We start from the raw sequence: 65,939 nt of genomic DNA on the forward strand, positions 1-65,939 counted from the left end.
GCACTGGCAAGTGGGACCGACCCAAAATCCTCTGCACAAAACGTGAGTGAGGGTGGAGGGGTCTGGAGTGTTTGGGATGGGCGGAGGGGAACCAAAACGCCGCTGGTGGGTTCCTGACCCCCACTGGGTCCCCTCCCTTCCCCCCCTGTTAGCCAGGCGGTCGCACCGAGCGCGGCGGCACCACCACCACCGGCACAGCCACCCCCACCACCAGCACCACCACCACAAACCCCGCAAGGAGCGGCGAAAACACCGCAAGCGCCTCCGGCTGGACTGGATGGAGGAGGGCCACTACTTCTAGAGCCGGGGGAGGAGGAAGCACAAAGGTCCCCAGCGGGATGTGGTGACATTTTCCACCCCCCTCCCGCCCCTCTCCTCCTCTTTTATAGCCCCTCCCCGCCCCACCCCCTTGGCTTTAGCTCCTAGGATTCCCGGCCCCGTAGGGAATAGGATCCGGAGGGGGCGGCTGCGTGTGCGTCCCCAGCCCTCCCTGCATGCCCCAAGCTCAGCCCCCCGCAACTCGGGGTCGAGCCCCCAGCCCTACACAGGGTTCTCCCCTCCCCGCCCCCCCCTCCCCCCCCATCCCTGCGTGGGGGCTGTTCCCCGGCTGAGCTCTGGTCCCCCCTCTCCAAACTGGGATGGGGGTTAATCTGCCAGCCCCCCACCTCCCACCCGGGCCATCGTCTCTCGCTGGCCGTGGGTGACTCTGTTTTTTAGCAGCCCCCTCCCACCCCATCTTCCTGCCCAGGCACCTGGGCTTCCCTGTGGCTGGCACAGGGTGGGGACATGATGCCACCGGGGCTGGTGTCCCCCTCTGCTGCCTGTTTTGGGGTTGGTTTCTCTCTTTTTTTGCCCCTCCCTCCCTTTTCGGTTGGTCGTGGGGTCCCCGTTGGAGTCGGTGTGTGTGTGTGTGTCCGGCGCTTCCTGATCTCTGCTGTTTGCGACGTGACTGCCGTGTCCCCAGCCCCCGCCCCCAGCCCCTGGCTCTCCCCACCCCACCCCCTGCCATTTCTGACTCTGCCTTTCTGTACTGCTGGACATTTTAATAAATTTTTTTAACAGTTGAGAGACTCCAACTCTGCTCTTTCCTGGGGGGGGGGCCTTGCCTCAGCCAGGCATTGCCACTACTCTCCAAGCAGGATTCTGAGGGGCTGGAACAGATGCAGAGAAGGGCAAGAAAGCTGGGGAAGGGTCTGGGGAACCAGGCTGGGGAGGAGCAGCTGGGGGAGCTGGGGGTGTTTAGTGTGGAGAAGAGGAGGCTGAGAGGAGACCTCATTGCTCTCTGCAGCTCCCTGAGAGGAGGTTGGAGCCAGGTCAGGGTTGGTCGCTTCTGCCAAGGAACAAGTGACAGGAGAAGAGGAAATGGCCTCAAGTTGCACCAGGGGAGGTTTACGTTGGACATTAGAAGAAACTTGTTCACTGAAAGGGCTCTCAAAGCCTGTCCCAGGGTGCCCAGGGAGGTGACTGAATCACCATCCCTGGAGGGGTTTCAAAGCCCCAGAGCTGTGGTGCTGAGGGCCATGTTTCAGCCCCAGCCTTGGGAGAGTTAGAGAATGGTTGGAGTAGATGATCTGGAAGGGCTTTTCCAATCCAAACCATTCCATGACTCTGTCTGCTTCCTCTCACCACCACTAAATGAATGCCCAGCAAAGCTGATCCCTCTCCCAGGCCTGTGCCAGCCCTGGTGCTAATGAATCACCCTGGTGATGTCCCTGGTGGTGTCACCCGTGGGGAGCAGCATGGCCACAGCTTCCCCTGCTAGCCCCACTCAGATGCTGATGAATTCATCATGGTTGCTGTCTGTGTTCAGCAGGGGTGCAGGGGCTGCAGCCCCCATCCTGGCTGCCATCCATCAGTGTGTTAGCTCCTGACACCCACAGTCCCCACTGTCCCCTCCCAGAGGTCATGGTGGCCAGAAGTGTCACATCCCAGCAGCTATTTATTGTCACCAGCACTGGCAGACACTGAAGGTGATGAATGGCCAGGGCTCAGATGCACCAGGCCTGGAGGAGCCCCCAACCCCTTTGGCGTGGGGGACCCTGGGGTTGTGCTGTCCTCACAGTGGCTCCTGGTCACTGCCAGCTCTGTGGTGCCCAGAGGTGGCTCTCCTGATGCTGCTCCTTGGATCTGGTCCTGATAACTCCGAGAGGATGCTGCAGCTGGGATGCTCCCAATACACCCAGCTCCACCTGTGAGGGTGGGCACAGTGGGGCCAGGGATGGGGGGCTCTGAAGGGCTTTTGGGGGCAGACCCATGGCACAAAGTCTCTTAGGCACTCAAGATGCCCCTTGAGGTTGGCAGCAGCAAAGGAGACACAGAGCCCAGCTCAGCTCTCACAAGCAGCTGAAGCTTTTATTTCATCTACGTCCAGCTCGCGAGCGCCAGGGCTGCAGAAGCCTCGGGATGGTGCCCAGCCAGGTGGGCACAGGGGATGGTGCCCAGCCACCACCTTCCTGGCCATGGTGTCGGCAGCTTCTGCCCCAAGCCAAGCGTGAAGGAGCTGCCCCAGCCCTAGCAGGGCAGCGTGTGGCCCCTTGGCTCACCCAGCACCAGCCCCACGGGGTGGCAAGCAGCTGCATACGGGTGCTGGAGGGGCTGTGGGTGCTCCCCCAGTCACCCAGGTCGAATGAAGCCAAGCCTGGTGCCCCTATCCCTCACCCTAAAGCCTGCCCAGTGCCAAGGTGGGAGTTTGGGCACGAAGGGGAAGTCCGTGGCAGGTCAGCTCCCCTGCAGAGACCTGCTGCCCCCACCATGCTGGTTGCCCATGGCAGCTCCTGGAGGGGCTTGGTGCTGCATGGCCCCAGGGAGAGTGCAGACCTAGGGGGAGGACATCGAGGTGCAGGGGGAGGGTCTCAAGCCTGCTTAGCTCCGGGTGGGCTTTTAGCACATGCAAGACGCTGATTGAGAAGCAAGAACTGGAGTAAACTGGGAGCCAGCCCTGGATCCGAGCGCAGGCTCCTGAAGTCATTCCCCTCCCGCTGCCTCAGTTTCTCCAAGCGACCCCGGGCTTTGTCCACAGCCTGCGGCACCAGCACCACACGGGCACCACAGCAGGCACCACAGCGGGCACCACAGCGGGCACCTCTCCCAGTCCATCGCGGGGGCTGCCCGCAGCTCCCCACGCTGCCACGTCCCAGCAGGCAGCCACGCCGGGGAGCCCAGCACAGGGGCGAGGGTAGGATGATGTCCCCCCTACAACCAAGTCTGGGGGGGAAGGGGGCGATTGCTCCCAGTAGAGAGAGAGCCTCACACACGATTGGGGTGCCCCGCACCGGCCAAGCCCTTCTCTGGGGGGGTCTCCGCAGCCGTTTTGAAGCAGTAGACCCCGAAGAGCTTGTACTTCTTGTCGGGGAAGCCCAGGTTGCGCACGCCGGGCTCGGCGCCGCCGCAGCGGGCGCGGGGGTTGACGATGGGGTAGCGAATGCTGCCGTCCTCCAGCCAGCCTGCCTCGCAGCGGTCCAGCAGCTGCAGCTTCCAGGCGGCGTACAGCTGCCCCACCTTGGCCACCGCCGCGCCGTTGTTCTTGCAGGCTTGCACCGCCTCCGGGTAGCTCAGCTTGCGGTAGGTCTTCAAGAAGTAGACTTTGCCTGGGGGGGAGTGGGAGAGAGAGGGAGGGAAGGAGGGAGAAGGGGAGGGAGGGAGGACACGAAGCAAGGAGTTGGGGAGAGGGGTTGGTGTTGGGGCATGTGGATGAGGTGTCCGAGTGGTGACACCGAGTTGGGGTGGGGGTTGGTTTGATGGTGAGGAAGGGTCTACAGAGTGCTCTGTGTGGGTTAGGTTGGTTCATAGAGGCAGAGCAGCATAGGATGGGTTGGGTTGGAAGGGACCTCAAGGATCATCCAGGGCCAGCCCTCACTGCCACGGGCAGGGACACCTACCCCTAGCCTCATCCAGCCAGTTGTGGTGCTGGCACCCGGACGGGGTGGGATGTGGTGCAAACCCTGTGACCCCCCACCTCCAGCACGTTTCTGGGGGGTGGAGTCGTGCAGGGGATCAGCTGGGCAGGCTTTGGGAAGGCACTGCCTTGGTGAGGGCAGATGGATGGGGGCTGCATGCAGTGGTTGGTGATGGCTCCTGGTGGTGATTCCAGCTGCTATTCATCCTGCTGCCACCATTAAACAAACATCAGCAGAGCCCCCCCAGCCCCCAGGCCCTGCCAGCCAGGAGGAATTTACAGAGCCCAGGAGCCTTCCTGGCTCCCATCTGTCTTGTGTGGCCCTGGCCTCATCCATCACCCAGCACGTTGGCTGCTGCAGCTACCTCCATCCCTTGCTCCTGCTTGGAGAGGATGTGGCTTGCTAAAACCAGGTGTCTCACCCCAAAAAGTGATGGGGCCAGATGCTGATCCTTGCTAGAACCCCACCTTGATGTGCTGGGGAAGCCAGGGAAGGGCCATGCAGCTGCATCCTGCTCCCCCTGGGTCACAGAGAGATGAATTCCTGGGGCTGGAAGGGATTTTTGAAGGTCACCCAGAGCTCTCCCCTGCAGCCAGCAGGGACAGGTGCAGACACAGCACTTCAGGACATGGTGTAGTGGTCATGGGGTGGTTGGACTTGACGATCATAGAATCATCATAGGATGGGTTGGGTTGGAAGGGACCTTAAAGCCTATCCAGTTCCAAACTCCCTGCCATGGGCAGGGACATCTCCCACTGTGTCAAGCTGCTGAAGGCCTCATCCAGCCTGGCCTTGAACACCTCCAGGGAGGAGGCAGCCACAGCTCCTCTGGACAACCTCTTCCAGTGCCTCACCACCTTCACAGCAAAAAACTTCCTCCTTACACCCGATCTAAATCTACCCTCTTCCAGTTTGCAGCCACGACCTTGGAGATCTTTCCCAAGCTTCATGACTGACCCCCAACTCAATCAGGTTGCTCAGAGCCCTATCAAGCCTCACCTTGAGTACCTCCACGGAGGTAGCCTCCCCTACTTCCCTGAGCACCCTCACAGTAAAGAACCTCTTGATGTCCGTCATCATGGGAACCTTCCCAACCTCCCCATCCCCAAAGAGGGGGAGCTGCATGCCTCAGTTCCCCCCCAGCCCCAAAGCCTTACCATTGAGGTTGGAGGTGAAGCAGAAGGCATCGTAGTGCTCACTCTCCTTGTGCCGGTAGCCATAGTTGCGAACTCCCACCGGAGTGTCCTTCCGGCCGCACTCCTCCCGAGGCCGGGAGATGGGATACTGCACGGAGCCATCCTCCAGCCAGCCTGCGTTGCACCAGTCCATGCCCTCCAGCCAGGCCTGGTGCAGCTGGTCGTGTGAGGCCAGGATGCCATCCTGCTCCAGGCATGCCTGCTGAGCCTCGTGGAAGTTCAGGGTGTAGCGCCCCAGGCGTGGGTGGTAGGGGAAGATCACACCTTGGGGGGTGGAAAGAGGAAGGGCTGGGCTGTGGGGTGGTATTTCTGCTATCCCATAATGATTGGGGTCACCAGCTCAAGGTAGTGGGAGTGCCTGTGCCCTACCAGCTGTGGGCTGGGGCGTGGCTGTAAAGCCCAGTGAGGACAAGCTGCTGTTGTGCCTGCTCGGGGAGTTTGGATGCTTCCAGGCTCGGTTCAGAACCATGTCCTGGTGATCCCACATGGGACATGGGGACACCCAAAGTGACAGAATCCCAGCATGGAGGGGTGGGAAGCTCTGGAGCTCACCCAGTCCAACTCCCTACCAAAGCAGGGCACCCACAGCAGCTTGCCCAGGAGCACAAGTGCCCAAGGGGGGTTGGAAGCTCTCCACACAAGGAGACTCCATAACCTCTCTGGGCAGCCTGCTCCAGGCCTCCAGCAGCCTCACACAAAAGAAGCTTCTCCTCCTGCTCAGATGGAACCTCCTGGGTTCCAGTCTGTGCCCCTTGCCCCTTGTCCTGTCACCAGTAAAAGAAGCCTGACCCCATGCTCCTGCCACCCACCCTTGAAGTGTGGATCAACATTGATCAGATCCTCTTCAGTCTGCTCTCCAGGCTCTCAGCCCCAGGTCCCTCAGCCTTTGATCAGCAGAGACATTCCAGTCCCCTCAGTGTCTTTGTAGCCCTTTCCTGTCCCCTCTCCAGCAGTTCCCTGTCCTTCTCGAACTGGGGAGCCCAGAACTGGACCTAGTTCTTCAGAATAGTCCTCACCAGGGCCAAGTAGAGGGAAAGAAGAACCTCCCTTGACCCGAGGGCTGCACTCTCCTTGATGCCCTGCAGGAGACCATCGACCCTCTTGGCCCCAGGGGCTCTCATATTCGCCAACGATCTGGCTGAAACTCATCCCCATCCCTCTCCATCCTGCCTGGCTCAGCCAGGCGGCTACCTTCCAGGTCCAGCTTGACCATGCCGGCGTCATCCTCCAGCTCGTTGGTGACCTCGCACTCGTAGCGGCCGTAGTCCTGCAGGGTGACGTTGCGGATGATGAGGGAGGCGTCCCCCAGGCCGTCCTCCTGCAGCGCCGTGCGCCCCCGGTAGCTGCCGAACGCCCTCCGAGCCTTCCCCAGAGCCACGAAGACGTCCACGAAGGCCATCGGCTCCGTCACTTTGGTCCACTTGAGGCGGATCTCGGCCGGGTCGTGGGCGGAGACGTCGTAGTGGTAGCGGCAGGGGAGGATGATGGTGCCGCCGCGGTGTGTCACCACCTTCCCCGGCGCCGTTTGCACCACCACGGCCCCGCTCTCACCCTCTGCCGGGGACACGGAACTCAGGGCACTGCCCGTGCCCGGTGCTGGCTCCACCTCCATCCCAGCCAGACCCAACACATGGGCAGGACCCGTGGCAGGGGCAAAGTCATGGGTGGTGCAGCTCAGGAGACCACTTTTGGGGTGAATTTCTCTCTTTTGGGGTGAATTTCTCACTTTTTGGGGGAGAATTTCCCTCTTTTGGGAGAATTTCCTTCTTTTGGGGACTTTGCAAACCCCGAGGACGGTTGGGTAGCTTCTGACCAGAGCAGGAGGGAACTGTAGATGTCCCACAGCCCCTTGTTGTGCTTTAATGGTTGTGAAACCAAACAGCCTGAGGGTTGCAGGACAGATTCCCCCATCCCACCCCATCCCATCCCATCCCATCCCACCCCATCCCATCCCATCCCATCCCATCCCATCCCATCCCACCCCATTGTCCTGTCCCATCCCATCCCGGGGGATCCATGCCAGCCCTGCACTGGGGACCCCCACCCCACTCACCCATCACGTGCACCACCTTCTTCCTCCCCCGGGTGCTGGGCAGCGCATCAGAGGCCAGGACACAGGCAAGGAGCAGCAGAGCTGCTGGGCAAGCAGCCCAAGGGCCTTGGGGACGCATCTGGGGGGGACAGCAAAGCCCCTGAGCACCTACTGGCCCTCCAGGGAGGGACCCCACAACTCTGCCTGACCCCCAGTTACATCATTCCCTCCTGATACTGGTGCCCACCCTGCATCCTGTGGTGCTGTCACCCCTTGTGAGGAAGCCCCACGCCCCATTTCCCACCCTGGGCAGGGAGGGGGGGATTGGGTCCTTGCCTGCTCCCCCAAGCACCCCAAGGACCTCCCCCTGAAGGCTGTGCCAAGGCTGAACTCCGTTTCACCTGCTCGGTTACAGTCCCCATGAATATTTCATGGCACCGCGGCGGGCTGGCTCTCCTGGCATGGTTCTGGCACCGCTGGCACAGCTGGAAACTGAGCTCTTGGCGGGGAGGGGGGGAGGGGGGCATGTCGGATGTGGCTGCTGGACCCCTCTGGACCCACCCCACCATCCCCCTTCCCTAGGGACAGCCAGAGGGAAAGGTGTCCCCCGAGGGACCGTGACCCCCTCACCCCCCGCTGAGCTCCATGTCCTCGGAGATTCCCCAGGACCCAGTCCAGGAGCCTGGATGTGGCCCCCCGCACCCTCTGCAGTGGGAATGAGACCCCCACACACCGCAGGGGTAGCGGGACAGCCCCTCCCGGGAGCACCGGGGACTGGTCGGGGGCAGAGGGACTGGGTAGGCCCACCCGGGGGTGTCAGTGCCCGATTGGGTGGCAGAGGGACAAGGGCAGCCCAACCCCGGGGGTCTTGGTGCCCAGTTAGGGTAATAGGGACCGGGACAGCCCCCTCTGGGGTCCCGGTGCCCGGACGGTGAGTAGAGGGGCTGTGACAGACAGTCCGGGGGTCCTGGTGCCCGGCCCCGGGGCAGAAGGACCGGAGCAAGCTCCCCGGTGGTCCTGGTGCCCGGTCAGAGTGCAGAGGAACCGGGGCAGCCCTCCTTGGGGTCCCGGTGCCCGGTTAGGGTCAGGGAAGCAAAACTGTCTCTCCGAGGGTCCCGGTGCCCGGTCGGGAGCAGAAGGACCGGGGCTGTCCCCGCAGTGGTGCCGGTGCCCGGTCGGGGCAGGGGGAGCGGTCAGCCCCGGCCCCCCCGCGGTGCGGTGTTGCAGTGCGGGACACTGCGGCGGCAGCCCCGGAGCTGCGGGACTCCGGTGGCCGGGAAGCGGCAGCGCAGCGCAGGGCGGGGGAGAACCGGCCCGGCCGCCGCTGCCGCCGCACCGGGAGCAGCCCCGGTGGGGGGTCCCGGTCACAAGGCAGCGAGCGGAGCCTCCGCAACTCTCCCAACCCCCGCTCCGCACTTACCCTGTGTCCGCCGGTGCCAGCCCACGGGAGGGGCCCGGCCGCAAGAGCGCTCCGGTGCCGCCGGTACCGCCGGTGCTGCCGGTGCGGCTCCGCGCAAGGGGCGGCACCGGGAGCTCGGCCCGGCCCTACCCCGGTTCCCCGCGCTGCGCAGGGCCGTCGGCTCGCCAAGGTCACCGGTCGGCTCGGCACCGGCCCCCGGTACTCCCCAGTACTGCCGGGACCCCTGGGAACCCGCGGAGTAAGAGGGGTTTTGCCGGTAAATCCCCCCCGGACCCTACAAGGGCAACCCCACCCTGCTGCCAGCACCCCTCGACCCATGGCACGCCCACCCATATGCACTCCCTGTCACCTTTGCGCCCCCTGCCCACCCGTGGGCATCCCCTGGCACACTCAGGGGCACCTCTTTCCCTGCCCATCCCTAGCAAGGGCAGCACAGGCAAAAGGAGACCCCCAGTGCCCCCAGCCTCTGCACCCCAAAAGCTAGGAGAGGACAAAGTCAGGAAGGGATGGAGTCAGGAACTGCCCCAGCCCCGGGCAGGGGGTGGGGGGATGTGGAGGAGCTTCGGGCACTGGCATGGGGGTGACCCCCGAGCTGGGGCAGGGGTTCAGCAGCCACAACTTTGCTCCTTTATTTTGTAAACAGTTTTCCTGACATGGTCCTTCTGGGGCAGGATGGGACCCCCACAGGCCCCAGAGACCCACTGGGAAAAGAGTCCACAGCTTCCACAGCCCCCCCCGACCAGTGACCTCCATCCTCACTCCCAGCCTGGGCACCACGGCTGCAGGGGTTCCCGTGCAGGGCACCCCCAAGGGCTTCTCCAGGTAGCCTTAAGGGACACTTTGGGGACCAGAGCATCCTTGGGGACATCTCCCCCAGCTGGGTCCCAACTGCTGCAGGGAGATGGGGGCCAGGCAGCAGCCCCCTGGGTTGGGCAGGGCACTGGTGCCACTGGTGTCACTGGTGTCACTGGTGTCACTGGTGCCACTGGTGCCACTGGTGTCACTGGTGTCATTGGTGTCACTGGTGTCACTGGTGCCACTGGTGTCACTGGTGTCATTGGTGCCACTGGTGTCACTGGTGTCATTGGTGTCATTGGTGTCATTGGTGTCACTGGTGCCACTGGTGTCACTGGTGCCAATGGTGCCACTGGTGCCACTGGTGCCACTGGTGCCACTGGTGTCATTGGTGTTTCTTGCTGAAGTGTGAGCTGGCAGGAGTGGAGGGCAGGAAGAACTCTGGGCAGAGCAGGCAGCGGAGGGCCAGGAGCTGAGGTGCCAGGGCGTAGAGGAGGTTGGAGAGGAGGAAGCTCCACCAGACGTCCTCGGGGGTCTGGTAGGGGAAGGGAGTGCGGCCGTGCAGTGAGGAGCCCACGTGGGAGAACTGAGCCTGGGGACACAGGGCAAGGGGGTGGCACTGGGAAGGATGCCCAGTGGTGCCCACCCAGGCACCAAAGGGTGTCCAGAGGAGCACACCTCCATGTCCTATCTACAGCTCCGCAGGTCCTGCAGACTATTTCTGTGCAACCAATCCCTGGATCCACTCAGATCCACCGAGGCCAAAGCAATTAGCGGGCAGCGGTGGTGGGAACTGCTCCACATGCGGCTGAGGGGGGGGTTCTGTGTGTCCCCCAGAGGCTCAGCCCTGTCCCCCCACTTGCTGGGACCAACCGTGGGATCATCCCTGGACTATCGGTGGGGTCCCGCTGGTGTCCCCCCAGGGATGGGTCACCGCCTACCTGCGCCACGGCGCCGGCGACCACCAAGCTCCAGTCGGGCAGCCAGGAGCAGCCAGGCAGCAGCAGTCCGTAGATGCCGAGGAGGAGGAAGGGGAGGAAGTAGAACAAGTAGATCAGCATCTGGGGGGACGCAGACACACACATGGAGAGGGTCACCCCAGCCTTGGCAGCACCAGGGGAGGTTCCAGCCCCATCTTAGCCCCCACTCACCTGCACTTTGGGGTAGGCGACAGGGTCCCGCAGGTAGGGCTCCTGCTGGTAGCCGTACTCGAAGCAGGAATCAGCCGGGCAGTCCAAAACCACCTGGAGATGTGGAAGTGGCCATGGGGCAGCCGCACCCCCCACACCCCTCCCCGGGACACCCCCAACCCCTGCAGGACCCCTGCGAGGGGCCCCAGCACTCACCATGCCCCTGAAGAAGGTGAAGGCAGCGGTGAGGAGCAGGAGCAGGATCAGCACCACGTCCAGGGGCCGCCGGTACAGAGGCTTCCCTTGCTCCTCTGCAATCTGGGGAGGGGGCAAACAGCTCGGTTTTGGGCTCTGCACCCCCTCATCCTGCCCCGGGAGTGGGGTAAGGCTCCCAGTGCAGATACCAGCCCCAGAGCCAGCTCCCAGTTCACCTTCTCCTGGCTGAGGCAGGGCAGGGCCTTGGGCTGCTGGAAGAGCCTCATCCCAGCCCAGATGGGGATGAGGAGGTAGGGCAGGTTGAGGAGGAAGCCAGGGCTGAGGTCGGAGCTGTATTTCCCTGGGGAAGGAGAGCACAGGGTGGGGGCACAGTGGGGTGGAGGCAGCCTGGAGGGATCAGCAAGGGCTGGACATGGAGTTGGATCTTGTTCCACGTTCCCATACCTAGCAGGTTCCCAAGGAGGAAGACTACGATGCTCATCAGCAGAGAGCCCAGCCAGAAGAGTCCCAGGCTCCTGTAGCTCTTCCTGCAGAGACAGTGGGGATCAGGCAGCTCTGCAGGCTCAGAGACCCTCCTCCTCCCCAAATCTGGGATCCTCCTCACCAATTTGGGACCCTCCTCACAATTTTAGGACCCCCCTCATGGTTTTGGGACCCTCCTCACGAATTTGGGACCCTCTTCATGAATTTGGGACCCTCTTCATGAATTTGGGACCCTCCTCATGGTTTTGGGACCCTTCTCACAAATCTGGGACCTTCCCACCCCCGAGAGCCCCTCCATGCCCTGCTGCCCACCCAGTGGTGCTCACCTCTGGCCGATGGCAGCGATCATGGCGAGGTAGAGCCCATAGTGGACGATGCCATCCCAGTAACAGGTCATGATGCCATGTGCTGTGCGCAGGTAGGGCTCACCCTGCCCGGTCAGAAGAGAGGAGGCCACATGGGGTGGGGGCAAGCACCTTCCCATGCCCCCTCCCCGCTGGCAGGCAGCTCCATGCGTGGACCCTCTGCAGCAGGAGCAGATCTGGGAGCTGGAGCAGCATCCCTGGGTGCATGGAGCTGGCACAGGGGACAGCCCAAGCCTGGTGGTACCTCTCTGACATAGACCTCCATGAAGCCAGAGATGAAGCCATCCTCCTCCAGAGAGATGATCAGGTCAACGATGGAGATGAAGGAGAGCACCACAAAGACTGGGGGACAGCCAGGCAGCTCTGGGCATGTCCCACAGCTCACCCCAAATCCCAGATCTCTGCCCCCTGCCCCACCATGGACCAATGCTCACACCCCGAGGGGAGCACTCACCACAGAATAGAGGGTTCTGGAAGTGGCTCACTCCAGTTACAAAGAAGATGATGAAGAAGAGGACGATGAGCACCAGCAGCTCTGTCAGCAGCAGGGCCAGTGGGGTGCTGCAGGACAGTGGGACAGCTTCAAGCAGCTGGGCATAGCTGGGGGGTGAAGCCTCATTTCCCCCCGTCCCTCCTTTGCCCCCCCCTGCCCAAAGAGACCTTTTGAGAAGTCTCTGCTCCAGCAGCAGGAGCAGCAGGATCAGGTCACAAGGGCCAGGGGGGTTTGGAAGCTCTGCACAGAAGGAGACTCCACAACCTCTCTGGACAGCTGCTGCAGGCCTCCAGCTGCCTCACACCAAAGAATTTTCTCCTTCTGCTCAGATGGAACCTCCTGGGTTGCAGTTTGTGCCCCTTGGCCCTTGTCCTCTCCCTGGGCACCACTGACAAAAGTCTGGCCCCAGCCTTCTGACACCCAGCCATGAAGTACTGCTCAGCACTGATCAGGGCCCCTCAGTCTGCTCTTCCCTGCCCTTCCTGAACTGGGGAGCCAGGAACCAGGGAGGTGCTGAGCACCTTCATGGTGGGGGACTGGGGCTGCCCCCCTGTGCCACACATTGTGCAATGAGCCCGGGCACCCTTTATGTGTCCAGTGCTGATAACAGGACCCAGCAGCCACCAAGGCAGCCAGGATCCCTCACAGCAAAGTCCCAGCTCCCAGAGGCCTTCCCAGGGACTCAGCCGGGGCAGGAGAACTGGGACTGAGACTCCCTGCCTGCCCCAGGCTGGACCCCAGGGCCAGCACAGCCCCAGCACCCTGTCCTGGATGCCATTCCTCCCTCCCTGGGTCCAGATGGGACCCAGGGGTCAGTCCTAGGTGGGATGGTTCCCACCCTCCTTGGACAGAGGCTTGTACTGGGTCAGACTGGATGCTTCACCCCAGCCTGAACTGGACCTAGACTCAGCATCCTGCCCTGGACGCTGCTCCCCCCTCCCCAGGTCTGGATGGGACCCAGTGGTCCACCTCGGGTGGGATAGTTCCTTGGACAGAGCCTTGTCCTGGGCCAAATTTGGTGCTCCCATCTCAGACCGGAGTCAGGATCCAGGACCCACCGGAGGACAGGACCCAGCAGCCTGCCCTGAGCCAGCCCTCAGCATCCCAGCCCCAGAGCTGTGCCCCAGGTCCCCAGAGCCTGGTCTCAGCCCCACACTCACTCGGCCAAGGCGGTCGCGCTGTTGACACCGAAGGCCACGGGGATGGCGAGCAGGGAGGGGGCCAACACCCCCGGCACGGCCGGGAGCTGCATCCCCGGCCCCGCTGCCGGAGCCGCCGGAGCCGCCGGACTTTGGCCCCGCTGGCAGCGGAGAGGCAGCGCCCTTAAAGCGCCAGAAGCAGCCGGGGGGAAGGTCCCGGGGGATGTAAGCAGGACCTGAATGCGACCATCTCCATCCCAGGATCTTTGCTGATCCCCTGAGCAGCCCCAGCGGCGCTGGGGGCTGTGCTGTGGGGATAGAACCACTCCAGAAGAGGTTTGAAAGCTCAGGCAATGGGGGGTCGGTGGTTTTCCTTCCCCCACAATCAACCCAGGAAACCTGAAGTCCTTGGAAGAGCCAGGAGGAAGACACAGCTCTTCAGATCTGAGAGAGGAAGAGCAAGGAGCAAAGCAGATGAAAGGCACCGGCTCAGCCCTGCCTTCAGGAATGGATTGGAGCCAGCAGAGCAGTAGCTTCCAGCTCTCTGTGTCCAGCTGGGAGCCCAGCGCTGCCCACACCTCCTCCTCTCATGCTCTCTGCAAAACACTTGGGCAGCTGAGGGTGATGGGATCCAGAGCAGCCCTGCAGGGAAGGACTGGTGGGTGAGAAGCTGGAGATGAGCCAGCACTGGGCACCCACAGCCTGGACTGCATCAGAAGCAGTGTGGCCAGAGATGGAGAGAGGGGATCCTGCTCCTCTGCTCTGCTGAGACCTCACCTGCAGTGCTGTGCCCAGATGTGGGGCCCTCAACGCAAGAAGGAGATAGAACTGATGGGGAGGGTCCAGAGGAGGCCACAAAGATGATCAGAGGGCTGCAGAACCTCCCCTGTTCAGCCTGGAGAAGGGAAGGCTCCAGGGAGACCCTAGAGCAGCCTTCCAGTAGCTGGAGGGGCTCCAGGAGAGCCGGGCAGAGGCTGCTTCCAAGGGCAGGCAGCAGCAGGACAAGGGGCAAGGGATTGAGAGTGGAGCAGGGGAGATCCAGCTTGGACATCAGGAAGAAGTTCTGCACCCTGGGGGTGCTGGAACACTGGAGCAGGTTGCCCAGGGAGGTGGTGGAGGCAGGGGGGTTGGACTGGCTAAACTTTGGGGGTCCCTTCCAGCTGGATGCATTTTGTGATTCTATGATTTACCTCCCCTGGGCACCACCACTCCAGAGCTGGGCACACTTGGGACTCCCTCCTGGTGCTTAGCAGCCCCCCAGCAGAGCTGCTCCACCTTTCCCCCTCCTCACAGCCCCTTCCCAGATGTGCTGCTACGTCACCTCACTCTTTTGCCCTCTTGCTTCAGAGTTCAGGGCTGAGTCAGCAGCTCTGCGCTTTGCCCTGGGCTTGTCCATGGCTTCTCCATGGAGGAGGAACTCAGCTGCACCCTGTGTGTGTCAGCACCCAGCTGGCTCAGCACCACTGAGGGAATGCTCACGAGGGGACGCTCAAGGGGAGCAAAGCTGAGAGCAAGGAGGGCTCAGTCCTGGGGCTTTGCAGCTGAGAAGCCACCCAGCAGCCAGCCCTTTGTGGAGGAGATGCACAAACAGCAGCTGGCACCCTGGGAAAGAAAAAGGGGGTGGGAGGGAGAGGGCTGGGCTGGTCTCTTCTCCCACGGACCAAGGGATAGGAGAAGAGGAAATGACCTTAAGTTGCCCCAGAACAGGTAGAGGTTTATCATAGAATCAACCAGGTTGGAAAAGACCTCAGAGATCATCAGTCACCCAGCACCTCAGGACTAACCAAACCCTGGCTTCAGTGCCACATCCAAGCCTTTTCTGAACACCTCCAGGGATGGGGACTCCACCACCTCCCTGGGCAGCACATTCCAGGGCCAATTCCCTTTTCTGGGAAGAACTTCCTCCTCACCTTGAGCCTAAACTTCCGCTGGCACAGCTTGAGACTGTGTCCTCTTGTTCTGCTGCTGCTTGCCTGGGAGAAGAGCCCAACCCCCACCTGGCTACAACCTCCCTGCAGGGAGTTGTAGAGAGCAATGAGGTCTCCCCTGAGCCTCCTCTTCTCCAGGCTGAACACCCCCAGCTCCCTCAGCCTCTCCTCACAGGGCTGTGCTCCAGACCTCTCCCCAGCCTCATTGCCCTTCTCTGGACACCTTCCAGCATCTCAATGTCCTTCTTAAACTGAGGAGCCCAGAACTGGACACAACTCAAGGTGTGGCCTACCCAGAGCTGAGTACAGGGCAGGATGATTTCCCTGCTCCTGCTGGCCCCACTAGTGCTGGTGCAGGCCAGGATGCCATTGGCCTTCTTGGCCCCCTGGGAAGACAGGAGAAGAACCTTCTTGACTGGAAGGGTTGTCAAGGCCTGGCCCAGGCTGCCCAGGGAGGTGGTTGGATCCCCATCCCTGGAGGGCTTTCAAAGCCATGGAGAGGTGGTGCTGAGCTGGCAGTGCTGGGTTAGACTCAATGATCTTAAAGGTCTCCTCCACCCAAACCAACTCCATGATTCTGTGTTGCAGCTGCTCAGTGCAGGTGGGGTGCAAGGTGCTGACTCCTCCTGATGCTGCTCAGAGCAAAGCCCTCCTAAAGTTCCAAAAGGCTTTTTATTGACCCTCTGTGGTTAAGTTAACAACAGAGAACCACAGCCCCAGGAGGTGGAGTGGGAAACAAAGACAATGCAAAAGAAACCAAGCCACCCACGCAAGCCCCTCACAGCCACCCTCAATTTGTCTCCTGTAACCTGTTTGGAAGCAAAGAGATCTCCAGCAGCCTCCCAGCCTACAGCCCCCCCCAGCAAGACCCCTCCCCTTCCACAAGGCCAAGGCTGGAAGCTAAGGAAGAAATGACTTTTATTGTATTTACAGACTGGAGGATGCAAGTTGGTGCCTTTAGAGAGGTTCTCCTGACAGCAAAATCCAAAGGGCCTTGGCTAAGCTGTGCTGGAAGGCTTGGCCCTTCCTCACCCCCAGCCACAAAGTGTGAGCAAGGCTCCTGCTTCCCTGGGAAGCTGAGGGTGAGGTTAGTGTTCAGGAAACCAAGAGGCTGCTGCCTCTGGAGGTGAAGGAGGCTCCCTGTGCCCCTCAGCCACACTCCACCCTGAGCCACAACTCTTCCACAGGGCAGAGGTAAAAGCAGGAGGCAGTGGTGAAGGTCAGGCTTCACTTGAGGCTTCACAGCAGCAGCCAGAACCCAGTTCCTCAGGGAGCAACCAAGAGCCTGACTGAGCAACAGGCCCCAACAGCTGGGGCTGAGCCAGTCCCTTGTTGTAATTCAAAATGAAACCCAAACAAAGCCCAGAGCAGCACAAACTGGAGGGGATCTGAGCAGAGGATCTGCTGCTGGGGTAAAAAAAAAAAAATAAAAAATCATGGGTTCCTCAGGAGATGGCACTGAGCTAAGGCCAAATGAGGTCCCTGAAGTGTCCCCAGTGGTATCTTTGGTGCTTCCTTTCCACTAGCACCATGTCAAGATCTCCCTTCTCCTCTCTGAGCATCACCCAGGCTTTGCCAGGCCATGTTTGTGGTGACCCTGGAGTGTGTTGTGATGTGAGGGCTTCTTGCTGGCCTCTCTCCTGGGTGGGAGGTGGTCTTGTGGCTTCCAGAAGGTTGTCACAAGATGAGCAAAGAAAGAGAATGGTGATGGAGCTTGGGAACATCTCACAGCAAAACAACAACTGGATTGAAAAAGACTTCTTTGTTGTGTTTTTTTTCTTCCCCCCTCCAAAGCAGCCTCAGTAGTAAGGTCTCCTTGGGTTGTTCTGTGGGGAATAAGCAGGAGAGAATGAATCACAGTGGTTTGTCCTGGCAGAACAGTCAGCATCTGAGCTTCAGGAGCTGCAAAAGCCCCAAAACCTGGCAGCTGAGATGGAGAAACCTCAGCTCTGCCCACCAAGCACTCACAAGTGGAGCTCACCCAGCCTGGCCTTGAACACCTCCAGGGAGGAGACATCCACAGCCTCCCTGGGCAACCTGCTGCTCACCCTCACTGTCAAGGATTCCTTCCTAATCCCCAGTCTCAGTCTGCCCTCCTCAAGCTGAGAGCTTTAGAGCATAAGCTGAAGAACCTGAGCCACCACTTTTTGCCCCAACAGATCTCCCAGGTCTGCCAGCTCTGCCAGCAGTCTCCCAGACTCTTCTCCAACCATGCTGCCCAGCTACACACTCTATTAGTAAGTGTCTGCAGGTAGCAGTGAACTTCTAACTCTCTGGAAGACCCTACCCAAGGCTCCTCCTCACAGCTACTAAGTGCAGAGTATGCAGTGAGGCAGCCAGGAGCATCTGCTGGGTAAGGGCTGTGTAAGCCAGGGGCAGCCCTGCTGGGGGGCCTCACAGCCAGGGGTGGTTCAGAGAACCCCAGCCTGGGGTGGGTGGGAAGGGACCCTCAAAGCTCACCCAGTCCAACCCCCCTGCAGCCAGCAGGGACATCCCCAAGCAGAGCAGGCTCCTCAGAGCCCAGACAAGCTGAGCTGGGATGGCTCCAGGGAGGGGACAGCCACTGTGTCACCTGAGGGTCTCCTGTCACTCAGAGCCAGCCCAACCCCCCTTCCAGTCTCCATCTCCCCTCTCCCAGCTCAGATCTCTTGCTCCTCCTCCTGGCACTCCCAGCCCTTGTCCAAAGTCCCTCCCCAGCTCTCCTGGAGCCCCCTTCAGGTGCTGGAGGGCTGCCCTAAGGCCTCCCTGGAGCCTTCTGTCCTGCAGGCTGCTGGCCTGGCCCTGTGCAGCAGCAGTGGCCCGGGGCTGGGGGCTGTGCCTCACCAGGGGGTTGGGGCGGAAGCGGTAGGCCAGCATCATGCGCTTGCGGAAGGCTTCGTACTCATCATCCTCCTTGGTCAGCTCCGCGGGGCGGTCGATGCCAAAGCCAGCTCCATCCACAGACGTGGTCCCTCTGGGTGGGAACAAGCAGGGAGTCAGGGAATTGGCTTGCTTGGGAGAGAGCTCTCAGATCACTGAGCCCAAGCCGTGCCCCAGCGCTGCCCTCAGCACCACCTTCCCGCAGCTCTGAAGCCCCTCTGGGGCTGGAGGCTCCACCACTGCCCTGGGCAGCCTGGGCCAGGCCTTCACAACCCTTCCAGGCAAGAAGTCTCTTCTAATGTCCAAGCTAAACCTTCCCTGGGGCAACTTGAAGCCATTTCTCCTCATCTTACCACTTGATCCTTGTGAGAAGAGTCCAACCCCCACCTGGCTGCAGCCTCCTCTCAGGATGCTGCAGAGAGCAATGAGGTCTCCCCTCAGCCTCCAGGCTGAACACCCCCAGCTCCCTCAGCTGCTCCTCCCCAGCCCTGTTCTCCAGACTCTTCCCCAGCTTCCTTGCCCTTCTCTGGACCTTCTCCAGCCTCTCAGTGTCCTTCTTGGAGTGAGTGCCCCAAAACTGAGCCCAGGATTCCAGGTGTGGCCTCCCCAGTGCTGAGTCCCTGCCCTGCCCTGAGTCCCTGCTGATCCTCTGAGCCAAGCATTGGGGAAGCTTCTCCTGCTCCCCACAAGCACCTTGCTGCCTGCTGTGGGCAGAGCTGAGGAGCCTAGTCCTGGGGAGCAGCAGGCAGCAGCCCCCAGAGCTGCCTGAGGGCAGAGAGCTGAGCTCACCCCCAGCAGCTCCCTGCCTCTGGATGCTGCTGGAAGCAGCAGAGTCAACATCCACTCGCTTAACCTTTTCCAGCTGCAGCCCAGCTCCACTCTGGGTGCTCCCTGCTGACTGGTGCTGACTGGCAGGCTGACCTTTGGCAGCCAAAGCCTGGATGTGTTCCTCAGGCTGGCTGGAGGCACATGGAGCTGTTAGACAAGGAGCTGCCTCCCATTCCTTCACTCCAGTGCAGCCAACCCCCTCCCACCCACACTGGCACCTTCTCATCCACTCCAAGAACATCAGAAGAGTTTGGGTGGGGAGGGATCTTTAAAGGTCATCAACTCAGAGAGTCACAGAACTCTTTAGGCTGGAGAAGACCTTTTAAGATCCCTGAGCCCAACCATTAACCCTCCACTGCCAGGTCAGGTCCACTGCTACCCCATGCCCCTCAGCACCACATCTCCACAGCTTTTCAAGCCCTCCAGGGAAGAGGATTCAAGCACTGCCCTGGGCAGCCTGGGCCAGGCCTTGACAGCCCTCTCCAGGAAGAGATTGTTCCTCCTGTCCAACCTAAACCAAGGCTCCCCTGCCATGCCACCTGGCATCACCTCTGTGCTCACCCCAGGAGACACCCAGCAGGCCGCCAGGGTGAGCAGGGACACCTTCAACCAGACCAGAGAGTGGAGCCAAAGTTAAATCCCAGCCCTTGTGAAGCCTGTAGAAGAGAAGGCTCCAGGGGGGCCTCAAAGCTGCCTTCCAATAGTGGAAGAGATCCCCCAGGAAGGCTGCAGAAGGACTTTTGCTGAGGGTGTCTAGAGCCAGGCCAAGGAGGAATGGTTTGGAGCTGAGGAAGAAGTTCTTCAGTGTGAGGGTGGTGAGGCTCTGGCACAGGCTGCCCAGGGAGGCTGTGGATGGCTCTTCCCTGGGGGTGTTCAAGGCCAGGCTGGATGAGGCCTGAAGCAACCAAATCTAAGCTGAGGGGTGTCCCTGCCCATGGCAGGGGGTTGGAGGAGATGACCTCTGAGGTCCCTTCCAACCTGAGCCATTCTGTGACTCCTCAGCCCTGGCAGGGACAGCAGCTGCTTGCCCTTTGCTCTTTGCCAGCCTTGCTGCTTCATCACAGCAGCCTTTTACCACAGCACTGCTCTGACCCAGCAAGCAGGAGAGCCAGAGAGCTCTTGGTGAGGGGCAGGAGAGCTCTGGAGGGAGCCTCTCTCTTTGTTCACTACAAACCCTGGTTCTTAAGCAGGCTCCAAGACTGAAAAACAATTCAGAGCCACTTCCCATCCCCAGTATTTGGTTGTGAAGCTCAGCATATGTTACCAGCAGCTGAGCCACCTAAAAGGAGCTGCTCTATTTTTGGGTAGAGCTCTCAGAAAGCTGCTTTTGGGCTTTTTTTTTTTTTTTTTTTTCTCCTTTTTGCTAGACACAAAAGTGAAATCAGAGAAAGTTTAGTGCAGGAGAAGTGACGTCAGGCCAGCTGCAGGCTCACACCCAAAGCTCTCTGAGCTGGCCTGAAGCAGCCCTCAAAACACAGGGCTGGCAGCAGCAGGCACTGATGGAGCTCCTGATGCTCAAGGCTTGTCCTTTAATGCTTGTATCAACTCAGGCCTTTGAAGACTTTGGCTTAATCCTCACATGCCCTGGGAGAGGTGAGCAGCAGACAGGGATTAGCTGCAGTGTAAAGATGGAGAAAGTGGGGAGAAGGCAGCTCCCTGCTGAACAAACCATGCAGATGAACTCTAGGCTCAGCTCACATTGAGTCACCAACCCAGACCTTGCAGGGGAGGGGGGGAAGGGAACCCCAGGTGAAGCAGAAACCACTTTCCCCACCCCCACCTTCTGTTGTGATGATTCCATGCTCTGCTCAAGTGATGAATTGCAGCCACACTCCCTGCAGCTGCTTCCAGCAGCCCAGGTAGAGAAGGAGCATCATCAATTACCAGCCCAGGAGGAAAGGACTCAAATCAATAGAAGACCTCTGCTTACTTGCTGACTGGGTTCTTAATCCCCTGCCCATCTGAGCCAAGGCCATCACCTTCCTTCCAGCCCATCTTCATCAGCATTTGGTAGCCAATGTTCTCCACAGTCAGTTTGAACTCCTTGTACTCAGAATAGTCTGGCTCCCGTCCTTCCTGCAGGGACAGAGAGGTGCTGGGGGGGGGAGGCTGGCTCTGACCTACCCTGGGGGGCAGAGGAAGGGAAAACCAACCCAGCTTCAGCTACCCAAAGTGGGGATGGTCCTGGCCACAGCCCTGCTTCAGCTACCCAAAGCTGGGATGGGTCCTGGCCACAATCCAGCTTTAGGGATCCAAAGTTTGGATGGTCCTGGCCACAGCCCTGCTTGAGGTACCCAAAGCTGGGATGGGTCCTGGCCACAATCCAGCTTTAGGGATCCAAAGTTTGGATGGTCCTGGCCACAGCCCTGCTTGAGGTACCCAAAGCTGGGATGGTCCTGGCCAGCAACCCAACTTTAGCTACTCAAACTTTGGATGGTCCTGGCCAACTAGCAGGGTTTTTGGATTCCAGTTCTGCAGCAGCACAGAGAATAGGTCAAAGGAGGACTGGATGGGACCTTCAACAACTTGGTTTAGTGGGAGGTGTCCCTACCCATGGCAGGAGGTTGGGAGTAGATGACTTTTAAGGTTCCTTCCAGCCCAAACCATTCCATGATGGCAGAGGGCTGGGCAGTGCTGTAACAGTCTGCAGGAAGCAAGGAATGCTGCTGGGGGATTAAGCTGAGAAATAATCAGCTCCTGAATGTGAAAGTTGCTCAGTGGATCAAAGTTTCAGATCCAGTCCCTCCTGAAGCCAGGAGCCCAGGGGACACCAGACCCCACACTGCTCACAGGAAAGCACCAGGAGGGCTGTGCCAGCATCCACAGGTTCTGCAGTTTAGGAAGTGCTGGCAGGTATCAAAGTGCTCTGCTGAGGCTCTGGAGGGTTTCTATTTTTCACTTCACTGCAATCATCTGGATAAGAACTCAGATTTGCCTTGCTTGGCATCAGCAACCTCTCCTGGAGAAGGGGAGCAGCAAAGGGTGGGTGGGCTCAGAGCCTTGTCCCCAAGCCCCCCCAGGCACTGCCCCCAGGGGCTGGTCTCTCACTCTTCTACAAAGAACAAAAACCTAAAGCCCTGTGTCCTCCAGAAGGAAGGCAGCTCCCAGAGCAGGGCCAGGAGCAGCTCAAGGCTGCAGAGCAGCCCTGGATCCCCTCCCCCTCCCTGCTGTGGGCCCAGTCTGAGGCACTGCCACCACCCTCTGAAGTCTCTGCTGCTTCACCTTCAGTGCCTTGAATGTCTCCATGAACTTCTCCAGCTCATCAGGTGGAAGGAAGTCTCCAATGAAGTGCTTCCCTCTGCCCATCTGAGTCAGCTGCTCAGCCCACTCTGCCCAAGACACAGAAGAGAGAAGCAGCAATGAGGCAACGCTCACAGCCTTGGGGCTTCAGCAGGGTCCTGAAGCACGAAGCCCTCCTGGCACCAAAGGAGGCACAGAGCAGTGAGAAGTGACCCTCAGCTCCCCTTCCAGCCTCAGAAACCTCTGAGGATCTCTGTCTGGGCAGCAGAGGCAGCCCCGAGCCTGGCAGCTGCCCACCCACCTCGGGTCTTGTCCATCTCCATGCGGCGCAGTTGGTGCTCCCAGGTGCCCAGCTCGCTGTCCACCTCCTCGTCGCTGTCGTAGCCGTGCTGGTGCTGCTGGATGGCCTTCTCCCACATCATCTGCATCTCCTGCATGGCCCTCTTGTGCTTCATGATCATGTCATACATCTGCTGCATCTGGGGGGGCAAGGAGGCAGCCCCGTGGGCAGGCAGCAGAGCTCTGTGGTGCCCGCCCCAGGGCGGCTGCAGATGGCAGCAGGCAGTGCCAGGGCTGCACCCCAGCACCTCACTTCTCCCAGGAGAGCCCCAGGAGCTGCTTCCTCCACCACAGACACTTGGAGCTCAATGTGGGGACTGCTAATGCCAAACATCAGCTTCAGGTTTGCACCAAGCCAGCTCCCCTCTCCCCAGAGCTCCAACTCAGCTTCTTCCTGCTGCTGGAGGAATCTTCTCGGAGGAAGATTACTGAAGGAAGATTCCTCCAGCAGCAGGAAGAAGCTGAGTGGACCTCTGGCAGCAGAAGTGACCCAACAGACCTTATAGATACAGGGGTTTGGTTTGGCAGGGCAGCAGCTGGCTGGCTGAATCCATCCCCCCAAAGCCCTCTGCTCTTTCTGCTGGCTGCAGCTCCCCCAGGAGGTTTATTTGTAGGCCACTGGGAAAGTTCCTTTGCTGCCTCCAGCTCCATCCTCCCACCTGACCCAGCCATGCTGCACCACCAGGTGAAGGCAGAAGTCCTCTCAGGGGACCTTACCTCCTGCTGCTCCTTCAGCTGTTTCTTCTGGGCATCAGAGAGCTCTGTCACCCCCACCAGCCCAACTGGCTTCCCTTTTTCATAACCAAGACCCTTGAGGTCCTGAACTGTAACAAGCACAGGTTACAACACTTAAAAAACAATCCAAGAGAGATGCTGAGACCACAGAAACCACATCTGAAGGCCCCCACATGATGCTTTACACTCATCTCAGGGTTCTAAGCATTGAGAAAGTTCCAAGAACAGCCCTGGTAGAACTCAGGAGCAGGAAAGCCACAGGGTCACATCTCCTTCACCAGCCAGCCCAGGGAACTCCCTCACCATGGTTCAAGGCTCTGCCTGTAGCATGGAATCATAGAGGGGGTTGGAAGGGACCTCAAAGACCATCCAGCTCCAACCCCCTGCCATGGGCAGGGACACCTCCACCAGCCCAGGCTGCTCAAGGCCTCATCCAGCCTAGCCTTGAACACCTCCAGGCTTGGAGCCTCCAAAAAAAGGAGGAAGAGAGAAACAGAAGCACTGCTGAGGCTGCAAAAAGGAGTTCCCCATGGAGGCTGCCTGCAGACCTGGTTGAGCTCTGTGGAACAGGGCTGGCAGCTCCCCCCTGAAGCTCCTCAGAGCCCAGATCCCAACACTTAAATGCTGAGGGGACTAAGAGCCACCCCACAAGGGCACTTGGGAGCAGGTCACATTTTGCAGTACAAGGAGGAGGATTTCTTCCTAATGCCTGCAAACCTCCTGCATTGGGATGGAAGTCCAGGCTCCAGTGAAACTGATGCTCCATTAATTATTCATTATCTATTAATTATGAAGCCTGATAATAATAGGATCATTGTTCATGACACCAAACGTCTACACAGCAATGCTAATGAAGCCCCAGGGGTCAGCTCCTTTCCTCCTCTCCACACTCAGGGCAATTCATTTGAGCTCTCTCACCTCCCCTCCTTTCCCTTCCTGCCATTCCAGGATTCCTTACCTCCAGCCTCCCCAGGAGAGGAGGGGGAAGCAGCACAACCCCCTCCCCCCCACCTCAGCTCCAGCTGTCTGCACACTCCACACCAGGACTCAACTCTGCAGGAAGAGTTATGTAAAGCACTGCAAGAGGTGTTCCAAGAGGAGGGAAAGGAAGGAGCAGGCTCAGGGCTGGGATGGGCACCTGCAGCTCCCAAGAAATCAGAATAAATAGGAAAATCCATCCCTTTATTAGTGCTAAAGAGCTCCATTTATGCCTTGGGAGAGCATGGAGGCACCACACCTACCCCCAACAAATGTGATGTGAGACTGAGGCAATTCAGCAGCAGGCACAAATTCACCTCCTGGCTGAGGGCATGGGAAAAGCTTTCTCTGAAAGCACTGAGGAAGACTCTGCCCTTCACAGAGGTCAGCAGCTTGCTGGCTTCACTCTGAGCTGCATAAACACCCAGGCTAAGAGCCAGGCAGTGCTCTGGAGGCCCCACCAGCTGGTGGCTTGCCAGCATATAGAAGGCAGCACCTTAAAGGAGAAAGGTGAGGCTTGGAGCATCCCCTTTGAGTTCCCAGAAAGCAAACTGCTGCTGCTCTTTGTGCTGCTTTGGCTGCCTCAGCTGCTCCCTTGCAGGCTTTCTGCTGAGGGATGCTCAAAAGTCACTGCAGGAATTTAGCTCTGGGGGGGAGGTATTTGGCCTGAAATTGTGACAATAGAGGCAAAGAGCTGAGAGAAAAAGCAAAGCTCCACCTCAAGCCCCCAGGTGCAGATGGAAAAGTCTGGTCAGAAATGACATCAGCCCAGGAATTTGCATGGAATTAGGTAGGAAATCAGCTGCTGCCAGGGGGCTAGCAGCAGGCACACTCTGCAGAAGGTAAGGAGCAGCTTCTCAGCCTCCTGTTCAGCAGGAGCAGGCCTGGGAAAAATCCATTGATTTCTTCTTTTTTATTTTTTTTTTCCCCTGGAATGACATCAGCTCTGCCTAGAGGGTTAATGGTGCAGTCTGTCTGCAGCATTGGCAGAAAACTACCTGAAGGTTTATCCGTTTCCCACACACCCCAAGAGGAGCTTGGAAGCAGAGAGTGTCCTTTAAGGACAGCAGAAGCCCCTCTACAGAAGTGCCTCTTTTTTGCTTCCTAGTCTGAAGATCTTCTTCAGCTAAAACTAATCCCAGCATGGAGGGGTGGGAAGGAGCCTCTGGAGCTCACCCAGTCCAACCCCCCTGTTCCAGGAGCACAATGCCCAGGGGGGTTTGGAAGCTCTCCACACAAGGAGACTCCACAACCTCTCTGGGCAGCCTGCTGCAGGCCTCCAGCAGCCTCACACCAAAGAGGTTTCTCCTCCTGGCCTCCAGTTTGTGCCCAGTGCCCCTTGCCCTGTCCCTGGGCACCACAAGGGTCTGGCCTCAGCCTCTTGCCCCCCACCCTTCAGCTCTTGCTGGACACTGATCAGATCCCCTCTGGGGCTGCTATTCTCCAGACTCTCAGCCTCTGCTCCTCACAGAGCTGCTCCAGGCCCCTCAGCATCTTTGGAGCCTCTGCTGGATTCTCTCCAGCAGTTCCCTGTCTCTCTTGAACTGGGGAGCCCAGAACTGGACCCAGTCCTCCAGATGTGGCCTCAGCAGAGCAGAGGGGGAAAAGAACCTCCCTTGACTTGCTGGCCACACTCTTCTCCAGGCACCTGATTTTTTCTTAATGCAAATCAATTTTAATCAGCCCCAAACTAACTCAATAAGAGGGTTCAGAAGATCCTAATGACAGCCTGTAATTAGCCCAGAGTTCACTAATTACTCTGCTCTCAGCTCAGTCTCTGCAGTACAGATGCAGCTCAGTGTTTTGCTACCAACACCTTCAAGAGGAGTTTTGTTCCTGTCCTACAATGCTCAACTTCTCTGCATGACTCTGATTTATTACTAGAAGCAGACAGGGGGGAGAAAAAAAACCCCAAAACACAAAAAAAAAAAAAAAAAAAAAAACCCTACCCAGAACAATCCTCTGCTAATTCCCAAAGGATTGTGGAGGATAAAGGTCCCAAAAGCACTTTGTGCAATTGCAGCCTTCCCCAGGAGCAAGGCTGGGATCTGGAATTCTCTCCACCTGTCAGGTTGGAGATGTTCATTCTCAAAAAGGGATTAGAGCATCTGAAGAGAACAAGGAAGAAGAATCCTTCCCCCTGCAGAGCATTAGCAGGGCATTAATGGTTGATTTGTTCTGCCTGGCAAATTGTTTGCTGTCCTTTTCTTCCACTTGACACAAAGCCCTGTGGAACGTGAGCCAGCCTGGCCCTGCCTCAGGAAGGGAGGCTGCAAGAGCCAGGGGAGACTTCAGCAGGGAGCCTGCTGGAATGAGCACAGGGAACCCCCCCCAGCCCCCCACCACTGCAGCAGGAGGCAGTGAGAAGCAACCTGATGCTTGTTTTGATAGCAGCTGCCCAGCTTCAGCCCTGCCTGCAAGGAGAGAAGCAGAGCTGCAGAGGGACAACAGCCAGGAGAGGCTTCTGCAGCCACCTCCTGCCTCACTCTGAGCAGCAGCTCAAGGTCAGAGGAAGCTGTTTAAGCTCCTGTCCTGCCTTGCACATGTGAGATGTGGAGCCAAGACTTCTGGAGAGGGCTGTGGTCAGGAGGTGGAGTTGCAGAGGAGTTCTCCTCAGCTACACCTCAAGTGCTGGATGAGGAGCTCCAGCCAGAGCTGACCTGAGCACTGCGAGTTCCTCCTGAGGGTAAGGGAACTGCCTTGGGGAACAGCTGCTCCCCATTTAGCCTTCTGATGGCTTAGGGATGGAAGTTCTGCCCAGGGATTTGATCCCACCACAGGGAATGAGCACAGCTCAGCCTTGGATATTTGTTTCCTGACAGCCTCTCTTCCTCAAGTGAAAATAACCCTGAAGAATGGAGAGGCTGAGGCTGTAATGAGCTGGAGCACAGCAGGGTTTTAGAGATAGCTGGAGAAGGATCAGATCCAATCCCTGGTGTCAGTCACACAAAGTGGTTCATCTGAGCTTCCACACAGGGCAGAGTGAGCTTGCTAGGTCTAGCTGAGAGGCAGGGGGCTGGCAACCAAGGGGATGACAGCAGGAGAGGAGGCTGGCTGGGGCTTGGCCTCACACAGGCAGCTGAGCAAGGCAGAAGGCACTGCCCAGGAAAACCAGTTATCCCAGGACAGGCCCCAGCCCCATAGCCCAGTTATCCCAGGACAGGCCCCAGCCCCATAGCCCAGTTATCCCAGGACAGGCCCCAGCCCCATAGCCCAGTTATCCCAGGACAGGCCCCAGCCCCATAGCCCAGTTATCCCAGGACAGGCCCCAGCCCCATAGCTCAGTTGCCCCAGCCCAGCCCCCTCACTGCCCAGTTACCCCAGCACAGCCCCCCTCGCTGCCCAGTTACCCCAGCACAGCCCCCCTCGCTGCCCAGTTACCCCAGCACAGCCCCCCTCACTGCCCAGTTACCCCAGCACAGCCCCCTCACTGCCCAGTTACCCCAGCACAGCCCCCTCACTGCTCAGTTACCCCAGCACAGCCCCCTCACTGCCCAGTTACCCCAGCACAGCCCCCTCACTGCCCAGTTACCCCAGCACAGCCCCCCTCGCTGCCCAGTTACCCCAGCACAGCCCCCCTCGCTGCCCAGTTACCCCAGCACAGCCCCCCTCCCTGCCCAGTTACCCCAGCACAGCCCCCCTCGCTGCCCAGTTACCCCAGCACAGCCCCCTCACTGCCCAGTTACCCCAGCACAGCCCCCCTCGCTGCCCAGTTACCCCAGCACAGCCCCCCTCCCTGCCCAGTTACCCCAGCACAGCCCCCCTCGCTGCCCAGTTACCCCAGCACAGCCCCCTCACTGCCCAGTTACCCCAGCACAGCCCCCCTCGCTGCCCAGTTACCCCAGCACAGCCCCCCTCCCTGCCCAGTTACCCCAGCACAGCCCCCCTCGCTGCCCAGTTACCCCAGCACAGCCCCCCTCGCTGCCCAGTTACCCCAGCACAGCCCCCCTCACTGCCCAGTTACCCCAGCACAGCCCCCCTCGCTGCCCAGTTACCCCAGCACAGCCCCCCTCGCTGCCCAGTTACCCCAGCACAGCCCCCCTCGCTGCCCAGTTACCCCAGCACAGCCCCCCTCGCTGCCCAGTTACCCCAGCACAGCCCCCCTCACTGCCCAGTTACCCCAGCACAGCCCCCCTCGCTGCCCAGTTACCCCAGCACAGCCCCCCTCACTGCCCAGTTACCCCAGCACAGCCCCCCTCACTGCCCAGTTACCCCAGCACAGCCCCCTCGCTGCCCAGTTACCCCAGCACAGCCCCCCTCACTGCCCAGTTACCCCAGCCCAGCCCCCCTCGCTGCCCAGTTACCCCAGCCCAGCCCCCCTCGCTGCCCAGTTACCCCAGCCCAGCCCCCTCACTGCCCAGTTACCCCAGCCCAGCCCCCCTCGCTGCCCAGTTACCCCAGCCCAGCCCCCCTCGCTGCCCAGTTACCCCAGCACAGCCCCCTCACTGCCCAGTTACCCCAGCACAGCCCCCCTCACTGCCCAGTTACCCCAGCACAGCCCCCCTCGCTGCCCAGTTACCCCAGCACAGCCCCCCTCACTGCCCAGTTACCCCAGCACAGCCCCCTCACTGCCCAGTTACCCCAGCACAGCCCCCCTCACTGCCCAGTTACCCCAGCACAGCCCCCTCACTGCTCAGTTACCCCAGCACAGCCCCCTCACTGCCCAGTTACCCCAGCACAGCCCCCTCACTGCCCAGTTACCCCAGCACAGCCCCCCTCGCTGCCCAGTTACCCCAGCACAGCCCCCCTCCCTGCCCAGTTACCCCAGCACAGCCCCCCTCGCTGCCCAGTTACCCCAGCACAGCCCCCCTCCCTGCCCAGTTACCCCAGCACAGCCCCCCTCCCTGCCCAGTTACCCCAGCACAGCCCCCTCACTGCCCAGTTACCCCAGCACAGCCCCCCTCGCTGCCCAGTTACCCCAGCACAGCCCCCCTCCCTGCCCAGTTACCCCAGCACAGCCCCCCTCGCTGCCCAGTTACCCCAGCACAGCCCCCCTCACTGCCCAGTTACCCCAGCACAGCCCCCCTCACTGCCCAGTTACCCCAGCACAGCCCCCTCACTGCCCAGTTACCCCAGCACAGCCCCCCTCCCTGCCCAGTTACCCCAGCACAGCCCCCTCACTGCCCAGTTACCCCAGCACAGCCCCCCTCGCTGCCCAGTTACCCCAGCACAGCCCCCCTCCCTGCCCAGTTACCCCAGCACAGCCCCCCTCGCTGCCCAGTTACCCCAGCACAGCCCCCCTCCCTGCCCAGTTACCCCAGCACAGCCCCCTCCCTGCCCAGTTACCCCAGCACAGCCCCCTCACTGCCCAGTTACCCCAGCACAGCCCCCCTCGCTGCCCAGTTACCCCAGCACAGCCCCCCTCCCTGCCCAGTTACCCCAGCACAGCCCCCTCGCTGCCCAGTTACCCCAGCACAGCCCCCTCGCTGCCCAGTTACCCCAGCACAGCCCCCCTCACCTGAAAGAGGGGAGGGAGAATCCAGCTGCTGGACAAGCTGAGGGAGGGGCAGCTCCACTTTGTCCTCCTCTGGCCCCCACCTGCTCTTCCTCTTCTTTTTCGTGGTGCCTGCAGCAGTGGCTGTGGCTCCTGTGGCTGCTGTGGCTGCAGCTGTTTGCTCAGGGGGGGTCGTGGAGGATGCTGAGGGGGAGGGCAAGGGCAGGGCTGAGGGCACAGGCAAGGGCAGAGGCAGGGGTGGGGGAATGGGCACGGGCAGGTGCACAGCTGCAGGGGAGGGAAGAGGCAGAGGCAAAGAGGGGCAGAGAGGTGATGGGGATGCCTCAGGGCTGCTCTTCCTTTTCAGGCTGGGCTCCCCAGCCAGGGGGGCACACACTGAGCTGCTCTTGGCCTTCCGGAACTCCTCCAGCTTCTGCCTGTAGTATTTGTAGCCTTTGCTGTGGGGTTCGTGCAAAAACCTGCCGGGAGAGAGGGCAGAGGGAGGGCTGAGCGGCGGCAGCTGCGTGCCGGGCAGCAGAGTTCGCTCAGGGCCTTCCCTGCCGAGCGCTGCCGGAGCCTTCCCGGCGCTGCCCTGCTCAGCAGCGCCGCCCCCTGGCCGTGTGCCCGCGGTGCAGGCTCCCAGCCCTCTGCCGGGGCAGGCTGCAAGCCCTGGCAGCAGGAAGCTCATCCCTGGCCGAGCCACAGCTGGTTCCGGTGCCAGAGGAACCTCGCTGGGCTCAGCAGGGTCCTGCCCCAGCCTTCACAGAACGGTTTGGGGTGGAAAAGCCCTTCCAGGGCACCCACTCCAACCATTCTCTAACCACCGAGGCTGGGGCTGAACCATGGCCCTCAGCACCACAGCTCTGGGGCTCTGAAACCCCTCCAGGGATGGGGATTCAGTCACCTCCCTGGGCAGCCTGGGACAGGCTTTGAGAGCCCTTCCAGGGAAGAAGTTTCTTCTAATGTCCAACCTAAACCTCCCCCGGGGCAACCTGAGGCCATTTCCTCTTGTCCCTTCACTTGTTGCTTGGAAGAGACCAACCCCCAGCTGCCTCCACCCTCCTTTCAGGGAGCTGTTGAGAACCAGAAGGTCTCCCCTCAGCCTCCTTTTCTCCAGGCTGCACAACCCCAGTTCAGTGCCTTGCAGAACACGTTGGGAACACTGCAAGGACTCCACAGCAGGTTGGGTTTCACTTGCTGCAGCTCAGAGGAAAACAAGCATCCAGCTCTGCCCAAAGAAACTGCTCCCAAGGCCTCCATTCAAGCTGGGGTTGACATTACCAGGCTGGTTAATTACACCATAACTGCTCCTGCTGCTCCCTCAGACACAAACCCCACATCACTCTATTTGCTTCCAGAAATAAGGATTTGTGACCTTTTGGGTACAATAAAGAACTCCTGAAGTCTCTGTGGGAAGAACATGAACAGCTCCCAACCTACCAGCCAGGGAAAGGAAAGCAACACAGCCCTGAGCCCTGCCTGCTGCTAACCCCTAACCTTACCCTCCTGGGGCTCACTCCAGGTTAAACACCCCACAGAATCCTGCCTCCTCCCACGGGGTGCTGAGACACTGCAACAGGCTGCCGAGGGAGGCTGAGGATACTCCTCCCTCCCTGGAGGTGTTCCAGGCCAGGCTGGATGAGGCCTTGAGCAGCCTGGGCTGGCGGGAGGTGTCCCTGCCCATGGCAAGGGGTTGGAGCTGGATGATCTTTGAGCTCCCTTCCAACCCAACCCATTCTATGGTTCTATCAATCTCCTTTGCAGGTCCAGCTGGACCCCTGCTGTCCCTCTCCTCAGGACACTACCTGTTCCCAGGAGAAAACCTAAGAGGTGAGAGGCTTTTGCCATCTGTGGCTGCCCAGGCAAACACCAGCAGCTCTCTGGTTGCTTTTAAAATTCATTAAAGGCAGTCTTGATCCCTCAACAACAGCACCAGGGGTTGCTTCAGGAGCTGACAGAGGGCAGGATGGGGCCCTCCCTATGACAAACCTGGTGCAATCCCACCAGGAGCAGAGTGTTTAAGTTGGCCCTGCTCAGCTGGGACCTCAGGGGTGTTTTCAAGTCACTAATGAAGCAGCTCAGCTGTTAGCACATCTGGTTAATGGCATCCACAACACAGGCAGCACCCCCAGAGGGTCAAGAGGCAGCCAATTAAATGCCAAAGTCTCAGCAACCAAACAAGGCTTGGGGGAGCCTCTGCCTCCCTGCCCAGGAGCAGACCAAGAGCTGCAACACAAAAGCTGGATGAGACCAAAGGGAGGCATCCAACAGCTGGCAGCAAGCACTGGAGAGAACAATTCACAGCTGAAAGGCTGAACAAGAGACTGCAAAGGGGGAGCTGGTGGTGGACCTGTACCTCAGCAGGAGAAGAGCAACCCAGGAAATTCAGCAGAATGGGGACCCACAGCACAGCCCCAGGGGAAAGGTTACAACTGTCCCAGTATGTAGCCAAAGAAAGCAGGTGAAGAGGGACTGGAGGTGTAAATTCCTCCTGGGGAAAGCACAGAATGGTAGGGGGTTGGAAAGGACCTCTGGAGCTCACCCCCTCCAACCCCTCAGCTCCAGCAGGGCACCCCCAGCAGCTTGCCCAGGAGCACAATGGCCAGGGGGGGTTGGAAGCTCTCCACACAAGGAGACTCCACAACCTCTCTGGGCAGCTGCTGCAGGCCTCCAGCACCCTCACAACAGAGAAGTTTCTCTTCCTGTTCAGATGGAACCTCCTTGGCTCCAGTTTGTGCCCCTTGGCCCTTGTCCTGTCCCTGGGCAGCACTAAGCAGAGTCTGGCCCCAGCCTCTTGCCCCCCACAGCTCCTTTAGCTCTTGCTGAGCATTGCTCAGCTCCCCTCTGGGGCTGCTCTTCTCCAGGCTCTCAGCCCCAGGGCTCTCAGCCTTTGCTCCTCACAGAGCTGTCCCAGTCCCTTCATCATCCTCACAGCCTCTGTTGGACTCTCTCCAGTATTTCCCTGTCTCAAACTGGGAAGCCCAGAACTGGCCCCAACACTGCAGGTGTAGCCTCAGCAGGGCAGAGCAGAGGGAGATGAGAACCTCCCTTGACCTGCTGGCCACCCTCTCCTGCTTTCCTCCTGACACCAACCAAACCTCTCCCTCTCTGTGCCTCCAACACTGCCCAGCAGGAGGACATGAGAGCATCACTGCCCTGCAGCTGCACAAACCTTCCAGTGCAGCCTGGCCACAGCTTGCTGAGCCCTTCCCCCTTCCCCCCCAGCCAGTTCCCCTCCTCCGCCAGGCTCTGCTGAGCAGCAGAGGCTCTGCCTTTACCTGAAAGCTGGGTTCTCTCTGGCATTCTGCAGGGCAATAGCTTCCACCTGGGGCCCCCCGTCGGCGATGAACCTGGCCAGGGCCTCCGCAGAGGTCTTGGTCTCTTCGTCGTCTGGGGGTGAAACTTTAAGCAGGCTGTCAGTACTGGGCCCAACTCACACAAGCAACAGTCAAAGCCTATCTGTTCTAAGGACCCCAAGAGCAGAATAAGGGCAGAAGGGGGAGGTTGAGTTGGTTTGTGAGCAATGTGAACGCAGCAGTCCAAAAAAAAAAACCAAAAAAAACCAAAAAAAAAAAAAAAAAAAACCAGCCCCCAAACCCTGAGGAGTTGAGAGCACAGAGCAGGACATTGAGCAAGGGCTGGACACAGGGGGGGTGCCCCTGCAGCACAGCAGCTGCCTCTGGGGCAGGGACAGCACACCAGCCAAACCCAGCTTTTGCCTCCCAAAGTGGACGCTCAGTCACTCCCCAGCCAGAGGCAGCTTGGTTCTCCCCCAGAGGTTCACACCTCAGCACTTGCAATCACCTCCACTTGAGGGCTTTGCCACCAAGGAGGATGTTTGAGGCCTCCAAAGAAGTAGAAAATATTGCTCTGCACTCCCACTTAGAGAACCACAGAATGGTTAGGGCTGGAGGGGACCTCAAGGCTCACCCAGTCCCAACCCCCCTGCCCTGGATCACCACCTCACACAGGATCAGGTTGCTCAGAGCCACATCCAGCCTGGCCTTGAACCCCTCAGGGATGGAGCTTCTACCACTTGTGCCCTCCTGCCACCCCTCTCTGCTGGCTGCTTTAGGGGAGGGCTGAGGGACAAAGGCAAAGTTCACACAGGGAAGTCCCAAAGCTCAGAAGGAAGAAGTGGCTCCTGCAAGCCTTCACCCAAGGGCAGGGAGCAGGCTCTGAGCATTCCTGTTCCACACAGTTATTGATAAGGAGCCAGGCAAATGTCTTATTGACCACCTGAGATGCCAGCTGCTACCTGTACCAGTGAGCTGGCACAGGGGCAGGGGAGATGTTGAGAAGCCATGGCCAAGTCACAACTTTTCCTTGCTTCACTGTTCCACACCTGGAAAGTGTGGGAACCCTGCTCAGCCTCCCAGGAGTCAGCTGCTGGTCCTGCAGGCTGTTAAACCATGATGGGAGCTGGCAGCTCCTCAGCTGAATTGCACCAAGGCTCCTTTCCACCTTGCTGAGTGATTCCCCAGGGCCACACAGCAGCTCTGGGCCTGGGGCTGGACTGGAGGCTCTCAGTGCCTGGCCCTCACCTCCTGTCCCACAGCTACCCAGGCCCCAGAGCTCACAGCAGCTGCCTGCAGGCACTTCAACCCCCTGGGCCACTTCCCCACCTGAGCACAGCCCCTCATGTGCAAGGGTTTGTGTGCCAAGCAGAGAGGGACAGCTGCAGGCACAGAAGTGGCAGCAGGAGTGGGGATTCAGCTCAGCAAACCAACCCCTGCCACTCAGAACAAACCAAAAAGAACACCTGAGAAGAAGCACTTTGCCTGAATGCACTCTGAGGGCTGAAACACCTCCCAGAACACCTCCAGTGCAGAAACATTGGAGTTCACTTGGAGAACTTTGGAGAAATAGAAGGAAAGTCTCTTTAAGAGCCTCCCATGCATGGCCCAGCACGTTGTGGGCTTGGGGAACAAGCACTGGGGCACAAGTTTTTGCTTGGTGCCACCCCCAAGGAGGCTTGGAGCCACCTCATCTCCTTCCACTGAAGAGATTTTCATTGACAGGCAGCACCTTGACAGCCAAATCCACTCCAGCCACTCCCAGGCCAGCCTCAAGCAGTTCCAGAGTGAGGAAGTCCAACTGCACCTAATTCATGTTCTCCACAGCCCCCAGCCTTAATGAATTACCTTTCTGAGATGAGGATGTCTGAGAACTTTGGTTCTCCTTTCTTATCTCTGCCACTTTCTTTCTGTAGTAAAGGAATTCTCTGCTGTTCTTATCATGCAAAAACCTAGGGTGGAGATGGAGGGGGGGAAAAAAGGAGTTAAAAACAGGCAACAGCAAGGACCCAAGCACTGCTCCTCAAGACCAAAACATCCAACACAGGACATCACCCACTGCAAGTTTTTCCTCCTATTCAGATGCAACCTCCTGGGTGCCAGTTTGTGCCCAGTGCCCTTTGTCCTGTCCCTGGGCACCACTGAGCAGAGTCTGGCCCCAGCCTCTTTGCCCCCCACAGCTCCTTTAGCTCTTGCTGAGCATTGCTCAGACCCCCTTTGGAGCTGCTCCCCTCTCTCCAGGCTCAGCCTTTGCTCCTCACAGAGCTGCCCCAAGCCCCTCAGCATCTTCCCAGCCTCCCCTGGACTCTCTCCAGCAGGTCCCTGTCCCTCTTGAACTGGGGAGCTCACAACTGGCCCCAGTATTTCAGCTGTGGCCTCAGTAGGGCCACACAGATCTGCCAAGCTGTTCCTAACTCCTGCTGCCCTTTCTCCTCAGCACCACCACAGCATCACCTTCTGCCTCACTTTTCCTCCCAGCATACAACAAGAGACTCAGAGATTGTTTTGAGCTGGAGAAATCACTTGACACAAAGCTCAAACCCCTCTAAACCAGAATTAAACTGAACTCCAAGCCCCAGGAAGTGCCAGAGGAGCCCAGGCTGTGCTGAGGGAGGGCAGAGTGGGCAGCACAGCTGGCAAAAGCTGGGTTATCCTTGGGAGTCCTCCACAGCAGATTTGAGCTGGAAAATTACCCACACAAGGCTCAAACTCCTCCAAACCATAATTTAAAGCAGCCCCCAAGCCCCAAGAAGAGCCAGGGGAACCCAGGCTGAGCTGGGGGAGGGCAGAGTGGGCAGCACAGCTGGCAGCAGCTGGGTTGTCCTTGTGGTCCTCCATAGTAGGTTTGAGCTGGAAAAAAAATCACTTCACACCAAGCTCAGATCCCTCCAAACCATCATCAGCCCAGCCCCAGGGAGTGCCAGGGGAGCCCAGGCTGAGCTGGGGCAGGGCAGAGTGCACAGCACACTTGGCAAAAGCTGTGGTCCTCCACAGTAGGTTTGAGCTGCAAAAATCACTTCACCCAAGGCTCAAACCCCTCCAAACCAGCACTCCACCAAACTCCAAGCCCCAGGGAGTGCCAGGGGAGCCCAGGCTGAGCTGGGGGAGGGCAGGGTGAGCAGCAGACTCACGCAAAAGCTGGGTTATCCTTGTAGTCCTCCATTGCAAGCTTCTCTAGGGCTGGGCCCCCTTCAGCCACGAACCTGGCCAGCTTTTCCACCACCTGTCGGGTCTCCAGGTCCTCTGGGGGTAAAACTTTAAGCAGGCTGTCAGTACTGGGGTTCAACTCACACACCAAACAGTCACAGGGACATTACTTCTACAGACCCACGGCGGCAGACAAAAGTAGAAGGGGGAATGGGAAGAGAAAGGATGAAATGGGGGATCCAGCCTTGGCCAGCTGAGCACATCACAGCCCCTAGCTTCCCCTCAGCATTTGCTCTAGAACATTCCAACCAGGAAAAGCCCAAAGGTTTGGATCACCACAGTTCAGGCTGCAGCCTGATTGCAAGAGAGTTTGAAAGGAGGCTGCAGGGAGGGGGGGGCTGGTCTCCTCTCCTTAGGATCAGGGGATAGGAGGAGAGGAAATGGCCTGAAACTGTGCCAGGGGAGGGTTAGGTTGGAGATGAGGAACAATTTCTTTGCTGCAAGAGTGGTCAGGGATTGGAAGAGGCTGCCAGGGAGGTGGTGGAGTCCCCAGCCCTGCAGCTGTAGCCATGGTGGTGTTAGGCTGCTGGTTGGACTCCATCTTCGAGGCCTTTCCAACCCAACCAATTCCAGGATTCTCTGATGTGCCTCTGCTGGTTCTGCTGCACACAGAACCACAGGGAGGAGCAGGAGTTTGGGTTTAACAAGCACATTACTCACTCAAGATGCCAGATTGCAGACCCAAGGCATGGCTCTGTACCCAGCTAAGGGAGAGACAGCTGGAGCCAGAACCCAAAAAGCAGAATTCTTCTGATCAACCAACCAAGCTCCACCAAGAGCAGGACATTTCTTCTCCACACATTATTTCCTCAGAGATTTAGAGATTGCTCAAGAGCTTGCCTTGATAATCCAGAGAAAACAAAACTTCCTGGGCTCCAAACAGACCTGGCTTGACCATGGGGAGTCACCCAGCTGAAGGCAGGCTGGGGCAGGAACATCTCCCAGCACTCAGTCCTCAGTGCTTCTGATGAAGCTCTGGAGGGGTCCCTCAGAATTATTTGGTGTCATTTAGACCTCAGTGTTTTTCATTAAGCTTTTGAGGGGTCCCCCAGCATTAATTGCCCCCCCAGCTCCCTCCCCCCCAATTAACTGGTGTCAGAATGCAGAAATCCACACACAGGATCTGTGCTAAGAATATTCACAGCACAAAGCAAAAACTCCCACCCAGCCCTGCACTGGGGACAAGGACTGAGGGAATCCTCAGTTAAAGCAGCTGTACAGCCCCAAAGGAGCTAGAAGCAGGTGCCACCTACCTTTGATTTCCAACCACTGCTCATAATCCTCCTCCTCATCCTCATCTGGTGACTGGAAGACGCTGAGGCGGTTAGCCACAGGGCTCTGTTTGGAGTGGGAGTAGTTCTTGGCCTGCTGCAGCATGCTGCTGAGGACCTGACCTGGCCTCTTCCCAAACAGCAAAGGTTTCTTCCCCACATGTGGTGCAGAAGCATTTGTTGAGTGGTTAGTGGAACTTGGGGGAGGTTCTTCAGGAAGGGGAAAAAAAAAAAAAAGAAAAAAAAGAAAAAAAAGAAGGGTAAAGGATTTCTGTGCACCCTGAGCTGGTTTAATCCCAGGCTACAATCAACGCAGAGCTGCAACAGGTTGTTAGTGGCAGAGTAAGTTAAAGGCAATGACAGCTCAGAGGTGTCATGGCTTGGAGATGGCCTCCAATTGCACCAGGGGGGAGTTAGGTTGGATAGGAGGAAAAATTTCTTCACTCAAAGGGTTCTCCAACACTGGAACAGGCTGCCCAGGGAGGTGAGGGAGTCCCCATCCCTGCAGGGGTTCAAGAAATGCATGGACAGGGAAGCTGGGGACATGGTGTAGTGGCCATGGTGGTGTTGGGTTGATGGTTGGACTCCACCTCAAAGCTGTTTTCCAATTCTTTGACTTTCACAGAGGGAGAATTAAGCCAGAAGGGAGATGTTTGGCTTTACAGCACCTCTGGAGGGCAAGAGGACAAACCTCCCTGTTGCAGCTCAGCCTCTAACCCCCATTCCAAAGGGGTCCCCATTGCTCTAGACTTTACTCCTCCTGGTAACAACTCTCAGCAGTGCCTAGTGAACACCCCTAGAGGCAGCTCACAGAGAGCTGGTACCACACCAGGAGAAGGAAGCCCTCCTGTGGCTTCAGAAGTCGACCTACCAGGAGCTGACTTTTCCTTCTGCAGCTTGAGAAACTGCTGGAGGAAACTGCCATCGTTCACAAACTTGTTGGAAACACAGCCTTCACCCTCAGAGCCGTCCTCTCTGAGGAGGTAAAGAAGAGTAGGTGATAGTCCTCATCATCCTCCCCCACCCCCTCCTCCTCCACATGCACTGATTCTTAACAGGAATCAAGTGAGCACCAAAATCTCACTCATCTGACACCAACAAGAACCTCAAGACTTGTTCAGCTCACTGCTTATGGCCTTTCCCCACACTCTCCTCCTGGCCTCTTTACTGAAATAATTTCTAGTTGCTCTGTTCCACTGCCCTGCTTCCAAGAAACCCAGGCAGGAATTTAACTGGAGAACTGTGCCAGCTCTTAGGAGCCACAATTAAAACAGAGGTAACAAACCAGAAGTGCAACAATCCCCTTCTGAAAAAAAAAAAAATACTGCTGCTAGCACTTATCTGTTCTCATCAGTATCTGGCTAGATCAATCAGGGTGCAACCAAATTAACCTTAACTTAATTAATTTCAGCTTTCTCAGTATTTATGCCTCCAGAGCACTGCCAAGCTCCTCTCTTCAGTTTCATTTCCCAAATCGGCCTGTTCTCTACCAGGAACCTCCCACCTATGTCCCCCCATAATTCCCACATACTCTCCAAGTAGAGGGAGCTGCTGGATGCTCAGGGAATTCTGCCTCGCTTGCTGCTCCAGTCTCGCCTCGATTTCTCTCTTTTTCTGCGCTATTAGCTCCTCTTGGTGACGAATATTCACGTTGGTCTTGGCCGATTTTGGTTGCGTGATCCCAAACCACCGGCTCTCTTTCCCTAGAGGAAAAGGGTGGTGGTGAAAATTCACATCGAGCCGTTCCACACCGCCCCGAGCCCCGCACCGATGCCTCGAGCCCCCCCGCCCCGGCTTCCCTCCCCGGCCCGGCGGACGGGGAGCAGAGGAGAGGCCGCTGGGCCGGGTAAACCGCCGCCCGCCGCTCCACAGCCGGCTGCCAGGCCCCGGGCGAGGCGGTGAGGGCTAGTCGGTGACCCGGGGCTCGGCGGGACCAGCCGTACCTGGCGCATCCCTGGGGTTGTCCATTTTGGAGTTCCCGTCCCACAATGCACCGCGGGCTGCAGGGCGGACGGAGCAGGCGGCTCCGCCGCAGAGACCTCTGGGAGATGTAGTCCGGCGGCACGGAGCTCGGCCTCCTCCTCACGCCTCTCGCCGCAGCGAGGGCTACTCAGGGGCAGTCAGACCGGGACGCTTCCGTGAGACGTGTGCTGCTGCCGCGCTCTTTCCCCAGCTCCTCTCCTGCACAACTCGGCGGCAGACCCCGAGGGGAGGACTACAACTCCCATGGGGCACCGCGCCCCCCGCGGCCGTTTCCCATCAGCGCCTGAGGCGCGGCCCGGCGGGGCGGACTCCATGTCCCGGCATGCCCCGCGCGCCGCCTCTCGCCCCCGCCCCGCCCCTCCCGCCCGTGTTGTCGCGGCGGCCCTGAGATGGCGGCGGTGGCGGCGGGCGCGTCTGGCTCGGCGGCCGGCGCGGCCCCTCAGCAGCAACCGCCGCCTCAGCAACAGTCGCAGCCGGCGCCGGGCGGTGCCGCGGGCTCGGGGGAAGCGGGTGGCGGAGGTGGCGGAGGGGCCGGCGGAGGAGGAGGTGCTGGCGGAGGTGCTGGGCCCGCACCGGGGTCGGGGTCGGGAGGCGGTGCGGCCGGGGGCGAGTCGTGGTACCTGGCGTTGTTGGGCCTGGCCGAGCACTTCCGTACGTCCAGCCCGCCCAAGGTGCGGCTCTGCGTGCACTGCCTGCAGGCCGTGCTGCCCCGCAAGCCCCCGGCCCGGATGGAGGCCCGCACCCACCTCCAGCTCGGCTCCGTTCTCTATCACCACACCCGCAATGGGGACCAGGCCCGCGGGCACCTGGAGAAAGCGGTGAGCCGCGGGGTGAGGGGGGTGGCTGGCGGGGGGCAGCCCTGTCAGCGGGGCCGGCCTGTGGCGGCTGCAGACTCTAACCTGCTGTCTTCTCTTGCAGTGGTTGATATCTCAGCAAGTATCCTTTGCCTGGCTGCCCGCGGGAGCCACGCCGCTGCCCGGCCGCCTCGCTCCTGCTCGTAACGAAACACCTTCGCAGAGAGAGCCTGGCCCGTGGGGCTGGGGATTTGCCTTGGCGTTTTAAATCGACTTCCGTGCTTGGAGGCCGCTTCTCGGAGCGCTTCTCTTCTGCTTGGAGGGGGCCGGGGGGTGGAGCTGTGGCTGTTTTGCAGGCAGTGGTTTGTTTCTCCTTAACTCTGGTGCTGCTAGATCCCTCAGTTTGAAGATGTTAAGTTCGAGGCAGCCAGCCTCCTGTCCGAGCTGTATTGCCAGGAGGTGAGTGCCCCGAGGCCCCTTCAGAGGCTGTCACTGCAGGGCTGTTTTGTTTGGGTGTCTTTGGGCTTAAGAGTAAGTCTGTTGCTTTTAGTAGTAGGCTTTAAGATATTTTTAGAGGTCAGTAGCAGTGTAAACAGAGCAACAAAGTGTCAGCATCAAAAACTTGGGGGAAGTTGCTGCTGGAATTTCAGTGCAGGCCTTGCACAGCAGAGGAAGTTTACTTGGCCAAAGTATTTCTTTAGCCTTCATTTAGACAAAGGCTAATTTAGGGAGGGGGGGGGAAGTAGATGGCTTTCCTCAGGCTTTTTGTTTGTGTCCCTGGAGGTGTTGATGGCCAGGCTGGATGTGGCCTTGAGCAACCTGAGCTTAGTGGGAGGTGTCCCTGCCCATGCAACTGGATGATCTGGAGGGCCCCTTCCAACCCAGCCCATTCTCTGCATCTCTCAAACTCATCTTTACTTCCTCTGAAGCAAATCTTTGCTTTCTCTCTGAGTGCCTGTTAGCAAAGTGCCCCAAGGAGCTAAATAAAACCCTTCAGAAGTGACTCAGGTAGGAGCCTGTCAGTTCCTTCCTTGGATTTGCTGCTTTCATGCCTCGAGTTTTCAAAGCTGGGGGGGGGTTTGACAGCAGGCAGGGGCAGCTGAGAAGCGGTTGGTGGTGGTGGGGAGGCTGGCAGCAGCCTGCAGGCTGTGGTGAGCAGGGTCTGTGGTTGCCTTTCAGAACTCAGTGGACACAGCCAAGCCTCTGTTACGCAAAGCCATCCAGATCTCCCAGCAGACTCCCTACTGGCACTGTCGGCTGCTTTTTCAACTTGCAGTAAGTGATTGCCATCAGGACCTAGCCTAAGCTGTGGCACTCCTGGGACAAAATGACTAGAAAAGAGCTGTGGTTTCCTCAAAAAGAGCCTTTGCCTCCCCTCCCTGCAGTCTTTGCTGCTAGACAAGCTCATGCTCTGAAGTAAGCTCTGTTGGTAGGCTGATGGAGGGAGGAAGGGAGCAAGGATCCTTTCACTGCAGCACCTCTCCTGGGGCTGAGAGAGTTGGGGCTGTTCAGCCTGGAGAAGGCTCCAGGGAGACCTTAGAGCAGCCTTGCAGTACCTGAAGGGGCTACAGGAGAGCTGGGGAGGGACTTTTGACAAGGGCTGGGAGTGACAGGACAAGGGACAATGGCTTTGACCTGGCAGAAGGGAGATTGAGAGTGGAGATGAAGAAGAAATTCTCTCTAGTGAGGGAGGGGAGATACTGGAACAGGTTGCCCAGGAAGGCTGTGGATGCCTCCTGCTTGGAGGTGTTCAAGGCCAGGCTGGATGAGGCCTTGAGCAGCCTGGGCTGGTGGGAGGTGTCCCTGCCCATGGCAGGGGGTCGGAGCTGAATGATCTTTGAGGTCCCTTCAACCCAACCCTTTCTGTGATTCTGTGCATCAGAAGAGCTCTGTGTGGTGTGAAACTGGGCTGAGCCTCTTGCTTGGAACTGTTGCAGCCTGGTGTTGGGGGTGTGCCAGGTGCTCCTGCAAAAACAGCTCCAATCAGCTGATGCCTTTAGCAGGCAGTAGTTCAGCTCCTCACATGTCAAGCATAGGAGGAGTCAGGCTTGTCAGAAAGTGCTGCTGAGGTTCCCAGAGCAGAAGTTGATCTCTTTTGGTCTGTGTTTGTCACTCCAGCAACTACACACACTTGAAAAAGATTTGGTGTCTGCCTGTGACCTGCTGGGAGTTGGAGCAGAGTACGCCCGGGTGGTAGGATCAGAGTACACCAGGTGAGTTCCCTGCACTTGCTTTACCCTTCCCACAAAAAAGGCTTTGGTTTCCTCTTGGGAGATCTTCACAGAATCCCAGAATGGCTCAGGTTGGAAGGGACCTCAGAGATTATCTGCTCCAACTTCCCACCATGGGCAGGACAGCTCTCAGCTAGACTCAGCTGCTCAAGGCCTCATCCAGCCTGGCCCTGAACACCTCTAGGCAGGGAGCAGCCACAGCCTCCCTGGGCAGCCTGTGCCAGAGTCTCACCACCCTCACACTGAGGAACTTCTCCCTCAGCTCCAGTCTAACCCTGCTCTGCCTCAGCTCCAAACCATTCTCCCTTGGCCTGTCTCAGACACCCTCATGGGAAGTCCCTCTGCAGCCTTCCTGCAGGATCCCTGCAGGTTTTGGAGGGCAGCTCTAAGAGATGTACTCCCTGGATGGCTTTGAAAGGCAAACCACTGCTCCTGGGAGCTGTCTCAGAGCTTCTCCAGCTCTTCTTTTTTTACCCTCTTAAGCCCAAGAACATTCACTGAGGCTCTGGAGAGTCTTTCTTCAAGCTGAGCTTCACTGATTGTCTTAGCAAAAGTTTTCTCAGCAGCCTGCTTTGGTGTTAGAAATTATTGCAGATAGGTTTGCCCCAGGCCTGGATACAAACCTGAGAGCTGGGATTTGGATTCCTGAGGCTGGGATTGAGCTGTTCCATCAAGCTTTTCATGTGCTTCCTCTGGCTGGTTCTTTTACACCCTCTGCTCTCTTGATTTTTGGGGGTGGAATGGCAGATTTGGTTCCTTAAAACCCCTCTCTGTTGTTTTTTGGGGGCAGAATGGCAGATTTGGGCTTTTTTCCATAGGGGTTTTAGATCCAGTTGTAGTTTGAGTCACTTCCATGGAGCCTGACAAGGTTTTGTTCCATTTCAGGGCACTGTTTCTGCTGAGCAAGGGGATGGTAAGTTGGTTGTGCTTCTGGCCTAAAGCAGTTCCTGGGGTTCTCAGGGTGTTTTGAACTGTGTGGGACCAAACTAATGTGGGGGGTGGTGGTGGTGTTGTTCATTACAGCTGCTTCTCATGGAAAGGAAGCTGCAGGAAGTGCACCCTCTCCTCACTCTCTGTGGGCAGATTGTGGAGAACTGGCAAGGAAACCCCATCCAGAAGGAGTCCTTGAGGGTCTTCTTCCTGGTGCTGCAGGTCACACACTACCTGGATGCAGGGCAGGTGGGTGTGAGCTGGGCCTCCTGCAGCTCCCCTCTGACACCTCAAGGTCATCCAGTTCCAACCTCCTGCCATGGGCAGGGACACCTCCCAAGGCTCAGGTTGCTCAAGGCCTCATCCAGCCTGGCTTTCAACACTGTCAGGCTTGGAGCTTCTCTGGGCAGCCTGTTCAGTGCCTCAGCACCTCCTGGGGAAGAATTTCTTCCTCATATCTCAGTCCAGCTCCTTCCAGTCTGAAGCTGTCACCCCTCACCCTCTCACTGCAGGGCTCTGCCCAAAGCCCCTCTCCTGCTCCCCTGTAGCCCCTTCAGGCACTGCCAGGCTGCTCTAAGGTCCCCCTGCAGCCTTCTCCTCTCCAGGCTGCACAGCCCCAACCCTCTCAGCCTCACAGCAGAGGTACTCCAGCCCTGCCATCTTCCTCGTGGCTTCCTCAGGACCCACTGGGGATTCATGGCCTTAGCTGGGAGCAGCAGGTGGGAGGTGGAGCAGCTGTGCTGGGTGTGATGTGTGTCCTGTGTGCAGGTGAAGAGTGTGAAGCCCTGCCTGAAGCAGCTGCAGCAGTGCATCCAAACCATCTCCACCCTGCACGACGATGAGATCCTGCCCAGCAACCCTGCAGACCTCTTCCACTGGCTGCCCAAGGAGCACATGTGTGTGCTTGTCTACTTGGTGAGCAGCTGCTTCCTCTGCTTGGATCCCAGCATGGAGGCCTTGGGAGGGACCTCTGGGGATCACCCACTGCAACCCCCCCTGCTCCAGCAGGGCACCCACAGCAGCTTGCCCAGGAGCACAGTGCCTGGGGGGGGTTGGAAGCTCTGCACAGAAGGAGACTCCACAACCTCTCTGGGCAGCTGCTGCAGGGCTCCAGCAGACTCACACCAAAGAAGTTTCTCCTCCTGTTCAGATGGAACCTCCTGGGGTCCAGTTTGTGTCCTCTGCCCCTAGGCAGCACTGAGCAGAGTCTGGCCCCAGCCTCTTGCCCCCCACAGCTCCTTCAGCTCTTGCTGAGCATTGCTCAGCTCCCCTCTGGGGCTGCTCTTCTCCAGGCTTTCAGCCCCAGGGCTCTCAGCTTTTGCTCCTCACAGAGCTGCTCCAGGCCCCTCAGCAGCTTTGTGGCCTCTGCTGGACTCTTTCCAGTGGTTCCCTGTCCCTCTTGAACTGGGGAGCCTAGAACTGGCCTCACGATTTCAGCTGTGGCCTTTTTACCCACAGAGAGAGAGAAATCGTGTCTGCAAGCTCCTGAAATTGGTTGCCTCACTTCCTTTGATGATTCCTCCTGGATGATACTAAAATTCCTTTCAGAGCTGGCAGCTGAGGAGCTGTGTGACCTCCCCAGACCTTTTCTGTGTGCAAGGCTGATTGTTGGCGATCTTTGCTGTGTTCTCTGGCAGGTGACAGTGATGCATTCCATGCAAGCAGGATACCTGGAGAAGGCTCAGAAGTACACAGACAAAGCACTCATGCAGCTAGAGAAGCTAAAAAGTAAGGCTGAGGCTTCAGCATTCAGCTGCTGCAGGCTTGCAGGACTTGGTGCTGTTTTCCACCAAACCAGCAGCTCAGCAGCTTGCCTGAGCAGCCTGGGCCAGCCTTGTCTGTGCTGCAGCTCAGAGCTTTGCTCTGCTCTGGAGCTGGGTGGTTAATTGGCAGAGCAGTCAAGGCTGGGGGGAGGGGGGCTGTAAATCTGGGGCTGCTCAGCTGCCTTTCTGCCCCTTGATCCATGGTTTGATTCTCCCAACCCAACCTGTGTCCCCAAGGAGCTTTTCCTCAACTGGTGCTGAGCCCTGCTGCTCCTGGCAGTTCAGGCCTGGTGGACTGGGTGGGGTTTGGGGTTGTGTTTTGGGTTTAACCCTCAGCCCTCCTCCCTGTGGCACATGGAAGAGCAGCTGGGCAGTGTGCAAGGCTCCTCTGCCCCCAGTGCAGCCAGGGACATCACCAAAGGACTCCTTGGGCCTAGGGGCTGCTTGGTTGGGGGCTGCTTGGTTGGGGGCTGCTGTGGATTTCCCTTCACTGAATCAGTGACTTTTGCCATTGCAGTGCTGGACTGCAGCCCCATCCTGTCATCATTCCAAGTGATCCTGCTGGAACACATCATCATGTGCAGGCTGGTCACAGGCCACAAAGCCACAGCCCTGCAGGAGGTAATGAGGGCCACAGGGACAGCTCCCAAAGCAGGGCTGGTTGGGCCCCTTCTGAGCAGCACACTTGGGCTCGAGTTGGGGATTCCAGCAGTGCTAAACCACTGCCAGGCCTCACATTGCTCAGGACACTGAAACTCCAAAGCTCCTCTCAAAGCTTTGATTGGAACAGTCTGGAGTTGCTCATGGAGTCAATAATTGATGGGTGGCTGCAGCTGGCAGATTCCTCTTGCAGCCTGACCCTCAGACTCCTCTCAGCGTAGCTTGTCCAAGTTTTTAGGGCTCCCTCCCTTTCTGTCCTCCTCCTCTTCCCTAGTTTTGAGAGGAGGAGGAGGAGGAGCAGGACACTTACTTAATGCCAAAACTCTGCTTTTTTTCTCTCCATTCTCAGTCATTTTTAAACCCTCTTCACTCATCCCTTATTTATAGGATGCTCTGCTGCATCATCTCAGTGTCTGCTGCCATCAATGTTCTCAGTGGGTGGGGGGAAATCAGGTTCTGGCTCATAAAACCCATCCCAAGCACGTCCCCAGTGGAAGGTTTGGATTCCAGGTTTTTTTTTTTTCTCCTGTTGAATGCCAGCTCAGATCCTGAGGCTGTCAGGAAAGGTTTGTGACTGCTTGCTGCTGGTGCCACCTTATGGTGGAGCTGCTGCAAAGCCAAACCAGCCCAAACTGGTGTGAGAGGGCAGCAGGGGGTGTGGGGAGCAGGGCCTGGAGCTTGGCTTCAGGCAAGTTCAGCTTCCAGCTGTAGCTAGGAGCATGACTTAGGATCCTTGCAGCAGTCACTGCTCACATCCCACACCTCAAGGTTTCAGATGGATTTCATAGAGGTTTGGGTTGGAGGGGACCTCAAAGCTCATCCAGCTCCAAGCCCCTGCCATGGGCAGGGACACCTCCCAGGTTGCTCAGGGCCTCACCCAGCCTGGCCTTGAACACCTCCAGGGAGGAGACATCCACAGCCTCCCTGGGCAACCTGCTCCTCACCCTCACTGTCAAGGATTCCTTCCTAATCCCCAGTCTCAGTCTGCCCTCCTCAAGCTGAGAGCTTTAGAGCATAAGCTGAAGAACCTGAGCCACCACTTTTTGCCCCAACAGATCTCCCAGGTCTGCCAGCTCTGCCAGCAGTCTCCCAGACTCTTCTCCAACCATGCTGCCCAGCTACACACTCTATTAGTAAGTGTCTGCAGGTAGCAGTAAACTTCTAACTCTCTGGAAGACCCTACCCAAGGCTCCTCCTCACAGCTACTAAGTGCAGAGTATGAAGTGAGGCAGCCAGGAGCATCTGCTGGGTAAGGGCTGTGTAAGCCAGGGGCAGCCCTGCTGGGGGGCCTCACAGCCAGGGGTGGTTCAGAGAACCCCAGCCTGGGGTGGGTGGGAAGGGACCCTCAAAGCTCACCCAGTCCAACCCCTCTGCAGCCAGCAGGGACATCCCCAAGCAGAGCAGGCTCCTCAGAGCCCAGACAAGCTGAGCTGGGATGGTTCCAGGGAGGGGACAGCCACTGTGTCACCTGAGGGTCTCCTCTCTCCTGCAGGGGCTCTACTGCATTTCTGTCAACTGCATGGACAACGCAGAAGCACAATTTACTACAGCACTGAGGGTAAGAGCTGCTTCCCAAACTGCTGCCTGGGGACAGGCAGGGTGGAGCTGGGGTTCTTGCAGCTGTGTGGATTCCTGGAGGGTGGAAGGGGAATCCAGAGATCCTCTGGTTTAGTTCATAGACCACAGAGTGGGTTGGGTTGGAAGGGACCTTCAAGCTCATCCAGCTCCAAGCCCCTGCCATGGGCAGGGACACCTCCCACCAGCCCAGCTTGCTCAAGGCCTCATCCAGCCTGGCCCTGAACACCTCCAGGGAGGGGACAGCCATGCCCTCTTTGGACAGCCTGTTCCAGTGTCTGCCTCCCCTCACACCTTCCTTAGACCCTCACTGCTGCTCCAGCTGATTGCCTGTTCTGTGCTGCTCGCAGCTCAGGTCAGGAGGCTTTAACTCTGTTCCACCTGAGGTGAGCAGATTCTGGCTGAGCTGCTGCAGTCTCTGACTGGTAGCATTTCCTCCATTTTCAGCTCACCACACATCAGGAACTGTGGGCATTTATTGTGACAAACTTGGCCAGTGTCTACATCAGGGAAGGCAACAGGCACCAAGAGGTGAGTTGGGTTCCTTACTGAGCTTCTAGGGGACAGAAAGCTTCCTGAAGAGCTCCAGCAAAGAATGGGTTGGGTTGGAAGGACCTCCAAAGGGCATCCAGTCCAAGCTCCCTGCACTCAGCAGGGACATCCTCCACTGGAGCAGGTTGCTCAGAGCCTTCTTGAGCCTCACCCTGAACATCCCCAGGGATGGGGCCTCAGCCACCTCCCTGAGCAACCTGCTGAGGTGTTCCAGCACCCTGATGGTGCAGAACTTGTTCCTAACATCCAATCTAAATCTCTTCTCTGGTTTCAAACCATTGCCCCTCACCACTTCAGGTCTTTGCAGACAGCTCCTCTGCTGCCTTCTTGCAGCCCCCTTCCATCATCCTGACTCAGTCAACCTGTTTGCTGCAGTTTCCATCTCTTCAGGTGGTTCCTTCCATGACAAAGCCTCCCAAGCTGCAACTGAACACCCAGAAATAGATGTGTGGAGGTGTTGGTTGTGCTTCAAGTTCTGTTAATTCATTTTGTGGTGCTCTGCCTGATCCCTCAGCAGAAACTGTCCATAGCCAGGCTGAGAAGCTCCTTGTGGAGGGGCTGTAAATGAACTCTTCCACCCAGTCTAACACCACACAAAATGTTAAAAAGCTTAGAGAGCAAAACTCATCATGAAAAACTTGGCCCTTTTGGGTTTTTTTTCACTTCAGTTTCTGGTTTTAATTCAAGAGCAAACCTGCTGCACAATTTCTTGCATCAGTTACAAAAGCTAGAAGCTTTTGGAGCCAATGCTGGCATTGTACAGAAGTAGAAGGGGTCAGAACTTGTCTAAAACTTGAATTTTAGGCTCAAAATGGGCTTGAAAACTCCTGGAGTGTTTGTGCTGTGATTGAACAGTAAAGGAAAGCTGAGTTGTGTTTCTGCACTGGTGTGCTGTGTCTGATGCTTTTCCTTCTCTCCTCCCTCTTTGCAGCTCTACAGCTTATTGGAAAGGATAAATCCAGACCATAATTTTCCTGTGAGGTGAGAATTGCAGAACCTATCCTGCTGGTGGTTGGTACTGCTGGATTTCTAGGAGGCTTTTTTGTACAGGAAATAAAATCTCAGAGTCTCAGCAGGTGGGGTTGGAAGGGACTTCTGGGGATCACCCACTGCAACCCCCCTGCTCCAGCAGGGCACCCCCAGCAGCTTGCCCAGGAGCACAGTGCCTGGGGGGGGTTGGAAGCTCTGCACAGGAGGAGACTCCACAACCTCTCTGGGCAGCTGCTGCAGGGCTCCAGCAGCCTCACACCAAAGAAGTTTCTCCCCCAGCTCGGATGGAACCTCCTGGGGTCCAGTTTGTGCCCAGTACTCCTTGTGCTGTCCCTGGGCAGCACTAAGCAGAGTCTGGCCCCAGCCTCTTGCCCCCCACAGCTCCTTCAGCTCTTGCTGAGCATTGATCAGCTCCCCTCTGGGGCTGCTCTTCTCCAGGCTCAGCCCCAGGGAATCTCAGCCTCAGAGCTGCTCCAGTCAACTCCATCCAAGGCAGAAGTTCTGGCCGTGCATTCAATGCAGTGTTTGGTTGGAGGTCTGATGCTGGGGCAGGTTCCTGGAGGCCTCCAAGGTGCAGCCCCCCTGGGGGCCTGGCTCAGTGCTGTGCTCTCTCTGCAGCTCTCACTGTCTCCGGGCAGCAGCTTTCTACATCCGAGGTCTCTTCTCCTTCTTTCAAGGAAGATACAACGAGGCAAAGTGAGTACAAAAACCACAGAGAGACACTAAATCAAGGGGTTTCAGATTAAAAAGGAGCCCCCTGAGGCCTGCCTTTCAAATCTGTCAGCTCTGCTCCTCCTGGAGTCAGCCTAACTCGTGTTGTACTTAGGGGAGAGCTCCAGGAAGCCGCCGGCTGGAGTCAGTTTTGCTAAGTGAGAGATGAGGGTTGGGAATTAAGGGCTTTGTTTAAGGTCACCCTTTTATTCCTCTGCACTAATATTGGCTGGGTGGATTCATGTGGCTCTCAGTGGTGTTTCTGAGAGGCTGGAGGCAAAGCAGAGGTTGTTCAACCACTTCTGCTCCCCTCTGGCAGACGATTTCTGCGGGAGACGCTGAAGATGTCGAATGCAGAAGACTTGAATCGATTAACAGCCTGCTCCCTGGTGCTCCTGGGGCACATATTCTATGTCTTAGGGAATCACAGGGTGAGTCTGCTCCATCTCTGCTCTTCCTCTGTCCATCTTCAACTCACTTGCTAAAGAAAATGAATCACAGAACAGTTTAGCTTGCAAGGGACCTTAAAAACCATCCAGTTCCAATCCCCTGCCGTGGGCAGGGACACCTCCCACTAGTAAGGCCTCATCCAGCCTGGCTTTCAACACTTCCAGGCTTGGAACCTTCACAGCTTCTCTGAGTGGCCTGATCCAGTGCCTCAGTACCCTCCTGGGGAAGAATTTCCTCCTCATGTCTCATCTCAGTCCAGCTTCTTCCAGTCTGCAGCCATCAACCCTGTCCCTGCAGGGCTTTGTACAAAGTCCCTCTCCAGCTCTCCTTTAGCTCCCTTCAAGTCCTAGCAGGCTGCTCTCAGGTCTCCAGGACTTTCTGTGAAATCATTTAAGGATGCTTGGTGTGCCACCAAAGGCTGGCAGCCTACTGACTTCCCTCATTCCTTGGCTGTAATTTTCACATCACCACACAAACTCCTGGTGGTTGAGCTCTCCTGGAAGTGTTTCTCTACCACCTGAAATCAGCTGGATCAAGGAGAAGCAACATCCTGCTTTGGAAGGAATTGTGGCTGCAAGCTCCTTTGGTCTCATGGATGAAATATTTCATGGACGCAAATTCCTAGGACAGAGCTCCTAAGACACAGAGCTTTAGCCAGGATGTGTTTGAGTTGTGCCTTTAAGGCAGCAGTTCCCACAGACCCCTTTGCCATCACCAATTTAACATCTCTGGGCAATGAGGATCTGCAGGGTGGGGGGAGATAAAAACTACAGCAACCCATTTGATCTGGCTGTCTGCTCCTCACCAGGAAAGCAATAACATGGTGGTGCCAGCCATGCAGCTTGCAAGCAAGATCCCAGATATGTCTGTGCAGCTCTGGTCCTCAGCCCTCTTGAGAGGTAAGTCAGGAAAAGGTCCTGGGACTCAAAAAGTCTTGGATCTAAAGGTTCTGGTGGTTAAAAGCAGCCAGGAGCCTGTTACTGCTCACTGTGGTTCTGAATAGCTTCACCTTGCACAGTATGGGCCTGGGGTTTCTCTTCTACATTGCTGGCTGGAAATCTGAAGAGATCAGGGAATGAAAAGGGTTGGAAGGGACCTCTGGACATCATCCAGTCCAACCCCCCTGCTAAAGCAGGACACCCACAGCAGCTTGCCCAGGACACCTGGGGGTCATGGTGGCATTCATGGGATCACAGAAGGGGTTGGGCTGGAAGGGACCTTCAAGATCATCCAGCTCCAACCCCCTGCCATGGGCAGGGACACCTCCCACCAGTTCAGGTTGCTCAAGGCCTCATCCAGCCTGGCCCTGAACACTTCCAGGGAGGGGACAGCCACAGCCTCCCTGGGCAACCTGTTCCAGGGTCTCCCCACCCTCACTGGCAAGAATTTCTTCCTCCTCTCCAGTCTCAATCTGCCCTCTCCCAGCTTCAGTCCTTTCCCTCAGTGAGCAGCTGGAGTCATTGCCTGCTCCCACTAGATGGTGCTGGGAGCTAACAAGACAAAGCTCCAGCTGCTGTGGGGCTTTTCTGGGAGTGAGGAGCTGGCTTCCTCCTTTCAGAGCTGCTGTAATCTGGGTCTTAATAGGTGGGGACTAAACTAACCCCAAAGCTGACACCAAACCCCCTTGGGAAAGGAGGAGGCTGCAGCTTGCCCACATGTCCCCCCTGCTTCTGCTGGGGGTTCTCAGCAGCTGGTAGGACTTTGGCTGTTGAAAGGAGTCAGCAGCTGGAGGGAAGAGGCTTTGCAGGCAGGAGCTGGTCAGTTGGCATGAGCTCAGGAGGTGTTCCTGGGTGAGGTCACCAAATGCTTCTCTTGCAGACCTGAACAAAGCCTGTGGCAATGCCATGGATGCACATGAGGCAGCTCAGATGCATCAGAACTTCTCCCAGCAGCTCCTCCAGGACCACATTGAAGCCTGCAGTCTTCCAGAACACAATCTCATCACGGTAAGAGATCTCAGCCTGCAGGTGGGGAGCAGTTTGGAGGCAAACCCCAAGGTGCTTTGCTTCCTTTTTCTTCTGCTGAGCTCACTTGGCAGTGAGCTGCCAAAGTTCAGGCTGCTTCCTAGTGTCTAAACTGGGCTGATAACAGGAAAAGGAAGTGACTCAACGAATGCACTCCCTCTGTGAGGCTTTCCTGGGGGTAAGGGCTCTGCTTCTTTGGTGGAGCAGGGGCTCTTAGAAATCTTGTCTTGGTACTCCAGGCCTCCCCTTTGTTTGAGATGGCTTTTGGAGCAGATCATCACTTCAGCTTGGTGCAGCTATTGCTCTTGACAGACACTTGCTGTGCTCTCAGGGTTAATTTTAGTGTCTAGGTCATCCAGTTTGCCTCCTGGTAGGGAATGTTTTGTTTTGCACTGCTAAAAGTTACTTCTCCTGATATTTTAGCATTCCTAAGCTGCCTCTTCTAATCCTACTTCTCTCTAAAGCTGAATTTCTCCTCAATGCAGCATCTGGTGTCTGTAGAGCCTTAAGGTGCAGCTTGCTTTGGGCTTTGTTGCTGCCCTGCCCAGCAGAACCATTTTTACCTCTGTTTTAAACTACTGAATGGTTTCCCAAGCTGCAGCTCAGCAAGAGCTGGAGATCACTTACTCTTGTGGGCTGAATTCTTGTCCATGAGGGAGTGCAGGGTGCTCTGAGCTCCCAGAATCACCTTTTGGGGAGAAGGGTGGGGAGAAGCCAACAGGAAGAGGCTGTTTGCTGGCTTCACTCCCCAGGAGATCCCAGGACTGGTGAGGGTTGGAGGTGTTTGGGATTCAGCCCATGCTGAAAGACCTACCCCAGCCAGGTCCATCCATGGCACCTCCCTCCCTGTCCTTCCTTCCTGGCCATGGCTTTCGTGTCTATGCTGGATTAAAAATCTGGAGGGGGGGAAGAGGATTAAGAAACAAAACTGAAACCTGCTCACTTGAGAAGAGTTTTGACTAAGGGGAGAGGAAAATGCTTGAGTCAAGGGACAAGTGAGGAGCTCTGGGAACTACTGCTCAGTGCTTCATGGCTCAAACACACCCAAGGCTGGATCCCTGCTCTGTACAGCTCCCTTTTCCCAAGCTCAGAGAGCTGGAAACATCCTGCCAGAGCAGGAAATGCTTTCCCTTGTTTGCCACTCAGCCCAGATCCAGCAGAGGAGTCAGCCAGGTTTGGAATGGTTGGCACAGCTTGGAGAGCAACACTGAAGGGCTGGGAGCCCCACACACCTAAACCAAAGCCAGACCTGCCACAAAACTTCTCCTGATGAAATCTTTTAATCATCTGGAGGTAGCCAAATGATCCAGCAGCAAGGCCAGAGGATGTTCCTCCCCTCTTTGGATGGCAGCTGTAGGATTTTTCATGCTCTTTGTTATCTTTCAGTGGACAGATGGACCACCTCCTGTACAGTTCCAGGCACAGAATGGACCCACCACCAGCTTGGCCAGTCTCCTGTGAAACCAGAATCACTTATCAGGACAGTCTGGTTAAAAAAGAAAAAAAAAAAAAGAAAAAAGGAAAGAAAAGAAAAATGCCCATTAAAAAAAGAAAGGAAAAAAAAAAAGGAAAGAGGAAAAAAAAAAGAGGAGAAAAAAAATCCTGCAAAATCTTTTCTTCAAAGAAAAGGCAGCAAAATTCCTCTTCTAGTGAGGGCCTTGTAGGCAAAGAGGTTGCAGAAAGACAAGGAACATTTCATAGCCTTGAGAAGTGAGCAGGAGGGCATTGGAAGCTGCTTTTTTCCTAAGGTGTGTGAAGCTACAGCTGATGTGTACATAGCTGCTGGGTTTAATCTGCTTCCCTCTGGTGAGAATTAAGGTTTAGTCCCAAGGACACTTGGTCCTTACCTTGGTAGATGCCTGCTTCTTAACACTTGGCCCAGGAGGTGAAGAGGACTCCCCCAGTTCTCAGTACCAGTTGGATTCTCAACACTTTTTTCCCCTCTCCCAGCCCCTTCCCTGGAGTGGGACCTGAGCCCAGTTTTAATGTTTTCTGTGCCCTTCCACTCTGGGTGAATCATTGGCTTCAATGATTGATTGAAAGGTGCCCTAAAGTTCTACATTTTAGGTTTTCTGAGGTAATTTTCCTTCCTTCTTGTCTGCAAGTGGCTGCCAGTGCTGTTTGGGTGGTGGTGGGGGGCTCATAGTGCAGGATGAGAGATGGATGGGAGAGAAGGATCAGAGGGGTGAGCTCTGAGGGTGCCAGGCAGGGGCCTGCTGGTGCCCTCCAGCTGTGTGCTGTTGTCCCAGGAGCAGGCTGCACCTCCCAGAGCAGTGAGTGTGTGACCAGGAGCCACTCCCTCATCCCTAAGAGGTTTTTCCCTCTGTCTCCCCACACTGCTGTCCAGTCCCACACTGGGGAAGGCAGAACCATCCCAGACCAGCTCTCTCCATCTCTGGCTCCTTTGCCATGGTGTCTACTGAAGGAGGAGGGTTCTCCTCCTCCTGTCCAGCCCCTGCATTGGCCAAGCAACTGGGGAACAGCATTTTGTGTCCTTACTGCAGCCTCAGGCAGGGAAGGCAGCATCTGTGTGCCTTAACCATTTGTACCAGTCCCAGTTAAACCAGGGGGTTCAATCCCAGTTCCAACATAAGCCAGAGGCTTATGAGGAAAACTAAACTCTGGAGTCTTGCCCTTTGGCAAAGAGTCACCTTCCCAAACTTCCCTGCCTTAGCTCTCCCCTTCATCCCAGTTCTTTGACCTCCCCAGCTCTGACTTCTCCCTGCATCTGCCCATCTCCAAACCAGGAGAGGCCCAGGTTGGTTGTGCAAGCAAACAGGGTGAGAGTTGGTTCATTCCCTGCAGCTTTAGAGCCAGGAGCTGTGCCCTGTAAAGCTTGGGAGCTTCCTGGGGCTGAATAAAAGTGTTTTGCTCTCTTGGTAGCTCTGCATATTTATATCCCAGCTTAAAATTAATTTTTAAAAAGGGGGAAGGGAAAAGGAATCTGCCAGAAAAATTCCTTCTGGAGAGCTTCCTCTGATTGCTGCTTTGTGCAAGGAGAGAGGTAACATCTGACCCTCCCCCACCTCCCCTCAAAGCTTTAGAACTTTGATGATAGGAATAGAATGAACTCTGCCTTTGAGCATAGAATGGTTTGGGTTGGAAAGGAGTTCAAGGATCACCTCAGTCCATGCCTTAGTGGTCATTCTGCCTCACAGCCTTGTCCCCTCTGTCTAGCACCAGCTCAGACATTTGCTGCTTGTGGTTCAGCTCCCTGCTGGATGATGTTGATGGCACAGGTTCCTTGTCCAGTGACCAAAAGGGGAAGTTTGTGTTTGCTCTCCCACCAGGCAGTGCTGAGTTAGGTCCTGTTCTCACACATGGGACTCTTGCAGAAGCCACCTGGACATGTTAAAACCTCCAGTGGGGAAAACATGGCCTTGAAGCTGGGGTAAGGAGAGAGTCTTGGTGCTGGGTTTGCAAGAGAAAAAGTTTAATTCTGTTTAAATTCTCCCTTAAAACTCCAAACCAAAAAACCATAGGAATGAAAGATGTGAGTTAGGAAGGAGGAGGGGGTTTGGTGGTGCCAGCCAGAGGAGAATCCATGCAGAGAGGCCCCAGCCTGCATCAGCTGCTCTCTGAGATGGACCTCCATGGCTGCAGCCAGTTTGTGCACTCTGCTGCCCCCTCCGAGGCTGGGACCTTCCCAGGGAAGCTGCCAGGTTGGCAGCAGTAGGGGCAGGAGTCAGCTCCATGCCAACAGCTGGGTGCTGCCAGCATGGCTCTGCTCTGGGGGGAGTGGAGCTGGGTTCCTGCTCACTCCCCTGGCACAGCTCAGGAGAACAACTCGGGCTGAGGGGAAGTCAACAGCTGCCACTGCTTGGATTGTCAGAGAATCCCAGAATGGGTTGGGCTGGAGGGGACCCCTCTGGAGCTCACCCAGCCCAGCCCAACCCCCTGCAGTCAGCAGGGACCCCCCCAGCTAGAGCAGGTTGCTCAGAGTCACATCAAGCCTGACCTTGAATGTCTCCAGGGATGGGGCCTCAACCACCTGCCCTGGGCAAGGAAGGATGAGGAGAAGCTCACTGTGGGAAGATTGATCCCCATGGACTGTTTTCAACTCTTTCCCTTCTCTTTTTTGTGGGGAGCAGCATCTCTTGGGCTGTTCCCTCCATGAACTCACTGAGTTGCAAGAACTCAGCCTCTCTTTTTAAACCCCTAACCACAGGAGCTCTTCCCTGACAGTGCTCTTAGCAGCTGAGGAATGACCAGGGACTGAGGAATGTCCTTCAGAACCTCCTCAAGTCCTGCTCAGGTGACCCCAAGCATTCTCTTTTGTTGTCTTTTATCACCTGAGGCTGTTACTTAAGGTGCCCATCACAACTATAATGACTTGCTTTAAATGCTGCCCAAAGAAAGCAGTGCTGCTTCTCTAGGGCAATGGGAAAAGCAGAGTGGAGAGCTGTGCTTTGGGCATGTGGCAGCAGGTGAGATGTGCACCAGTGCCTGCTGAGGTCTCCTGGCCTTACCTTGCTGCTCAGGGCCTGCAGAGCTGAAGGTTGTGTAGGCAGAGAGCTCTTTGCAGTGGCAAGTTCCTGGCTTCTCCTGGTGGATACTTTTGTGAGCTGGCTGCTGGCTGCTTCAGATTCCTCCTGGCTCTGCTCTGGGGAGGGAAGGAAGCACTTGAGGGAAAGGTTCCATGGAAACACTCTGAACAGGCCACTCGTAGCAGCTGAACTTGTCCTGCCAGGAGGAACAAGCTGGGATTTCCCCACCTGAGAAGTCAGCTTCAGCTGGGTTCTGTGTGTGAGGACAGCACTCAGCCAGGGCCCTGCTGCCCCCTTCCCCAGGGCCCTGCTCCTCCCTTCCCCACATCAAGTCCTGCTCCTTTCCCAGGGCCCTGCTCCCTTCCCAAGGTCCTCTTCCCACTGCAGAATTCCCACCCCCTGTAAATGTGGTGATTTTTTTCTATCTCTCAGAACTCCATGTACATTTGTTACAATGTACAGTGCTTTTTAACACAACTTGTATATTAAATTATTTAATAGTTTTGGCTTTCCAGTATCTTTTGTATGTAGCAGAGATTAAAAGAAAAAAAGGAAAAGAAAAAAAACCCCAAACTGAAATCCTTCCTGATTTTTGGAATGTGTTGTGTCAAAGCTTGACCAGGAAAAAACCAACAAGGTTTGCAGCTGTGAAGTTCTCAGCCTGACTTTTTGGTTTGAACCCAGATGAGTTCTAGGCATTTTTCCTTTTGGCCATTTGACTTCTCTGAAGAAGCAAACATTGGAAGTCTTTCCTCAACTTGTAAAACAAAAGAAAATTTTTCTTTTAAAGATAAAAAAATGGAGAGAAAGGGACAGGTTTGGGGTTGGGTTTTTTGGTTTGGGTTTCTTTGTTTTTTCTCTAATATTTTTCCAAGAGCAGCAAAATCTTCACCCAAGAAGCCTCTAAGCCCTGTTTGTAGATAGTGGAAAGACTTCTCTCTGTTACAGCCTGAAGTGGTTGCCCTCTATGGATTCCATTTCTGGGAGGCCCACAGGAAACTGAGATCAGTTTGGTGGGATTTAAACTAAACCTTGTCAAGTTTATTCCCCCCCTGCCTCTGTCTGCATTCACTGGGCTGCTACCAGCAAAAATGGAGTGATGGAAGTGGGGCCTCAAAGGGCTGTGCTGCCAGCTGGGAGCACAGCATGAGGTGCTTGTGGGCCTTCAGCATTTTGATGCCACTTCTCATGTTCTCCTGGAAGTAAAAATGGTGCTAGAGGGAGGTCAGTGATAGAGAATGGGAGGGGGTGGTAGGGACCTCTGGAGATCATCCAGTCCAAGCCCCCTGCCAGGGCAGCATCACCCAGGGCAGGTCACACAGGAACACAGCCAGGTGGGGCTGGAAGCTCTGCAGAGCAGGAGACTCCACAACCTCTCTGGGCAGCCTGCTCCAGGCCTCCAGCACCCTCACACCAAAGAAGTTTCTCTTCCTGTCCCATTGAAGTGCAGAGCTGACTGACCTCCCTCCAGCAGGCTGAACAAACCTGTTCCCATCAGAGTGGGGAGAAGGAAATAGTGCCAGAAACTGGGAGAAGCTGGGATGAAGCCACCACCTGTCTGTGCTCTCCTCCTGTCTGTGTGTCTTGCTGAATCTATTTAATTGTCTCATGCAGCCAACCTTGAAGGTTAGGCCAGGGCTGTAGGAGAGGTGTTCAGTGTTTGTGGTTCTCCCCCCAAGCAGCAAGACCTGGTGCCCTCTGCCCGAGCTCCTTCCCCAGGCTGGCAGCAGGAGGTGGCACTGGAGTGCTGGGTGGTCACTTTTTTTTCCCTCTCATTTTCTATATTAGAAGAATTTTTAAATAAAGCTGAAATTTTACTTCTTCTAGCAGTTTGTAGCATGCTAACTCCTGCAGCTGCTCTGCAGGCAGGACATGCTCCATGTGGCAGTGACTTACCCAGCACTGGAGCTTCTGAAGGCCCTGTCCTGGCTGTGGGACAGGAGGGCAGGAAGGTGCTGGGGATGGATCCTGGCTCTGCCTGCAACAAGAAGCAGAATTTCCTGCTTAAAAACATCCACCTGACCCCCATGGAGATGGTTGAGAGGGCTGTGAGCCTGCTGGAAGCCTGGGATCAGCCAAATGGGGATGGTCAGACACCTGGATTGCTCTCATCTGGTCTGGGACAGAAGTGTTCTCGTTGCAGCTGTGCACTCAAGGAGGCTGCTGAGTTGCATTTGATCCTCCTGGTTTAATGGAAGTTGCTTTTTTCTGTCTCTTATCCCTAAATTTCCTGGCAGCATCTTTACCTTTGGAGCTTAAGTTTCAAAGGAAGAGGAAAACTGCTGAGTTAATTCATCTGGAAGTGACATTTGGAAGACAACTAAACATTCTAAGCCTTAGAAGCAGCAGATTGTCCCTTCCCAAAACCTCATCCAGGCTAAGCTGATCCCTCAAATTTCATCACGGCAGCCAAGCAGGTTCTGTCCCAACAAGTCACTCACTGGATGTGAGCATTTCATCCCAAAGAGCAGCTTCTTTTCTGCCAAAGGTAGGACTGGGCTATGCTGACACCACAGTCTCCTTACCCTGCTCCTCTGCACCTCCTTCCTCAGCAGAAAAAAATCACATCTGGTTGAAATGGAATCATCATCACCACCTCCTTCTGCCTCATCCAGCTGCTGCTGGGCTGACTCTGGGATCTTCTCCTGGCACAGGATGGACTTCAGTGGCAAAACTCTCACCTGAAATACATCAGCAAGAGGTACAAAGAAGTTTGGTGCTTGCCCAAGAGATCTGGAGGCACATCCAGAGTGGGTCCTGTTTGGATTTCACTCTGCCAGAGGCTTGCCATGAGCTGCCAGAGCAAAGTGAAGAAGCCAGCCTGCTGCATGACAAGTTATTATAGGTTTAGTCCTCCTAAACACTTAGTTTCAAACAAAAAAGAGGAGAAAAAAAGCTCTTCCAGTCCTTGCTAGGACTCCTTTGCAGCTGTCAAAGCTCTGCTATCCCCTTGCTGGCCAAGCCAGAACAAGGAAATGAAAAGTCATGGAAAAGACTTCTGGGAATAACCTCACCCAGCCTCAAGGTAATAAACTGCCCCTTGTGCTAGACCTGTTCTGAAGCTCTTGCTGTGGGAGCAGGGAGAGGTCTGTAAGTGTGCTCCTGTGGGGATGAAAGAGCACTTCAGAAGAATCCAGCCCTTAGTAGGCAACCCTGAAGTTTTGCATGGCCTGAGGTGAAGCCAGGGGCTCTTAGTGCTTTGGGAGAGGCATTAACTGCAGTAAGGACTGGCTGGGAGCTGTGCTTTTAACCCTTGGTGAGCTGAAGCTAAAAATGGCCTGGACAAAGGGTTGAGGAAGGTTCTTTCTAACAAAAAAACCAAACCCAAGCCCTTGAGTTTGGTCTTAAAAAGGAGACTGAGCACAAAGCTGGTTACAGAAATAGGGAATCTTTCACTCAGCTCTGAAAATTTGTGTTGGAAAAGCCCTGACTGGAAGCTGAGCAGGCTCCAGAAGCATAGAGAGCGAGGGAAGAGGCCTGGATTCAGCTCTGCTTCTGCTGCTCCCTCGTTGAATCATAAAGGCTGGAAAAGCCTCAGATCATCGAGTCCAACCATCACCGTGGGCACTAAACCATGGCCCCAAGTGCCATGGCCACAGGTTTTTTGAGCACCTGCAGGGATGGTGACTCCCTGGGCAGCCTGTGCCAATCCCTGACGATTCTTGGAGCCAAGAAGTTGTTCCTAAATGCAACCTAACCCTCCCCTGAGCCGGCAGCTCAGATGGCATTTTTGGTATGAATTGAGTTGTTCAAGGAGCCTCGCGGGTGAAAGTTAATTTATGAATTTCTCTGTTCCAGTTTCTGGTCGTTGCCCGCTCCCGACCGGCTGGACCGGGCTAAACCCACCCGCGGTTGTCCCCAGCACCTCGCAGACCCCGGACGCCGCGGAGCTTCCCCCCAGCCCGGCGCACGGCCCCGCAGCTCAGGGGTTAACAAAGCTTTCCCCGGCTCCAGCGGGGCAGATGCTATCGGGGCCCAGTCGGAGGTGCGGCCGGTGGCTCGGGAAGGGCTGCGCACCCCTGACCCAGATCCGCGGGGGAAGCAGATGAGTCACCCCCCGCGGGGCTCCCACCCGGCGGGCCGGGGCTTGTCCCGCCGCTGCCTGCTGCGCGCCCCGCGGCCTGCCCCCGCTTCACCCGCCACAGCGGCACGGCCCCGGCCACCGCCGAAACCTCGGGCACCGAGACAGCCGCGGAGCCCCCGGTGAGGCGAGACCCGGCGCGGCCCTTCTGCCCCCTCGCCACGCTTCCCGCCTCACGACCCCACCGCCGGCCCCTATCTGCGGCCCCAGGCCGTCCTGGGCGGGCGGATAAGGGCCTCCCGGCGCAGCCCCGGCCCCTCCCCGCGGGCAGCTCATCACCTCAGTCGGCCTCGGCGCGGTGCCGGCCGGAGAGGGCGGGCGGAGGTGGCCGGGCCCTGCCCGCTGTGGCGCTGGGGGGGGCAGCGGAGCCCCGCTGCTCACAGCCGGGCCCGGCCGGGCCGCGGGCCACGCCTCCTGCCCGCCCATTGGCTCCTGAGCCTCCACCCACTCAGCGCTGCACTGGGCTTATTGGTTGGGCAGTGCGTCAGTCATAGCGCCGCCCCGCCTCTTTTCCTCACCACTTAGTAGGTGGGCGGGCCGAAGACTAATCATGGTTTGTGATTGGCTAAACGGCGGACAACCCTAGTTTTTGATTGGTTACCGGCGCCGTCAGTCTTTCATTTCAAAAAACTTAATAATAATTAAAAAGCAAACAAACAAACAAACAAAAAACCCAAACCGCTCCGGATGCCCCCAAGTAATAGAATAATTAAAAAAAGAAATTAAAAAGGTCGGAGCGGGAAAGGAGCAGCGAAGCCCGCGGGGGCGCAAAAAAAGTTGTGTTTGGGGCTTTTTTATTCCTCCAAATCTGCCTAGCAACCGGGGAGAAAGTGGGGGGGGTGGGGGGGTGGGAGGGAGGAGAAACAAATTCCCCAAACCGCCACAAACCAACCAAAATCCGCGTCTCGAGCCAAGGTGACGGTTGGTGGCGCGCGCGCCACCTGTGTGTCCCCTCCCGTCTCCGTCCCCCCCCCTCCCTACCCCCCTCCACACACACACCGGGGGAGTTCCCGCGCCCGGCGGCAGCGCGCGCACGGGGCGGGCACGAGGCGGGTCTCCCTGCGCGCGCAGCGCCCCCCCCCCCCCCCCCCCACGCAGGTCCCTCCTCCCTTCCCCCCCCCTTCCCCTCCTCCTCCCCCTCCCCCCCCCTCCTGTCAGTGGCCACCTGAGGGAGCCGCCTCCCCTCCCCCCCCCCACGGCCCCAGTCCGGCCCGGGCCCCGCTGAGGAGGAGGAGGCGGCTCCGAGGGGGCTGAGGAGAGTGAGTGACATCGCCACCCCCCCACAGCCCCTGGGGACCCTGGCGGGGGGGATCGTGGTGAGGCTGGGACACACACACCCCCCCCCCCCCCATCGCCCCTCCTGAGGGGGCGAGTGGCTGAGGGGAAGGGGCGAGGAGGGGAGATGAAGGGTGGTGAATGGGGGGGAAGGGGGTGTGGGATGAGGGGGAGGGGGGCACTGTGAGGTACGTCTGTGTGCCCCCCCCACACACACACAGGGCTCCTCTGGGGGGTACCGGCGTGGGCGCCCCGCGGGCTGCGGGGCTTGAGGCGGGCCCGGCGGGGGAGGGGAAGGCCCCGGAGGGGGCCGCGGTGGGAGACCGGACTGGGAGGGGCAGCCACAAAACAGGGGGCGGGGGGGGGGAGTTGGCTCTGTGTGTGGGGAGAGACCTGGGGGGAAGATGGGAGGGGAGGGGGGGGGGCAAGAAATAAGGGTTGGGGAAGTACCAGGGGAGGGTGGGCACGGCTGAGGGGGTGCCAGGGAGGAGCGAGAGTGCATCCTGGGAGTTGCCCGATAGGCACAGCTACCAGAGCATGTCAGCAAAGCCAGATTATGAGTCCCAGAGACTTGGGAAGGCGGGGGAGGGGAAGTGGGGGAGGGGAGGGAACTACCGATGCTAAAGATGGGGCATCCGGGACGCAACTTGGGGGGCCGGCGAGCCCCGGGCTGGCCATCAGCAACTCCGGAGTGTGCTGCAGGGAGGAGTGAGGAGGGGGAGAGGTGCTGCTGGAGCAGCTGGGTTTTTGTTGGGGGGGTAACGAAGGTAACCAGGACTCCTGAGTGCTGGGGGGGGAGGATGGGGACGAGATGTCCATTGCCAGGGAAAAGTGGCACCAAAGTTCTGATCCAACAAAAAACCCACCAAAACCGCCCTCGGAAGGTCTGCTGTAGGGGGGGATGAAGCATCCCCGGGATTCAAAGGGTGAGGGCAGGCAGGGTGAGGTCACTTAACCGAGGGGACCTGCTAAGCAGGAACAACAGAAAAAAAAAAAAATCAAACCAAACCAACCCAAAACCTGGCTGCTTGCTGGAGAGTGCCAGATGGGTTGAATTCACAGCACGGCTTAAAGATGGAGGTGATTTAAGTGGGGCTGATGCCCAAAGAGGAGTCCTCATAACCCCTGTGTCTAGAGATGTGTGGAGGTTGTGTGTGTGTGCAAAAGAGGCTTCGTTTGCACCCATCTGAAAGCACCACAACTGCCTTTGCCTCGCTGGCTTTTCTTTTCCTGGCAGTGTTTTATCTTTCTGTATGACTTTTGGGGTTGGGTTTTTTCCTTCTGCTGGGGGATTTAGTTTGTACGCAAGACAAGCTCTGTTGAAAATAAAGTTATATCCTGTCTGTGGTCTACCACCTTCTCCTCACCCCCCCAGCCATCTGCCATCTTTCACAGAATGGATCTGGAGGGTTTCTTCCAAAATCTTAATTCATTAGTAATTTCCTAGCTGCCTTCCACTCTTTTTTTTTTCCCCCCCTTGTCTTCGTGATTGTAACTGGGGAGGAAAAGCTAAAGAGAGCTTGAAGGGAGGATTTGGCCCTTCTGTGCAAGCTGTGCCAGTTGCTGGAGGTAAAAAAAAAATATTGGGAGTTTATTAAGGAGTTAACTAACTTGACAAGGTCTGAGTCTTCACAGCAAATTGAGGAGCCAATTTCAAAGGAGAAAAGAGTAAGGGAAGGGTGAGGGAAGTAAAGGAAGTAAGGGAAGAAAAAGGAAGGGTGAGGGAAGTAAAGGAATTAAGGGAAGGAAAGGGTAGGGTGAGGGAAGTAAAGGAATTAAGGGAAGGAAAAGGAAGGGAGAGAGAAGTGAGGGAAGTAAGGGAAGAAAAAGGAAGGGTGAAAGAAATAAGGAAAGAGTGAAAGCAGTGAAGAAAAGGGAAGGGTGAAGGAAGTAAGGGAAGAAAAGGGAAGGAAATGAATTAAGGGAAGAAAAAGCTTTTCTTTTTGCTTTAACTCCTCAGGAATCAGTGGGAAAAGTATTTTATTGGAGCTGGCTGAGTGCAAAGTGCTGTTAAATGCAAAGAAAATGGTCTGCAACGCTTCAGTATTTTTCATGACTGCACCAAGCACAAAGTTGGATGGAGGGAAATGTGTGGGTTTAGTGGGCAGCATTCTCCTCAGCTGTAGATTTGAGTCTCTATTTTTTTTTTTTTTTTTTTTTTTTTTTTTTTTTTTTTTTTTTTTTTTTTTTTTTTTTTTTTTTTTTTTTTTTTTTTTTTTTTTTTTTTTTTTTTTTTTTTTTTTTTTTTTTTTTTTTTTTTTTTTTTTTTTTTTTTTTTTTTTTTTTTTTTTTTTTTTTTTTTTTTTTTTTTTTTTTTTTTTTTTTTATTTTTTTTTTTTTTTTTTTTTTTTTTTTTTTTTTTTTTTTTTTTTTTTTTTTTTTTTTTTTTTTTTTTTTTTTTTTTTTTTTTTTTTTTTTTTTTTTTTTTTTTTTTTTTTTTTTTTTTTTTTTTTTTTTTTTTTTTTTTTTTTTTTTTTTTTTTTTTTTTTTTTTTTTTTTTTTTTTTTTTTTTTTTTTTTTTTTTTTTTTTTTTTTTTTTTTTTTTTTTTTTTTTTTTTTTTTTTTTTTTTTTTTTTTTTTTTTTTTTTTTTTTTTTTTTTTTTTTTTTTTTTTTTTTTTTTTTTTTTTTTTTTTTTTTTTTTTTTTTTTTTTTTTTTTTTTTTTTTTTTTTTTTTTTTTTTTTTTTTTTTTTTTTTTTTTTTTTTTTTTTTTTTTTTTTTTTTTTTTTTTTTTTTTTTTTTTTTTTTTTTTTTTTTTTTTTTTTTTTTTTTTTTTTTTTTTTTTTTTTTTTTTTTTTTTTTTTTTTTTTTTTTTTTTTTTTTTTTTTTTTTTTTTTTTTTTTTTTTTTTTATTTTTTTTTTTTTTTTTTTTTTTTTTTTTTTTTTTTTTTTTTTTTTTTTTTTTTTTTTTTTTTTTTTTTTTTTTTTTTTTTTTTTTTTTTTTTTTTTTTTTTTTTTTTTTTTTTTTTTTTTTTTTTTTTTTTTTTTTTTTTTTTTTTTTTTTTTTTTTTTTTTTTTTTTTTTTTTTTTTTTTTTTTTTTTTTTTTTTTTTTTTTTTTTTTTTTTTTTTTTTTTTTTTTTTTTTTTTTTTTTTTTTTTTTTTTTTTTTTTTTTTTTTTTTTTTTTTTTTTTTTTTTTTTTTTTTTTTTTTTTTTTTTTTTTTTTTTTTTTTTTTTTTTTTTTTTTTTTTTTTTTTTTTTTTTTTTTTTTTTTTTTTTTTTTTTTTATTTTTTTTTTTTTTTTTTTTTTTTTTTTTTTTTTTTTTTTTTTTTTTTTTTTTTTTTTTTTTTTTTTTTTTTTTTTTTTTTTTTTTTTTTTTTTTTTATTTTTTTTTTTTTTTTTTTTTTTTTTTTTTTTTTTTTTTTTTTTTTTTTTTTTTTTTTTTTTTTTTTTTTTTTTTTTTTTTTTTTTTTTTTTTTTTTTTTTTTTTTTTTTTTTTTTTTTTTTTTTTTTTTTTTTTTTTTTTTTTTTTTTTTTTTTTTTTTTTTTTTTTTTTTTTTTTTTTTTTTTTTTTTTTTTTTTTTTTTTTTTTTTTTTTTTTTTTTTTTTTTTTTTTTTTTTTTTTTTTTTTTTTTTTTTTTTTTTTTTTTTTTTTTTTTTTTTTTTTTTTTTTTTTTTTTTTTTTTTTTTTTTTTTTTTTTTTTTTTTTTTTTTTTTTTTTTTTTTTTTTTTTTTTTTTTTTTTTTTTTTTTTTTTTTTTTTTTTTTTTTTTTTTTTTTTTTTTTTTTTTTTTTTTTTTTTTTTTTTTTTTTTTTTTTTTTTTTTTTTTTTTTTTTTTTTTTTTTTTTTTTTTTTTTTTTTTTTTTTTTTTTTTTTTTTTTTTTTTTTTTTTTTTTTTTTTTTTTTATTTTTTTTTTTTTTTTTTTTTTTTTTTTTTTTTTTTTTTTTTTTTTTTTTTTTTTTTTTTTTTTTTTTTTTTTTTTTTTTTTTTTTTTTTTTTTTTTTTTTTTTTTTTTTTTTTTTTTTTTTTTTTTTTTTTTTTTTTTTTTTTTTTTTTTTTTTTTTTTTTTTTTTTTTTTTTTTTTTTTTTTTTTTTTTTTTTTTTTTTTTTTTTTTTTTTTTTTTTTTTTTTTTTTTTTTTTTTTTTTTTTTTTTTTTTTTTTTTTTTTTTTTTTTTTTTTTTTTTTTTTTTTTTTTTTTTTTTTTTTTTTTTTTTTTTTTTTTTTTTTTTTTTTTTTTTTTTTTTTTTTTTTTTTTTTTTTTTTTTTTTTTTT

At 55.4% G+C, this 65,939-nt stretch overlaps 5 protein-coding genes and 1 long non-coding RNA gene across 6 annotated transcripts in view; 2 read left to right on the forward strand and 4 right to left on the reverse strand.

Annotated features, from left to right (window-relative positions):
- NCAN (neurocan) overlaps nucleotides 1-301 on the forward strand; it is an 8,919-nt gene extending 8,618 nt beyond the window's left edge. The window contains exons 15-16 of the mRNA XM_054396263.1: nucleotides 1-42; nucleotides 153-301. The exon at nucleotides 1-42 is cut by the window's left edge and continues 141 nt beyond it. Of these exons, the coding sequence (XP_054252238.1) occupies nucleotides 1-42; nucleotides 153-301 (191 nt within the window). The remainder of the gene's footprint in view (nucleotides 43-152) is intronic.
- Nucleotides 302-3,246: 2,945 nt separating this feature from the next.
- HAPLN4 (hyaluronan and proteoglycan link protein 4) lies at nucleotides 3,247-7,263 on the reverse strand. The gene is made up of 4 exons (XM_054396257.1): nucleotides 7,146-7,263; nucleotides 6,284-6,646; nucleotides 5,054-5,356; nucleotides 3,247-3,587 (listed from the first exon to the last, which is right to left on the reverse strand). The coding sequence occupies exons 1-4, from the start codon at nucleotides 7,261-7,263 to the stop codon at nucleotides 3,247-3,249; spliced, it is 1,125 nt and encodes a 374-aa protein (XP_054252232.1).
- A 2,461-nt stretch (nucleotides 7,264-9,724) lies between these two features.
- On the reverse strand, nucleotides 9,725-13,278 carry TM6SF2 (transmembrane 6 superfamily member 2). Its single transcript, XM_054396201.1, has 10 exons — nucleotides 13,187-13,278; nucleotides 11,988-12,094; nucleotides 11,778-11,875; nucleotides 11,495-11,598; nucleotides 11,130-11,212; nucleotides 10,901-11,025; nucleotides 10,686-10,787; nucleotides 10,491-10,583; nucleotides 10,281-10,400; nucleotides 9,725-9,931 (listed from the first exon to the last, which is right to left on the reverse strand). The coding sequence occupies exons 1-10, from the start codon at nucleotides 13,276-13,278 to the stop codon at nucleotides 9,725-9,727; spliced, it is 1,131 nt and encodes a 376-aa protein (XP_054252176.1).
- A 3,265-nt stretch (nucleotides 13,279-16,543) lies between these two features.
- SUGP1 (SURP and G-patch domain containing 1) lies at nucleotides 16,544-39,254 on the reverse strand. Its single transcript, XM_054396234.1, has 15 exons — nucleotides 39,224-39,254; nucleotides 38,808-38,983; nucleotides 38,152-38,251; nucleotides 37,263-37,490; nucleotides 35,934-36,057; nucleotides 34,651-34,754; nucleotides 32,785-32,908; nucleotides 29,793-29,985; nucleotides 29,531-29,687; nucleotides 23,077-23,183; nucleotides 22,322-22,499; nucleotides 22,003-22,109; nucleotides 20,711-20,856; nucleotides 17,917-18,046; nucleotides 16,544-16,919 (listed from the first exon to the last, which is right to left on the reverse strand). Exons 1-15 carry the CDS (start codon nucleotides 39,246-39,248, stop codon nucleotides 16,893-16,895), a joined length of 1,926 nt encoding a protein of 641 aa, XP_054252209.1. The 5' UTR covers nucleotides 39,249-39,254; the 3' UTR covers nucleotides 16,544-16,892.
- A 398-nt stretch (nucleotides 39,255-39,652) lies between these two features.
- MAU2 (MAU2 sister chromatid cohesion factor) lies at nucleotides 39,653-53,365 on the forward strand. Its single transcript, XM_054396352.1, has 19 exons — nucleotides 39,653-40,081; nucleotides 40,182-40,199; nucleotides 40,451-40,516; nucleotides 41,237-41,332; nucleotides 42,176-42,270; nucleotides 43,174-43,201; nucleotides 43,312-43,467; nucleotides 43,987-44,133; nucleotides 44,856-44,946; nucleotides 45,499-45,602; nucleotides 46,697-46,774; nucleotides 47,134-47,199; nucleotides 47,664-47,747; nucleotides 48,700-48,749; nucleotides 49,377-49,454; nucleotides 49,789-49,900; nucleotides 50,728-50,818; nucleotides 51,738-51,865; nucleotides 53,270-53,365. Exons 1-19 carry the CDS (start codon nucleotides 39,653-39,655, stop codon nucleotides 53,342-53,344), a joined length of 1,992 nt encoding a protein of 663 aa, XP_054252327.1. The 3' UTR covers nucleotides 53,345-53,365.
- Nucleotides 53,366-53,475: 110 nt separating this feature from the next.
- On the reverse strand, nucleotides 53,476-59,044 carry LOC128978441 (uncharacterized). Its single transcript, XR_008489438.1, has 3 exons — nucleotides 58,896-59,044; nucleotides 58,267-58,348; nucleotides 53,476-56,486 (listed from the first exon to the last, which is right to left on the reverse strand). It is a non-coding gene; the product is annotated as an uncharacterized LOC128978441 (long non-coding RNA).
- Between the last annotated feature and the right edge of the window lie 6,895 nt (nucleotides 59,045-65,939).

Source organism: Indicator indicator, chromosome 36 (assembly GCF_027791375.1).
Source record: "Indicator indicator isolate 239-I01 chromosome 36, UM_Iind_1.1, whole genome shotgun sequence".
Taxonomy (NCBI): Eukaryota; Metazoa; Chordata; class Aves; order Piciformes; family Indicatoridae; genus Indicator; species Indicator indicator.

Bases quoted from the DNA above. Each gene is read 5' to 3' on its own strand.
- HAPLN4 (XM_054396257.1), bottom strand. From the start codon at position 7,263: ATGCGTCCCCAAGGCCCTTGGGCTGCTTGCCCAGCAGCTCTGCTGCTC. The intron at 5,357-6,283 runs GTAGCCGCCTGG...CCACCCCCCAAG, and splicing joins GGTCAAGCTGGACCTGGAAG to GTGTGATCTTCCCCTACCAC. The intron at 3,588-5,053 runs GTAAGGCTTTGG...ACTCCCCCCCAG, and splicing joins CTTCACCTCCAACCTCAATG to GCAAAGTCTACTTCTTGAAG.
- TM6SF2 (XM_054396201.1), bottom strand. From the start codon at position 13,278: ATGCAGCTCCCGGCCGTGCCGGGGGTGTTGGCCCCCTCCCTGCTCGCC. The intron at 11,213-11,494 runs GTGAGCACCACT...CTGTCTCTGCAG, and splicing joins ATCGCTGCCATCGGCCAGAG to GAAGAGCTACAGGAGCCTGG. The intron at 10,788-10,900 runs GTGAACTGGGAG...CCCCCTCCCCAG, and splicing joins CCTGCCTCAGCCAGGAGAAG to ATTGCAGAGGAGCAAGGGAA.
- SUGP1 (XM_054396234.1), bottom strand. From the start codon at position 39,248: ATGGACAACCCCAGGGATGCGCCAG. The intron at 38,984-39,223 runs GTACGGCTGGTC...CTTTTCCTCTAG, and splicing joins CAACCCCAGGGATGCGCCAG to GGAAAGAGAGCCGGTGGTTT. The intron at 34,755-35,933 runs GTGAGTCTGCTG...TCTCCACCCTAG, and splicing joins AAGGATAACCCAGCTTTTGC to GTTTTTGCATGATAAGAACA.
- MAU2 (XM_054396352.1), top strand. From the start codon at position 39,653: ATGGCGGCGGTGGCGGCGGGCGCGTCTGGCTCGGCGGCCGGCGCGGCC. The intron at 44,134-44,855 runs GTGAGCAGCTGC...GTTCTCTGGCAG, and splicing joins TGTGTGTGCTTGTCTACTTG to GTGACAGTGATGCATTCCAT. The intron at 49,901-50,727 runs GTGAGTCTGCTC...GCTCCTCACCAG, and splicing joins ATGTCTTAGGGAATCACAGG to GAAAGCAATAACATGGTGGT.